Source organism: Oryctolagus cuniculus, unplaced genomic scaffold (assembly GCF_964237555.1).
Source record: "Oryctolagus cuniculus unplaced genomic scaffold, mOryCun1.1 SCAFFOLD_54, whole genome shotgun sequence".
NCBI lineage: Eukaryota > Metazoa > Chordata > Mammalia > Lagomorpha > Leporidae > Oryctolagus > Oryctolagus cuniculus.
Genome location: NW_027208332.1, coordinates 490,660 through 542,519, shown reverse-complemented (window position 1 = coordinate 542,519; position 51,860 = coordinate 490,660). Strand labels below are relative to the sequence as shown.

At 43.8% G+C, this 51,860-nt stretch overlaps 1 long non-coding RNA gene and 1 pseudogene across 1 annotated transcript; both read left to right on the top strand.

Moving 5' to 3' along the window:
- The first annotated feature begins 5,113 nt into the window (after positions 1 to 5,113).
- On the top strand, positions 5,114 to 8,702 carry LOC138848219 (palmitoyltransferase ZDHHC5 pseudogene; annotated as a pseudogene).
- Positions 8,703 to 28,915: 20,213 nt separating this feature from the next.
- Positions 28,916 to 48,847, top strand: LOC138848226 (uncharacterized). The gene is made up of 2 exons (XR_011386044.1): positions 28,916 to 29,267; positions 48,583 to 48,847. It is a non-coding gene; the product is annotated as an uncharacterized lncRNA (long non-coding RNA).
- Positions 48,848 to 51,860: the final 3,013 nt, after the last annotated feature.

Genomic DNA, 51,860 nt, shown 5'->3' with positions numbered 1-51,860 from the left:
ACAGTATGGCTTAGACTTCCAAATAGCCAGAAATGAGCCAGTAGCACTCCTTTTTCCAGAAGTGAGCCCAGTATGCACAGTGAACAGTATGCACAGTGGTAAAAAAACTGCCCAAATGTGAACTATTGTGTCTAATTAAGTGAACAAGTGGCTGTAATTCTTAGACATGTCAGCTAGCCTTGGGTGACCAAGTCCACATCTTACAGTATCAGCCCCTTTATGTTTTTTAGGATTTTATTTTATTTGAGAGGTAGAGTTACAGAAAGTGAGAGGAAGAGACAGGGAGAAAGGTCTTCCTTCCTTTGGTTCACTCCCCAAATGGCTGCAACAGCTGGAGCTGTGCCAGTCGGAAGCTTCTTCCCAGTCTCCCACATGGGTTCAGGGGCCCAAGGACTTGGGTCATCTTCTACTGCTTTCCCAGTCCATAGCAGAGAGGTAGATTGGAAGAGGAGCAACTGGGACTAGAACTGGCACCCATATGGGATGCCAGTGCCACAGGCAGAGGATTAACCTGTGTCATGGGGCTGACCCCAGTTTCTTTGTTTTTGCTGGAGCTGCAAGTTGGGGCTTTAACCCACTGTGCCATAGCATTGGCCCCTCCATTATCAGTTTATGGGATTTTTAGTTTTTTTCTTTCCCTCAAAGTTCTGGAAGTTCTTGTCTAAAGTAGCCAAAAATCTGTATTCAAGAACATTTTCTGTGAAATTGATTACAAGTGTTTTTAGAGAAGAATACAAAACTATGGATGACAGAAGTCTTTAAATAAACATAGTTAAAATTATGAAATTGATTAATTGACATGAGCCATTTCTGTTCATTCCATACAGGATGTTACAAAGCAACTAAAGAGGGACCAGCATTGTGGCATTGCAGGTGAAGCTACTGCCTATGATGCTGGCATCCCCTATGGGTTACACTTCAAGTTCTGGTTGCTCCACTCTGATCCTGCTCCCTGCTAATGCACCTGGGAAAGCAGCAGAGGATGGTGAAGTGTCTGTGCTCCTGTACCCATTTGGGAGAACTTGAATTATGACCATATTGCCTGGCTTCAGCCTGGCTTAGCTTTGGTCATTGTGGCCTTTTGGCATGTGAACCAACAGAAGAAATCCAATCTCTCTCTCTCTCTCTCTCTCCTCCTTTCTGGAATTCTGCCTTCAAATAGATACATCTTAAAAAAGGAAAGAAAGAAACTGAAGGATTTTACACACCTATTGTCCCTTTTAGGACTCTGGGTCTCCTTTTTATTTATTTATTTATTATTTTTTTTTGACAGGCAGAGTGGACAGTGAGAGAGAGAGACAGAGAGAAAGGTCTTCCTTTGCCGTTGGTTCACCCTCCAATGGCCGCCACGGCCGGTGCACTGCGGCCGGTGCACCGCGCTGATCCGATGGCAGGAGCCAGGAGCCATGTGCTTTTCCTGGTCTCCCATGGGGTGCAGGGCCCAAGCACCTGGGCCATCCTCCACTGCACTCCCTGGCCACAGCAGAGAGCTGGCCTGGAAGAGGGGCAACCGGGACAGAATCCGGTGCCCTGACCTGGACTAGAACCCGGTGTGCCGGCGCTGCTAGGCGGAGGATTAGCCTAGTGAGCCGCGGCGCCGGCCTGTCTCCTTTTTATGAAGATAACCATCATGACTAGTAACAACACAACAGAACTATCAGATTTTAAAACTTATATAACTTCTAGGACATTTATATCAATGACATATCTATATAAATATAATTTAACATTGAGCATAATTTCATGACAGTACTTTCCTAAAATGCAAGTTGCATAATAAACTATTACCTCTAAAAGATAAGACATATATCCTTTGACACATCAAGGGTTCCTGCTGAAAATCTCAAAGTGAAAAAATTTAGAACCTTGATTCTGGGAAAGTCTCAGGATGTCAAAAGGGCTTAAAATATTTGGTCAAAATAGGCTCACATAATTTTGAAATAGCATCCATCTGGTTAGTGTGATTCAACCAGTTCTAAACCAGATTTACTCATAAATCTGATGATTTTATAAAACAAGTATATATACAACTTTTAACTCTTATGACTCAGCTTTTTCCAAACAATTCTGATTGTTTGCTAAGGCACAACATTTGTGATTTTTGGTCAGTCACCAAAGTGGAAGTAAAAACCTTGAATAGAAAAATAGCATATAAAATAACCCATTATTAGAAAAATTTAAGAGTCACAACCAGGAAGGAGAAGAAAGATTAAGGAAGCTGATTAGAAAATTCACAGATGGTTAAAAACTAAGCAAGAATTCTTAAAAGGAGATGCTGCAGTTTTTTTTTTTTTAAACAAAAGATTCCATGACCAGCACTATGGCATAGCACGTGAAGCTGCCAACTGCAGTGCCAGCATCTCATTTGGTCACTAATTTGAGTCACAGCTGCTCCACTTTTTTTTTTTTTTTTTTTTTTTGACAGGCAGAGTGAACAGTGAGAGAGAGAGACAGAGAGAAAGGTCTTCCTTTGCCGTTGGTTCACCCTCCAATGGCCGCCATGGCCAGCGCACCACGCTGATCCAAAGCCAGGAGCCAGGTACTTATCCTGGTCTCCCATGGGGTGCAGGGCCCACGCACTTGGGCCATCCTCCACTGCACTCCCTGGCCACAGCAGAGAGCTGGCCTGGAAGAGGGGCAACCGGGACAGAATCCGGCGCCCTGACCGGGACTAGAACCCGGTGTGCCGGCGCCGCAAGGTGGAGGATTAGCCTAGTGAGCCGCAGCGCCGGCTGCTGCTCCACTTCTGATTCAGCTCTCTGCTATGGCTGGGAAAGCAGTAGAAGATGGCCCATGTCCTTGGGCCACTGCATTCATGTTGGAGACCTGGAGGAAGCTCCTACCTCTTGGCTCCTGGCTCAGCTCTGGCAATTGAGGACATCTGGGGAGTGAACAAGAAGATGGAAGATCTCTCTCTCTCTACTCTGCCTCTCTGGAACTCTGCCTTTCAAATAAATCAATAAATCTTTTAAAAAAAAACATATTCCAAAATTAAAGTCCAAGGCTATTTCCAGATATTTTCTAACATATCAATATGCACATAAACAGCTTGTTTATAAAAAAAAGCATCAAATTCTAATTTTATTTCAGTGTACCTTTGATATTCATTCCAAAATTTTAGAAAACAATGTAAATTTTTAAAATTATAATTGGGCAGACATTGTGGTATAGTAGATTAGGCAGGTGTCTGGGATGCCTCATCCCAGAGTGCTGGTTTGAATAATGACTGTTCCACATTTGTAAAAAAGTTTATTTATTTATTTATTTATTTGAAAGGCAGAGTTATATAGAGAGAGAGATTCCAAAAGACAGACATTTTCATCTAGTAGTTCACTTCCCAAATGGCCACAGAATCTGTGGCTAGGCCAGGCCAAAGTCAGAAGCTTCTTCCAGGTCTCCTAATGTGCTTGTAGGGACTCAAGCACTTGGGTCATCTTTTGTTGCTTTTCCAGGTGCATTAGCAGGGAGCTGGATTGGAAATGGAATAGCTGGGACATGAACTGCAGCTCAAATGGCTGCCACCATCTCAGCACTCTGCCACAGTGCTAGAGCCTCCTCCACTTCTGATGAAGCTCACTGTTAATGTGCCTGGGAAAGCAGTGGAGGATGGCCCTAGTGCTAGGCTCCTTCACCCCTGTGGGAGATTTGAATGAAGCTTTTGGCTTTCACACATACACAATTTTTCTTACAAGATTTTTCCTTTTCAAACCTTGTTTTAAAAGATTTATTTTATTTATTTGAAAGTCAGAGTTAGAGAGAAGTAGAGACAGAGAGGTCTTCCATCTGCTTGTTCACTTCCCAGATGGCTGCATTGACCATTGCTGTGCCAATTCAGAGCCAGAAGCCTCCTCCAGGTCTCCCACACAGGTGCAGGGACCCAAGGACTTGGGCCATCTTCCATTGATATCCCAGGCCATAGCAGAGAGCTGGATCAGAAGAGGATCAGCCAGGACTAGAACTGGCACCCATATGGAATGCCAATGCTTCAGGTCAAGGCATTAACTCACTGCGCCATAGTGCTGGCCACTTCAAACCTTCTGTTATGTGCTCATGCTTTCTGCAACTTACTTAAACCTTCAGTTTTTGTCCTATTTTTTTCCTTACATTCTAGAGCATTGCAGCCTTTCTACCTTATGAGAAAAATTTACATTATGAAATAATTCATTTTTTAAAGATTTATTTTTTTGTTTGAAAGTCAGAGTTACAGAGAGAGAGAGAGCGCACATTTCCATCTGCTGGATCACTCTCCATATGCCCACAGCAGCCAGCACTGGGTCAGAGTGCTTCATCTGAGTCTTCCAAATGGGTGCAGGGACCTAAGCACCTGGGTCACCTGCTGTTTTTCAGCAGCCACTAGCAGGGAGCTGGGTAAGAAGTGTGGAGCTGGGACTTGAACTGGTGTCCATATGAAATAATGGAATTACAGGAGGCTGCTTTAGCTGCTATGCCATTATTTTGGCCCCAAAATATTTTTTTTTTATTTTTAAAGATTCTATTTATTTATTTGAAAGGTACAGTTACAGACAATGAAAGGGAGGGAGCGAAAGTGATAAAGGTCTTCCATCTTGCTTCAGCCCCCAAGTGGCTGCAATGGCTGGAGGGGTGCCAACCCAAAGCCTGGAGCCAGGAGCTCCCTCCCAGTCTCCCACATGGGTGTAGGGGCCCAAGGACTTGGGCCATCTTCTACTGTTTTCCCAGGCCATAGCAGAAGCTCTCTGGATTGGAAGAGGAGCAGCTGGGACTAGAACTGGCACCCATGTGGGATGCTGGCACTGCAGGTGAAGGATTAAGCTACTATGCCACAGCGTCAACCCCATCACCATCTCAAAATAATTCTTTAAAAACTTCTAAATTAACATAATTTTCAAAATGAAACAAGATAAAAATTTCATACTTACTTTTAAACCATCTTGAATTACTTTTAAAGAATGTTAAGATGTTAAGAGTACTTAACTTTGAGAGTGGAGAAGGGGTGGGGGCTATGGGTGGATGGCAGAGTGAGTAGGGGCAGGTGCAACTGCATGACCCTCATGAATGAGAGAAACGTCTCATGTGCCTGGGGCAGGGAGCCAATGGGAACACTGGGAGGGCTCGATACCCTGCCCTGAGAGCCATGGCTGTGTGCTGGCTCATGGAGGAGCAGTGCAGGCTTGCAACATGCGGGGGCTCTGTGCTGCCTGTCAGAGGCCGGACAGCACTGCCGGGAGGCTGCGGCAACAACGATGGTGGCGGTGATGGGCACCACTCCAAGGGAGGCACCATAATCCAGTTGAACTCTTTCTGGAAAGCCCAAGATTGAAGAAGAAAGACCAGACACAATAACTAACCTGGAAACTGGGACATCTTTGGAACTGTGCCTTCATCCCGAGTTATTTTTTAAAGTATCACATGGTATCGATGTCTTCGTCTTATTCTGCTTATCGGGGAGAAAAGGCTTCAAGAATTTAGGTTTTCCTTCGGTTTTGCATAAACTCTATAGGAAATGGGGCCCTTGAAGGGCTTGGGAATAGCAAGAAGAGATTGAAGACAGAGCAGCTTGCTCTCTGTTTTCTCTCTTCTTAAAGGAAAGTATTTACAACTCAACTTGTAACAGCTGTAGTCCAGCATTAGCCATCAAGAGAGAAATAAATAATATTAGAGAGCCATTGCAGACTACAAACCCTGGTGAAGTCAAGGTGTGGGAGTGGTGGCATTGAGAAGGCTGCCTAGAACTGACAAGGGCTGCAGTGAAAGCAGCTCTTCTTCCAAGCTGGAAGGGGCTGCAGGTTCCTTCGTGGATAAAAATGCACAGTACACACCTCTTCTAGGTGCTGCTCACATTTTGTGGGAGTGTGGTAGTCGTGGAGGTACTAGGGTATCTCCTTAGGAATTTTCCTTGCTCAGAATTTCCTGCCCTGCCTTGATATTTCCCCTTCTTTTTTTTGAAGACCTGCCTCTGTCCATGAGCGGTACCTTGATCTGTCTGACTGTCCATGTTCTCTACCTGCAGCCATTTGTATGTGTACAACCTACTGTTTGTCTCCCACTTCTAAGCTGTTAAACTTGTGTTGTTTTTTTTTTTTTAATATTTATTTGAAAGTTACACAGAGAGAGGAGAGGCAGAGAGAGAGAGAAGTCTTCCATCTGCTGGTTCACTCCCCAATTGGCTGCAATGGCTGGAGCTGCGCCAATCCGAAGCCAGGAGCCAGGAGCCAGGAGCTTCTTCCAGGTCTCCCACGTGGGTGCAGGGGCCCAAGGACTTGGGCCATCTTCTACTGCTTTCCCAGGCCTTAGCAGAGAGCTGGATCAAAAGTGGAGCAGCTAGGACTCAAACTGGTGTCCATATAGGAGGCCGGCACTGCAAGCAGCAGCTTTACTTGCTACACCACAGCGCCAGCCCCCAAGTTGTGTTTCTTAACCTCCTCTTCTGCTTTGTTCTGGGGAAGCAGTTATTTATCACTTGCAATCACTTTTACCCCTCCCATATGTTTCCTTCGTTTAAGATATTTTGACCTTCAGTTTTGTTTGGGGATGTGGAAGGATGATAATTCTAAATTTTTGGTTTCCCTGATTTTTTTGTTTTTTTTTTGTTTGTTTGTTTGTTTGTTTTTTTCTGGACTCTTCTCTGTTGGTTCCCTTATCCCATTGTCTTATCTGTTCTGCCTCTGTGTGGGCCTGGGCTATGCAGCAGGGCAGATCTCCCCTCAGAGCTCCAACATGCTGCAGAGTCTGGAAAGAGATTCAGACCCAGAAACACGTCCTGGCCTCAGCAGCCGCTATCTTCTTAGTGGGAGCTACAACACTCTTCTTTGCTTGTACGTGTCCAGAACTAAGCCTGAATGTGTCACCTGCAGTGCCCATCTACAATGCAGTTATGTTTCTCTTTGTTCTGGACAATTTCAGTAGGGCCACCTTCATGGACCCAGGCATTTTCCCTCGAGCTGAGGAAGATGAGGACAAGGAAGATTTTCGAGCTCCCTTTACAAAACAGTGGAGATCAAGGGCATCCAAGTGTGCATGAAAGGATGTGCCACCTGCCACTGCTACTGTCCTCCTCGGCATTCCCACAAAGTGTCTGTGATAATTGTGTGGAGGAATTTGATAATCCCTGCCCCTGAGTGAACAACTGTATTGGCCATCAGAACTACCATTATTTCTTCCTCTTCCTCCTTCCCTTGACAGCCCACTCTATGGGTATATTTGGCTTTGGCCTCCTTTATGTCCTCTGCCACATAAAGGAGCTCTCAGGGGTCTGCACACTGTCACAATGGCAGTGAAGTGTGTTGCTGGCTTATTCTTCATCCCTGTAGCTGACCTCATAGGGTTTCATGTGGTGCTGGTGGCCTAGGGACGCACAACCAATGAACAGGTTATGGGTAAATTCCGGGGAGGCATGAGCCCCTTCACCAATGGCTGCTGTAACAATGCACTTTGCAATTCCCCAGCACCCAGATATTTGGGAAGACCAAAGAAAGAGAAGACAATTGTAATCAGACCTCCCTTCCTTCAGCCAGAAGTGTCAGATTACTGTGAAGATCATGGATAATGGCATCCAGGGAGAGCTTAGGGGAACTAAGTCTAAGGGAAGCTTGGAAACAACAGAGAACCAGTCCGCAAATGCCAAACCCTGGCCTCCTCCTATGCCAGACCTGAGCAGCTGCATGGGACTGCAAACACACTTTTGCCTGGCTACTAATGGAGATAGCAGCTTTTGGGGCAAGGACAGCCCCCCACACCAACCATGTACAAGTGTCAGCCAGGTTATAGTAGCAGCAGTATATCAGCTGCCCTGCCTTATTCCTCCAGCACCAAGTTAGTCATGGGGACAGTTTGAGGAAGCCAACCTCAACTGCAGAGAGCAGCCGTCATCCCAGTTACCACTCAGAGCCCAGCTTGGAACCAGAGAGCTTCTGTTCTCCCACCTTTGGCAAAAGCTTTCACTTTGATCCACTTTCCAGTGGCTCTCATTCCTCCAGCCTCAAGTCAGCCCAGAGAACAGGTTTTGTGCTGGACCAGTTGCAGTCCATGCGTTCAGAGGGCACCACTTCCATCTCCTGTAAGAGCCTGGCCAATCAGACATACAATGAAAGCCTGAACAAGACCCAGCTTTCAGCTACACCTCTCCCTTCCTGTCAGCCTGCCTGACCCAGCAATGGGAAGCTGAGAGGCATCCACGTTTGGTGCCAACAGGTCCAACACGAGAGCCCTCACCATTCTGTTATGACAATCTGTAGTGCCACATTGTGGCCTCCCTCCAGGGATGAGAGAAGCTGCTGCACCAGTCACCCAGCTCCCAGTCCATGAGGAAGAGCTGGGCTTGGGAGACTCAGGCATTCAGTCAACACCTGGCTCAGGCCATGCCCTCATAGGAGTTCCTCCTCAGCTGATCCAAAGAGATCACCACCGAGCAAGACTCCATTTGGCTTTGGGAAGCCAGAAAGACTAAGGGGCCAGGGACTAGGGTCCCCTGAACCAGGTCTAACCACCCCATATCTGGGCCATTAAACATCTTACAGCAGCCAAAAATCCCCTCCTGGTGTCTCTGAGATAGAGGAAGTGGCCTTGCAGCCACCTGCTGATGCCTGAAGATGAAGTACAGCTCAATACCACCCACAGCAAATCCAACAGCACCCAAGAGCATCAGCTCAGCCTCCCCTGGCCCCACAAGGGGAGGAGTCAAGAAACTGTCATGAGCGGGCGGTACCACCTGAGATATGGTGTGAGCCATCAGCACCTCCCCTTCCCTCACCACTGTGTCTACACCAAAGGGTCCCAGGTGGCCACCTTCCTTCCCCCAAGGGGCTCCCCTCCCCTGCACAGACATTTTTTAAAACCCCAATTCCCAGAGGATGAGTGTTTTATACAATGCAACAGAGTTGGAGAGTTGGGGCCCTGAGGCTGGGGTAGTAGCTCCCCCCTTTTACCTTTTAAGATCTTCCTTCCCTAATCCCTGGACCAGACTCAGTGGACATTTGTGCAATTGCTTGCCCTGGAGGACACCAGATCATTTTTTAAACCAGAAACAATTTCTTTATTATTGTTATAGATTCCATTTTTTCTCTTCTTCATTACCAGGTGTGTGTATAAATATCAAAGAAATTATATATCTATCTTGGGATGGGAAAATGAGGGCGGGATATGTAGAAGAAGGAGGATCTTACTGTTCCTGGTCCTCAGTGCAGCAGGAAAAGAGGGGAGACACCAGAGTCTTCCTTTCCCCCCATGGTCCCTCTCTTGTCTGTTACCAACTAAGGAAGTAGTAGAACCCCCTGTTGGTGCTAAGTGATCAGGAAAGAAACCTGGAGAGAGGGGAGTCTGAGTTCTTGGTTAGAGGAAAGGACTTCTGGAAAGTTAGTTTCCTAGGCTTATTGGCATTTAGTTTCCCCAGGAAAGGGGTCAGAGCTCCATGACATTGGTGGTGGTGGTAGGAGGGGGATCAGGAAAAACATCTGGCCTAATTCAAAACACTATTAGAAAATCCCCCCTTTCTTGGGAGGGAGGGATTGGGTGGCTTTCTTAAGTGAGCCCCTCAGAGCTTCCCCTAGCCTACAGTTAAGGCGATTTTAAAGTGCAAGGACAAAAGAGAAAAATCCAAAATGCAATATTTTTCATCACATGCCAAAAATGGGATAGAGGAAAGGAGTGGCAGGCCTAGGCCCCTCCAGATGTCCCCTGGGGGTTACCCCTCAGGCCACCTTAGTATGGTGCTGGGTAGGGGGGTATCTGGGTTCTAATATCTAAATAGGGGAGACTCCAGCCTCTTCACAGAGTCCCTTTCATTTTTTATTCAGATTAGCCATTTTAAACTGACAAATGAGAGAAATCCTGATCTATCAGCAAATAAAGATTTATTTATTTATTTGAAAGGAAGAGTTACAAAGAGGCAGAGGCAAAGAGAGAGAGAGAGGTCTTCAATTGGCTGGTTCACCTTCCCCAAATTGTCACAACTGCTGGAACAGGGCCAATCCAAAGCCAGGAGACAGGAGCTTCTTCTGGGTCTCCTACATGGGTGCAGGGGCCCAAGGACTTGGGCACCCTTCTACTGCCTTTCCAGTGCATAACAGAGAGCTGTGTTAGAAGTGGAGCAGTCAAAACTCAAACCAGTGCCCATATGAGATAATGGCACTGCAGGCAGTGGTTTTACCAGCCATGACTCAGCGCCAGCTCCTTAAAGCTATGATTTTGAAAATTTTTCCTAAAAAACAAAACTCAAAAGGCTGATTCTGATTCATTGTACTTAATACACAGAACATAATTTTAACCTTGGTTAAAATTTTCATATTTTGGCTGACACTCACTGGCTGCTGGTGTTTTGAATGACCTATGAATAATGGTGTTTGCACGGAAGTTTCAGGAGCCCACTGAAAGGCAATGACAAGGCAGACCTCACTGACAGCTCATGAGAAAACATGTAACCATCGACTGCAAGCAACTGAACTCCATTACCAAGAAGCCTCCATCCAGACCATCTGTAGAGTTATAGAGAAAGGGAGAGACAGAGAGAAAGGTCTTCCATCTGGTTCACTCCTCAAATGGCCACAATGGCCATATCTGGGCTAATCCTAAGTCAGGAACAAGAATTCCTCCTGGGTATCCCACGTGGGTGCAGAGGCCCAGGCACTTAGCAAATCTCTACTGCTTTTCCAGGTCACAGCATAGAGCTGGATGAGAAGAGGAGCAGCCAGGACTAAAAATCATGCCCACATGGGATGCAGGCACCTGCGGTGGTAGCTTAGCCCACTACATCACAGCCCCAGCCCCATTCAGAGATCTTTTAAGTGGCCATTTCTTATTCAGTCTTAAGGAGGTCAAGTGGTATTATCATAAAACAGCTTTTTGTTTTGTAGTTTCCAAATACAATATATTTATCTTAGAAAATAAGTGCTAAGGGGCAATAAGAATAGAGCTCTGATTACAATTGCTGTTTAGTCCAGACCGTAAAAGAACCAAGTTAGAAAACAATTTCTTGGGCTGGCACTGTGGCATAGTGGGTTAACACCCTCTCCTGAAGTGCCGGCACCCCATATGGGTGCTGGTTCTAGTCCTGGCTGCTCCTCTTCCAATCCAGCTCTCTGCTATGACCTGGGATAACAACAGAAAATTGCCCAAGTCCATGGGCCCCTGAACCCATGTGGGAGACTTGGAAGAAGAAGCTCCTGATACCTGGTTTTGGACCAACCCGATGCTGGTCATTATGGCCAATTGGGGAGTGAACCATGGATGGAAATTCTTTCTCTTTGTCTCCCTCTCTCTCTGTACCTCTGTCATTCAAATCAATAAATAAATATTTTCAAAACAAAACAAAAAATATCCACTAACAGCTGAACAAAATATTAAAAGAGATATTACCTGGTAGCACCATGTACAAGTTTGATACTTACCAAATACATTTCCCTAGATTTAAGTTGGAATTTCAATCTGGTTTCTGCCATTCTGAAACTCCTTAGGCCAATGACACCAGGTCAACAACTAGTTGCTCAGGTTATTTCTGATTCAAAGAAATATTCAGGAAGCAGCAAGACAGCTCACAGGGGTGATTTGTACCAGGGGCTGCTTTGCCTACTCTGGACTATGCTCCCTTCATGATCGCTGTAATCTGTCTTTCAAAATAAAATAAAATAAAATAAAATAAATCTTTAAGATAAAATGAAAAAGCCAGAATCATGGAGCAAATGAACCTTAAGCACCAGAACAGTGGTGCTTCTAATACAAAAGTATTAGAGGTTAAAGCATGAAATATAGATATGCAGTGTAAGGTAATTATAAACGATGTATATACTTGCTGACCATTCTAATAAGAGAATAAACTCTAAAATAAAGGTACTACAGATAAATGACATTTTAGAGTAATGAAAGTGTCAATCAACCTGGATAAGATTAATTCTAGATATGCATGTATCTAACAAAGAAGCCCAACATTAAATGAAAGAAAATGACAAAAATCATAGAGAAAAGACTGGTCAAGACTAGTATTAGGAAGGGGGACTGTGGCATAGAGAGTAAAGCCACCAATTCTGGCACTCGTTCTAGTCCTGGCAGTTCTAGTGATCCAGCTCCTGGCTAACTCATCTTTTCAAAAGATTTATTTATTTATGTGAAAGACAGAGTTACAGAGAGTCAAACAAAGAGAGAGAGAGAGAGAGAGAGAGGTCATCCATCCACTGGTTCACTCCCCAGATTGCCAAAATAGCTGGAGTTGGATGCAGGGGCCCAAGGACTTGGGCCATTTTCCACTGTTTTCCTAGGCCATAGCAGAGAGCTGGATCAGAATTGAAACAGACAGGACTCAAACCAGGATCCGTATGGGATGCTGCCACTGCAGGCAGTGGTTTTGCCTACTGTTCCACAACATTGGCCAGCTTTGTAGCAATTTTGAAAGAAAATCAACAGAGGAAGGCCTCTCTCTCTCTCTAGTACAGTATTAGATATAATAATTCTTAAAAATTAATATTAGGAGACAGAAATGTGTCACTTTTAATAATGGACAGAACAGGTTTGCAATATATTGGAAAGGATAAAGCAACTTGACCATGTACTTGAACAAAAGAATACACATTCTGTTCAAGTACTCACAGAACATTGTCTGCAGAAGATCTTTTGCTAGATCACAAAAAAACCTAAATAAAACTAAAAGAATAAAAATAAAAAAGGACATCCTATGACCACAGTAGATTCACCTGGAATATCAGTAACAGAAGAACATTTGAGAAGTGCACAATATGTGGAAAATAGGAGCACACTCCTAGGAGCTACAGAAACAAATCACAAAGGACAATAGCAAACATTGTGAAATGATTGGAAGTGAAATGCACATAAAAAAGGTAATGGGATACAGTTGAAGCTGAGATTAGAAGAGGCTCAGTCTCTCCATTCCTGTAGCTTTATAAAATGGGAAGTTGTGAGCACTTTAACTTTGCTATTCATCATTATGTAGGGTCTTTAAAGTTTGTAAACAATTTGTCAGTATCTGCCAAACACTTTATTAGTTCCACCAGAGGGCCAGCAGGGGACAGCAAGCCACCGCTAAACAGTGAGCTTTGCACCAAAACTCACCCTGGAGAAGCCAAGCACAGGCTTGCTACTACCAGTGATGTATGCACAGCACCTACAGGAAAGCAAGAGCATTTTTCCCTCAAGACTGAGTTAAGATATGATTGCAGCTTCTGAAAGACTTGGGCAGTTTCCACATGTAGGTAAAGATGCTGAACATGACCCTGATGGCTTAGGAAAAAATATTTTTCTTGTCCATGATGTTTCTCATTTTTAGAAAACATTTCATGGGGCAGCACTGTGACATAGTGTTACCGGTAAAGCCGCCACTTGCAGTGCCAGCATCCAGTATAGGCATCGGTTTGTGTTCTGGCTGCTCAAGTTTCGATCCTGCTTTCTGCTATGGCCTGGGAAGGCAGTAGAACATGGCCCAAGTCCTTAGGTCCCTGTGACCGTGCGGGAGACCTGGAATAAGTTCTGGCTTCTGGCTTCAGATTGGTGTGACTCCAGCTGTTGCAGTCATCTGGGAAGCGAACCAGTGGATGGAAGACTTCTCTCTCAAACTCTCTCTGCCTCTTCTCTGTAACTCTCCCTTTCAAATAAACAAATCTTTAAAAAAAATTCATTTGAAAAGAGAGATACTGATTAAGAGACTGAGGGACACACACACACACACACATAGAGAGAGACAGAGGGAGAGAGATTGTCTTTGCACCTGCTGGGACCGGCCAGGGCAGTCAGAAGCCAGAATCTTATTCTGAATCCACCACACTGGCAACAGAGAGATAACTATTGAGCTTGCTGCTCACCTGATTGTGTATGAACAGGAAGCTGGATCAGAATCAGTACTGGGACTTGAACCCAGGTACCATAACATGGAATGTGGGTCTTTTCACTACCATGCCAAATGCTTTTTCCCTGAATGTTTATCTCATTTTCTGAAATGCTTCCAGGTGAGTTATTCTGTGTTTCTTCATATAAAGTTTAAGGAAGAGTCATGTATCCATTATTGAGTGTTTTAATGGGATGGAGCTATATCATGCTGTGATATTTCTACAGATTTAAGAGGGCTTGGGGAATTAATCCCAACATAGATTCAGAGAGTGGCAGACAAAAACAGTGTGAAAATATACATAATGTATCAGAACATTGCAATACAGACTTGGTGGTCCTGCATTGGAGCCTGAGGTGAAAAGAAGAATCTGACCTCCTGCATTCATGTTTTCATTAATTCTATATCATTCTCTTCTACACAACTTCAAAGTAGTTGTAAATGTCTTCGAAAGCAGAGGTGTTAAAATTCATGTTATGCTCAGTTTAGATATATTATTTGTACCCAAACCACAATATATTATCTTCTTACTTTCCTGAATTTATAAAAAGCAAACTTTGAAATAATATATTTAAAATAATACTGAGTGTATCTCATTTTCATCTGTGTGAATCTCCCTGTTTAATTGACAATTTTTGTCAAAGAAAAATCAGTTTTCCCTCTTCTAAGTAGAGAAAGAGACTTGTGAGGGAAAATATCTCAACAAAGTTAGCTGGGCTGGAATTTGGCACAACAATTAAGCTGTCACTTGGGACACCCACATCAGCTACAAGAGTGCCTAGGACAGAGTCCTGGATCTTCTCCTAATCCCATCATCTTGCTAATGTTCACCCTTGGAGGCTAAGCCACTCAGATCCATGCCAACCATGACGGAGACCTTGAATGAGTTCTTGGATCTTGGCTTTGGCCTCACTTAGCCCCAGCTATTCTAGGCATTTGGGGAGTGAACCATCAGATGGATCATCTCTGCTGTCTTAGTCTCTCTGGCATTCAAATAGAAAGTTAATTTAACAAACTAAGGGAATGGGATTTAGCATAGTGATTGGAGCACTGCTTGAGATGCCTACATTCTATGTCAGCATGCCTGAGTTCAAGTCCCATCGCTGCTCCTATTGCATAACGATTCCCCCAAACTCATTAGCAATGTTGTTATAGAACCCCCTAACCAGGACCTGCCCCATGGCATACCAGATAAAAATCACTGCCTGCAGTGCTGGCATACTATATGGGCACCACTTTGAGTCCCAGATGCTCCACTTTTGATCCAGCTCTCTGCTTTGGCCTGGGAAAGCAGTGGAAAATGGCCTAGGTCCTTGGGCCTCTGCACCCACATGGGAGACCTAGAAGAAGCTCCTGGTTTCAGATCAGTGCAGCTTCAGCCATTGCAGCCAATTAGAGAGTGAGCCAGCAGATGGAAGACCCCTCTCTCTCTCTCTCTCTCTCTCTCTTTCTCTCTCTCTCTGCCTCTCCTCTCTCCATGTAACTCTGAGTCTCAAGTAAATAAAACTTTAAAACAGAAACAAACAAACAAAAAGAACCCCCTAACCTATATGTGCTTGCACAACACACAGTAAGCCAATCACTGACATTGAGTGGTGGTGGATTGAGGTATTTATGGCAAAGTCCAAAGTAAGATGAGAACTTTTGCTTAATTTCAGGGCTTCCTGAGAAGTTAGAAGTAAAGGTTTTTATAGATTAAAATTGGGGCTGACAGGTGATTGTTGAGCTTTGGCCAAGTTTCCGACTGTTCAGTGGTGCTTGTGATCTTCCTTTTATTGTTGGCAATGACATGTTCTTTAGGGAATTTTTATGATGTCCCGGTGGGCTTCAGTTGGCCTGGGGTTTACATGTAAATGATAGTTATTTACTTCCCAGACTTGGATTTTTCTTACCTGGATCTGAAACTCCCCTAAATAATCCTTTCCAGACAATTTTGGCTAACAGGGTTATCTATTGCAGAAACAAATGACTTCTTTTGTCCAGTGATTACTAGCTTGTGAGGCCAGCTGTATCACTCCCTTTTTTAAAAAAAAGATTTATTTATTTACTTCAGAGGGAGAATTTACAGACAAGCAGGGAGAGAGAGAGAGAGAGAGAGAGAGAGAGGTCTTCCATCTGTTGGTTCACTCCCTAAATGGCCACAATGGACAGAGCTGAGCTGATCTGAAGCCAGGTGCCAGGAAATTCTTTCCACATGGATGCAGAGGCCTAAAGACATGGGCCATCTTCTGTTGCTTTCCAAAGCCATTAGCAGGGAGCTGGATCAAAAGTGGAGCAGCTGGGACTAGAACCATCACCCATATGAGATGCTGGCACTGCAGGTAGAGGCTTAGCCTACCATGCCACAGCATTGGTCCCAAATTTTTTTTGACATTGTATAGGCAAGGAAATTTTGGGCTAAGAGACACAGACAAGAGGCTGAGCCCTGATTTTGTATTATAGAAGTTTTGTCTCAATTGCCCCTATTTCTTATTATTCCTCAAACCTCAGGGAAAAGGAACAATGACTGTCTGACTAGGGTATTGTAAGAATGAAGGGAGACAAAGTTTTAGGTATTTCTTTTATTAGTTATTTATTTACTTAATAGTCAAGTTAACAGAAATAAAGCGAGACAGAGATTTTCCATTGCTCGTTCACTTCTCAGATGGTTGCATAATCCAGGGATTGATCATGACAAAGCTAGGAGCTTCTTCAGGGTGTTCCACATGAGTGGTAGGGGAACAAGTACTTGAATCACCTTCTGCTGCTTTTGCAAGGCCATTAGCAGGGAGCTGGGTCAGAAGTGGAGCAGCTGTGACTCAAACCAGCATCCAAATGGGATACTGAGTAGAAGTTGGCTGTTTTACGTGGTACACTACAACACCAGCCCTGTAGGCATTGCTTCAGACAAAGTTTCTAGTCTCGGGTTTAGCTGTAGAGATCCTCTGCATTATGAGAAGGATTGCACAGCCAGTTTCTGTGCAGCTTTTTTTTTTAGATTTATTTATTTATTTGAAAGGCAGAGTTACAGAGAGGCAGAGGCAGAGAGAAGTCTTCCATCTGCCAGTTCTCTGCCCAGATGGCTTCAATGGCAGAAGCTGAGCCAATTCAAAGCCAGGAGCCTTGGAGCTTCTTCCAGGTCTCTCACACAGGCGTAGGAGCCCATGTACTTGGGCCATCTTCCAGGCTTCTCCCAGGCAATGGCAGAGAGTGGATTAGAAGTGGAGCAGCTTGGACTTGAACCAGTGCCCATATGGGATGCTGGCACTGTGGCATAGCAGGTAAAGCCACTGCCCACAGTGCTAGCATCCCATATGGGCACTGGTTCACATTGCAGCTACTCCACTTCCAATTCAGCTCTCTACTATGGCCTGGGAAAGCAGTAGAAGATGCCCAAGTCCTGGGGCCCTGTACCTGCTCAGGATACCCGGAAGAAGTTCCTGGCTCCTGATTTGGATTGGCCCAGCTCCGGCCACTGTGCCCATTTGGGGAGTGAAACAATGGATGGGCGATCTCTCTCTCTCTCTCTCTGCTTCTCAAATAAATAATTAAATAAATCTTTTTGGAAAAAGATTTAGCCTGCTACAGGTTTATTGAATTTCAAGTCCCATTTGTAGTTGCCTTAGCAAGGCCAGACCCATGGGCTTTCTAGGACATGGAATGGGTGTTTCCCCCTCTGCTAAAGGGACATTGCTCAGATCCAGCTGTTCAATATCATAAAATTATTCACATATATGTGCCCCAGAGGGGTCTCGTGGCAAGGTGACTGGATTAAACATTATAGCTTCAGGCCAGTGCCATGGCTCACTGGGCTAATCTTCCTACTGCAACACCAGCACTCAGGGTTCTAGTCCTGGTTGGGGCACTGGTTCTGTCCCAGTTGCTCCTCTTCCAGTCCAGCTCTCTGCTGTGGCCCAGGAGGGCAGTAGAGGATGGCCCAGGTGCTTGTGCCCTGCACCTGCATGGGAGACCAGAAGGAAGCACCTGGCTCCTGGCTTTGGATGGGTGCAGTGTGCCTGCCATGGCACCCGTTTTGGGGATGAACCAACGGAAAGAAGACCTTTCTCTCTGTCTGTCTCTCACTAACTCTGCCTGTCAAAAAATTTATAGCTTCAGAGTAACATTTTGGTTATCAAATAGTATGTCTTAATATCTTCCAAATAGCCCAAAATGAGCCAGTAACCTTTGCTCCAGAAGTGGAAGCACACAAAGTGAGTTGTGTGTATTGTGCTGGGTTGGCCAAAAGTGAGTTACTCTGTGTCCTGCAGTACACCAGTGACTGTTATTCTGAGACATATCAGCCAGCCTCACATGGCAATGCCCAGATCAATCTTACAGCATAAGCAATTTTATTTTTCCAAAGTTTGAATTAGTACTCTGCATCCTAATCCCAGCTTTTCAGGAACAACAATGTCAAAGAACTTCCTCAGAAGTTCACTGTGGGTGCTGTACAAAATTTCTAGCATTAGGTATGAGAACACTAAGTATCACATCAAGTTAGCATCTCCCCTTCAAAATGGAAGCCCTCTCTAGAGGATATAGTTCTGACAGAATGTTCTGTTATAGTTACTATCAAACAATAATTCATTAAAAAAAAGCTCTCCCTTTATAACCACCCTGCTTCATCTAATCTGATTTAGGATTGACACTAATGACTCATTGCATCTTGATATTTGTTTCCTCCTTGTGAACAAAATCCATTTCTGAAAATGCAGCTGATCATGTTCCAATTTTTCCAGGTTTTATTTGACCTGGTTTTTGATCCAGACCCATGTAAGAGAGAAACATTTGATGAGAAGGGGTCAGTGTGAGCACATTTTTAGCCAAATTTGAGCAACAATGAGGGTTTAGAAGGAGTGGTCTTCAGGCTAACTTTACTTGCTGTCCATTCATAAACTTAGCTATATCTGTTATGTAGCCAGAATTCACTATCTCAAAGTGCCAGGCCAGGAGTATTATGCTGGGAATTATACTTCTGAAAAATTCTGCCAGGCAAGAGGCACAAAGATCAAAAAGAAAAATATATAACAATGCTGGCCCTGTGGAGTAGCGGGTAAAGATGCCACCTGCAATGCGGGCATCTCACATAGGCACTGGTTCATATTCTGGCTGCTTCACTTCTGATCCAGTTCTTTGCTATGGCCTGGGAAGGCAGTAGATGGCCCAAGTTCTTGGGACCCTGCACCCACATGGGAGACCTGGAAGAATCTCCTGGTTTCTGGCTTTGGATTGGCGCAGCTCCAGCCATTACAGCCAACTGGGGAGTGAACCAGTGGGTGAAAGACCTCGCTCGCTCTCTCTGCCTCTCCTTCTCTCTCTATGTAACTCAGACATACCAACAAATAAATAAATATTTTAAAAAAGAAAAATATGTAACCAAACCAAAGAAGATAACAAATTGAGTTGTCATCCTAAACAATGAACAGAGTTAAAAGGTAATAGCAGAATATTTTACTATAATTGACATTATATAAGGAAACTAGAAATGTTGATTAATCATACACTAATAAGCCCCATAAAACATTTTTTAAAAAAGGATTTATTTATTTATTTGAAAAGCAGAGTTACATAGAGGCAAGGGCAGAGAGAAAGTCTTCTATCCAGTAGTTCACTCCCCAAAAAATCGTAACAGCCAGAGGTGGGCCAATCCAAAGCCAGGAGCCTTGGAGCTTCTTCCAGTTCTCACCTGTGGGTGCAGGGGCCCAAGCACAGGGGCCATCTTCCACTGCTTTCCCAGGCCATAGCAGAGAGCTGGATCAAAAGTGGAGCTGCTGAGACTTGAACCAGTGCCTGAATGGGATGCAAGCACTGTAGGCAATAGCTTTACCCACTATGCCATTGCACCAGCCCCCCATAAAACTTTTAAAATCGGGAAATCTAAAAACAATGAACAAATTTGCAATTAAATAGCAAGTGCATTATAATCCATTTTTAATTGCATTAAACATATATAATGAGTAATGATTCAGAATCTCTCCAAGCTAAAAATCCAATCCAAAAAGGAATTATATTTTCTTTTTTACATATTTTTGTTTATTTGAAAGGTAGACTTATAAAGAGAGAGAGAGAGAGAGAGAGAGAGAGAGAGAGGTCTTCTAACTGCTAAATCACTCCTATTGGTTACAATGATCAGGGCTGTGCCAGTCTGAAGGCAGGAGCCAGGAGCTTCTTCTGGGTTTCCCACACAGGTGCAGGATTTGGACCATATTCCACTGCTTTCCCAGGTGGATTAGCAGGGAGTTGGACCAGAATTGAACAGACAGGACTTGAACTGGTATCCAAATGGGATGCTGGCATCACAAGTGGCATCTTCACCCACTCTGCTGCAGTGCCAGCCCCTTATATTTTCTTTTTTGACTTCGGTATCTAATGTTTTGATGTTTGGGAGGCCTACTAAGAAGTGACAGCTTCTATTCACTCACTGAAAGTCTAGGAACACTTGAAGCCATGTGTTCTGTGCTTAATTTGTGATATGCTAATGTTCTCAGTTATAACATGATGTCATGAGTACAAATTCTTACTGAACTCACACAATCACAATGTAATAAGAAACCAAAAATCCTCCTAAAAGTTTTATATTTTAGATGAATTAATTAGAGAAAAGGTGAACACTCCATCTATATACAAAAGTATATCAAAGCTTAATAACAATAGAAAGTACAGAAATATTCCAGAACTTAGGTGAAACATTCAAATACAGAACCAACAATATTTTAAATAAAAACATAAATCCATAAATTTGTTTGATTTATTCATTCTTATAACTAATTCTCCATTGCTCTCCTTTAGAATTTTAGTGCTTTTTAAAAAAAAAGATTTATTACTTATTTGAAAATCAGTTACACAGAGAGAGAGAGAGAGGTCTTCCATGCGATGGTTTACTCCCCAATTGGCCACAACAGCTGGAACTGCCCTGATCTGAAGCCAGGAGCCAGGAGCTTCTTCCAGGTGTCCCACATGGGTGCAGGGTCCCAAGGACTTGGGCCATCTTCTACTGCATCCACAGGCCACAGCAGAGAGCTGGATTGGAAGTGGAGCAACTGGGACTAGAACCAGTGCCCATATGGGGTGCTGGCACTTCAGGCCATGGCATTAACCCACAGTGCCACAGCGCCAGTCCCTTAGTGCTTTTTTTTAAAGTTTTTTTTCTTTCCCTCAGAGTTCTGGAAATTTTTATCAGAATTTGTCAAAAACCTGTAATTAAGAACATTTGGGTCTGGCATTGTGGCTTAGCAGGTAAAGCTACTGCCTGCCATGCCAGCACCCCATATTGGGTGCTGGTTTGAGCCCCAGCTGCTCTGCTTCAGATCCAGCTCTCTGCTGTGGCCTGGGAAAGCAGTAGAAGATGGTCCAAATCCTTGGGCCCCTGCACTTGTGTAGGAGACCCAAAAGAAGCTCCTGGCTCCTGGTTTCAGATTGGCACAGCTCTGGCCATTCATTTGGGAGTGAACCAGCAGATGGAAGACCTCGCTCACTGCCTCTGCCTCTCTGTAACTTAGGTCATATATAAGGACTTTTGAAAGTCTTAATTTTGGCCCAGCACTGTAGCATAGCAGCTAAAGCCATTGCATGCAGCTTTGGCATCCCTATGGGCTTTGGTTTGAGTTTCAGCTGCTTCACTTGTGGTCCAGTTCCCTACTGATATGCCTGGGAATGCTGTGAAGGATGGTCTAAGTGCTCTCTAACTCTGCCTTCCAAATAAGATAAATAAATCTTTTTTTAAGAAAAACCTTCTGGGCCAGCGGCATGGCTCAATAGGCTAATGCTCTGCCTGCGGTGCCGGCACACCAGGTTCTTGTCCCAGTCGGGGCACTGGATTCTGTCCAGGTTGCTCCTCTTCCAGTCCAGCTCTCTGCTGGGGCCCAGGAGTGCAGTGGAGGATTGTCCAAGTGCTTGGGCCCTGCACCCGCATGGGAGACCAGGAGAAGCACCTGGCTCCTGACTTCAGATCAGTGTGGTGAGCCAGCCACAGTGGCCATTGGAGGGTGAACTAATGGAAAAGGAAGACCTTTCTGCCTGTCTCTCTCTCTCTCACTGTCCACTCTGCCTGTCAAAAAATTTAAAAAAAAAAAGAAAGAAAAACCTTTTGGAGTGTGTAGACAGTATATAGAGTGTGTATAATCAACCAGACTCTGACAAATCCAACCAAAAAGTAACCATCATCATTAAGAAATTCTTCCAGGTTTGAATTCTGGCTTTGCCACTGCTTAGCAATAGCATCTTGGGTAATCTCCATTCTTCTTCACTTGGAAAATGATGATAATAGTATCTTGTGCTTAAGCAAAATGAAATGGGACAACACATTTTAAAACACTACTAGCCATGTCTAGCATATAATGACTCAATGAATACTATTTTACCATTTTTACTACTACTGTGCTATCAGATTGTACCCAGTGGGCCACACTTGAGTTCCCCTACTCTGAGCTTATAAGCCCAATCAACATGTCATGCAGCTGCAGAGACTTGATGTCTCCTGTATCGCTCCCTAGAGTGCTCTAGACCTCATATAGGACAACTCATGGGTGAGTACATGGGAGAGAGTTGCCAGTGAGCATACAGCAGTGAGAAGACCCCCTGCCTTACAGAACAGTGGTTTATGTAGAACAAAGTGGACTGAAAGGGCTTGGGGATGTGAGCTAAAGCTGGGCTGATGAGAAAGAGGGAGAGTTTGGGCTAGATTTCAGGGTCACTTGAGATCACAGTGTGAACTGGGAGAGGTTCAGGCTGAGGCTGGACTGTGAGGCTTAGCTGCTGCGATATGGATAGATAGCTTGAGAGGAGTGAGAGAGATCTTGGGCAGACAGCAGGAGTCTTCTGATAGCAATGTGTCCAAAAGTCAAGGCAGGACAGGCCTGGTTAAAGTAGGGTGGAGCTGTATTGGCAAGGCAGAAAAAGAGGGGCCTGCTTGTTGTTATGTAAGAGGTCAACAGGGATCCAAGGCTTTTGTCCTTGCTCCATCACTGAGTATGATAAAGTCAGAACAAAGCATGCTTTGATGAAGGCGATTTCCGGTAGTAATTCTACAATAAAAATGTATCCAATCACAATCTGCTGCAGTTCAGATAGATTTCACTCTTTAGCTAAAGGCATTCATGTTTGGTGCCTTTCAGCTGGGAATCTGAGGAAATGTCCAACCAGGGTAAATGCCATAAGAGTGGCCATGGACTCTAGTAGAGACAACAGTGTGCACCACCGGTGACAAAATCCAGCTCTAATTACAGAACTCCAAATCCCCAGTGAGAGGCCACACAATTAGCATCTTTCAAGTTCACAAGGTGTACTTATATTTTGCAAGAACTCTCAGTCAGGCCTCAAGCTATGTGTATGTTTTAAGTAGATATCATTTGCTATACCTTTTGCAGGAAAGACAAACAGAAAATTAGCCACATTGGGCCCTTCACTCACAATTTCCAACATCACTACTACCATCAATTCTGATTTAAGAAGAGGTCAATTGTGTGTCTTGGGGAAGGGGCAACAGGGATGTATTATTTTGCTGTCTCTCTGCTCTGTTTCTAGCCTGCAAATCTCTCCTCTTCTCTAGTTGTCCCAGGTAAGAAGTCAGATTGCTTCACTTGCTCACCTGTCTGCCTTGCAAATCCCATGCCCCACTCTCCCTCTGTCAGAGTCTCACTCACGTTGTAGGTCAGAGGAGCATAAAGGGAAAGACATGGGGTCAGGAGACCAGTTCATCTTCCAGGGCTGTCCCTGTCACATCAACCCCTAAAAGTGTTGTTGCTATGGCAACTCTCCAACCTTGAAGCTAGTGCTTCAAACTTCCTCTGGCTGTAGGTCCACATGTATCCCCTGGCCTCAGCAGGCACTCCAGATGCAGATTTGGTCCATGCATACTAAAGTGCTGACCAGGCAGAAGCAGGGCTAGTTCAAACTCCTGCCTATCACCCATTCTTTGTGTGTCAACAGCTGGAGCCAGCACCATGAGGCCACAAATATCTTCACGCCTTCTGTGCCCTGCTACCCTGTTGGCAAATGTGCAATGAAGCCAGCCTCTGAGGCTTCTGCTGTATCCTTGGATGAATGGGTTCTAGTAGGGTGGGGCTTTTTCTCCTCATGTGGTTTTGAAAGTGTCAAGATAGTGCTTGCCCACCTCTAGTCTTAGGGGATTTCTCATTTTCTGGGAGCATATACTCAGGAGGTTGGCAGCTGGGCACTTCTGAGTTGTGAAAGGGAATATTTATTTATTTTGCTTTTTAAAAAAATATTTAATTTATTTGAAAGACAGAGTTACAGAGAGAGGTAGAAACAGAGAGAGGTCTTTCATCCAATGGTTCACTCCCCAGATGGCCTCAATGGCTGGAGTTGCACCAGCTGGAGCTGCACCAGCTGGAGCTGCACTGATCTGAAGCCAGGAACCAAGAGCTTCTTCCAGGTGTCCCCCAAGGGTGCAAGAGCCCAAGGACTTGGGCCATCTTCTACTGCTTTCCCAGGTCATAGTAGAGAGCTGGATCAGAAGAGGAGCAGCTGGGACTCAAACCAGTGCCCATATGGGATGCAGGTGCTTCAACCCAGAGCTTTAACCCACTGTGCCACAGCACCAGCTCCTATTTATTTTGATTTTTAAGGACTCTTAGGTTGAGTGTGACCAAAATCCCCTGCCTCAATTTTCTCATATTGCAGTACACCCATAAGGTGAGTATTGACTCATAAGATGAGTCTTCTATTTAGTTGACACCTCAAGATTCTGTTCATTCAATAAGTCATTATCATCTGTCCTCTGTGGGTATGTGGGAGATCTGGTGGCAGGAGGATTTAATGCAAAAAAAAAAAAAAAAAAATCCACCTGCGGCACCAGTACTCCAAGTTCTAGTCCTGGTTGGGGCACCAGATTCTGTCCTAGTTGCCCCTCTTCCAGTCCAGCTCTCTGCTGTGGCCCAGGAGTGCAGTGGAGGATGGCCCAAGTGCTTGGGCCCTGCACCCACATGGGAGATCAGGAGGAAGCAAAGGGTTCCTGGCTTCAGATCAGCAGAGTGCACCAGCTATACCAGCCATTTAGGGGGGTGAACCAACAGAAGGAATACCTTTCTCTGTGTCTCTATCTCTCTCTCACCAACTCTGCCTGTTAAAAAAGAAAAGAAAAGAAAAGAAAAGAAAAGAAAAGAAAAGAAAAGAAAAGAAAAGAAAAGAAAAGAAAATGAAAGAAAAGAAGGCTTCCCATGAATGAGGAAACCTCAGGGTAAAATGATTCTGGCCTCAAATGGAGGACCTCCCACAGTCCCTCTGGTCAACCACAGGCAGAGGTGAGTTTCTCTTTCTTGTTATGCCTCTCTACAGACATGAGCACCAGGATAGAAGCTAGGACACCTCAGCCTCGTACAAGTTAATGAGAGTTTGACAGCCTCCCAGTCAGTCAGGATCCAGGCTCTGGCCCCAGCTTCAGTTACCAAGCCTCTGCCTATCATCTGCCTATTTTCTGGGCTCTCCTGCCTGAGATTTGACCTTAGCCTGATTGTTCTTACCTGACGTGGATGTGAAATCCACAAATGATGTAGGTGATTCTATTGTGCACCTACACCTTTTATCACACTGTTTTGTAATGGTCTATGTCCTTGTCACCTGTCCCCCAGGACTGAAGTGTCTTTAGGGTAAGCACTATATTCACAGCATTCATGTTGTATCAATTATACCCAGGAGAGTACCAGGCATAGTGCAGACAAATCATCCCTGTCTCCCTTCCTCCTCTGCTCCTTATGCCCCTAGTGTTAGATGCTCTTGGTTCTCTCCTCCTCCTCCACACCTCCCTCTGCACACTACTACCACATTTAGACTCCCCACACACCATGCTCCTCTACCCACTCTGACCCCATGTGCTCTCCAGTTCCAGTGGCTCCAAACAGAAAGATATAGTAAGGGAGTGAGGCTTACTTGTACCCATAAAGCCAAGCTCCTGTGCTCCATTATCACTAGATGAATTGTAGATGTTGGCCTTGAATGTGTTGATTCTGCTCAGTTCTGATGGCCCCATGGCAACTCAGAGCATGGTAGTCTCCCAGAAATCAAAATGCCTGCCTGCATATTACATCCAGCTAGGGGCCACAGAGCTCTGCATCACTGTTCTTGGAGCCCTTTCCACTTAGTCACAGTTCACACTGACTGCTTTCTTCTTCTCTTTGTGCCCACTCATGCCTGCCAGAGGAGCCAGTTTATGAGCCAGTTTAAGAGCCATGATGCTGAGCCAGTGGCAGGACACCTCACTTGGACTTTATAATGCATATTTTGACTATTCTGGGAACATTTTTACATATGTCCTGCTCATTGTACTTTGAGTACCTGAGATTGCTGGACACATGAACTGTGACTTAGTGAGGTATTCCAAATTCAGCTATGAATTATGTAATTTTGTGAGATTTTGAATTTCATTTTTATTTAGGTTGTTCGTATAGCCACTGATTATGTCTTCTAGTTTCTTTTCTTTGAAAATAGTTTCTCATCAGCATTTTTTAGATTTTATTTACTTATTTGAAAGGCACAATTTCAGAGAGACAGAGGCAGAGAAAGAGATAGAGAGACAGAGAGGGAAAGAGAGAGAAAATCTTTGATGCACTGGTTCACTCCCCAGATGGCTGCAATGGCTAGAGCTAAGCTGATCTGAAGCTAGGAGTCAGGAGCTTCTTCTGGATCTCCAATGTGGGTGCAGGGGCTCAAGGACTTGAGCCATCTTCTACTGCTTTCCCAGGTCACAGCAGAGAGCTGGACCAGAAGTGAGAAGCTGGGACTTAAACAGGTTCCCATATGGGATGCTGGCACTGCAGGCAGAGGCTTTACCCACTACACCACAGCGCTGACCCCATGTCTTTTAATTTCTAAGTAACTGCATCATAGTGAGGACCATTGTATATGGTAGCAGTTAACATGATGGCCTTGATGATTTACATAGGGCTTATACATATCATTTACCCATGAGTTTGTGTTCTAGATTTATGCAAACTTTGTAAGTTGATTGGAGGTAGCCTTTTGTTACTGATGAACATTAATGTGGTGAGAACATCTTGTGCTTTAAAAATAAAATCCAAATTAAGATTTACACATAAGTTTCCATCTGCCTTCATCCACCATATTAAAGCATTGAACTCCCATTGATTCTACATGTAGATCTCAATGTAATATTTGCCTTTTCTTCATTCTCACTGCCACAGTACGTCTGCGTGGATCCAACTAAATTATCTTTAATAGACTAATTTACCCCCTGTCTTTTATTTTCCTTACCTTTGTGTCCAAAGCCTTTTGTGATTCAGCCCAGTCTCCCTGCCTGTATCTGGTTGTTCAGTGTCTCTTACTTCAATTTCTAGAGAAATCAAGTGTCTGGTAGTTCTTTCCACATACAACACAGAAGATTGCTCAATAAATGCTTATTAAATAAATGAATGGAATGCCTTCCATAGCAAGGGTGAACATTTGACCTGTTGGCCTGGATGGTTCCTGTTTATACACTTCAACCCTAATTGTGACAGTCTTCAAATAGATTTCTATTTCCTTGTCTCCTCTACTAGGCAATTCTTGGGGGTCAGAACTCTTATTTGCTTGTTTCTATATTCTCATTTATTCATTGCACTAAGAGACTCTGTCCAGATGCTGAGTTAATTTCAAGGCAAACATGTTTCTTGCCCCCATTTAAATTTCAATTTGGCAAGAAAGAGCAGTCTACCCAAAGAATATTGCCTGACAGTAAATACTAGTGTGAAGTCAATGGATAAATATTTAAGCATTCCTAATCCAGCAACAACTCTAATCCCATGAACTAGAATTGACAGAAGCAATCATAAACATAGAACTCCATGTCATCCAGTTATCCATTTGCATTTCTACTTAAACATTTTAAAAATCATATGTATACCTAAGATTGCATAATATATATATGCTATCTTGATATTAAATGTAAGAAAAAATGAAAATGACCATGGAATAATAGCAACTTTGAATTGCCTTCCTTTTTAGAGAAGTTATAATCCTATGTTCTCCACAGTGTAGATTATTGTTGTGGGTACTCTTCCTCTCTCTCACTTTTTTTTTAAAGATTTATTTATTTATTTGAAAGAGTTACACAGAGAGAAGGAGAGAGAGAGAGAGAGAGAGAGAGAGGTCTTTCATCTGCTGGTTCACTCCCCAACTGGCTGTAATGGCTGGAGCTGTGCCCATCTGAAGTCAGGAGCCAGGAGTTTCTTCTGGGTCTCCCACATGGGTGCAGGGAACCAAGGTCTTGGGCAATCTTCTACTGCTTTCTCAGACCATAGCAGAGTGCTCGGTCTGAAATGGAGCAGCTGGGACTCAATCCAGCACCCACATGGGATGCCAGCACTGCAGGAGGCAGCTTTACTTGCTTCACCATGGCACCAACCTCCCTGTCTCTCATTTTTTTTCCCCAGATGACAAATCTGGGGTTTTAGAAACTGAGCCCCAAGACAAAAGAATTTCTTAGACCAGTATTATATTTTAGTTAGCCTTTAACCTAGACGTTTTAATGATATTGCCATGGGAAAATTCTAAACTCTTTGCACCTCAGTTTCCCCTTAGTGAAAACCCTGATTATACTGTCTCCAGAATTAATCCAAGGTATAAATGCTATGAGGTAAGGCATTTAGTCCCTTAATCTTGCTCCTAGAAGATACTTAGCAATGTTAGTTCAGTATCCAGTTCCCTTCTTTGTTTCTATGCTTGAGGAATTAAAAGATGGTGTAAAATGATTTGAGAAGAACTATAAACATCAATAAAACACAAATAAAAATTGTATTATCAAATCTGCATGTTAAACTCTACCCTCTACACCTCTGCTAAAAGGTATATTGCTTTCATAATCATTTGAAAGAAGTTTCCAGGAACAATGCAACCAGTAAGATGTTTCTGGAAGAAGGCAGAGCTTATGAAGGAGCCAGGATTTGGGATCAGTTAGCAGAAGTGAGTGCCACGCTTTAAGATTTGATTCAGGAAAGAACACCAACTGATCATTGAGATTTTGGGGTGGGAAGGAAAAGAAGAGGGGATGTGAACAGAGTGAATGCCCCCTGCTGGCCAGTATTTCTCCATCCATTCCACACTGAAGCCCTTGGGGATCGCCCTCCAGTCTCTAGAAATGCATGGCCTGGACTCCATTTCCCAGAGTCACCAGGTGCCCTGACGTATTCTGCGTTCTGAATGCCTGTGCGTGTGGACGTGGGAGTACCTGTGCCAGCATTTGCGCATGACGGTACCTGCCCTCTGGTGCAGAGTTGAGAACAGAGGAAGTTCATTCAAGGATCAGAGTCAGCCTGAGAGGCCACACTGCTCCTTCTCCCACATTCACTGCCGCTCTTGCTCTGCACACAATCCCAGGAAGTCTGCGGAGACACCCTGAGCCGCCACCCGCTGCTTCTGTGCCTCTTCAGCTGCCGCCTGTGGGTCCCACATGCCGGGGACTTTTTCTGCTCCACACTCTCTGCTTTGCTCCCTGAGTGTCCTGAAGCAGGGGGATGTGCTCCCAGGACTTTCCATGGCAAGTATGGAGAACAGGAAGGGGCATCTATGCGTGTGTGGAAGAGGGGTGGGGCGAGAGGGCGGCTGGTGGCTCTGCCACGTGGCTCACTTGCTTCTCAGTGATCCTGGTGGCTTCCCAGGGCATGGTCAGGGCTGGGACCTTGGCTCTCCTGTCTCCCACTGCCACTGCCCAGCCTCCTAGTGCAGGCCGGCCCACGTGTTACCTTGCTCAAATTTTCCTTAATGTGCTTTATGTGGTGGTTACAAAACAGAGAGCACCGGTCAGGACAACTGCACAAGCGGGGCAGGTGAGAGGGCGGGGAAGGAAGGCCATGAAGCTCCCAGTTCGCTCTATTTAAATAAGCCTGGCTCCCACGGAATGCCTTCTGGCTGCTGCTTCTGTGGGGAGGGGTTCAGTGGCCTTCAGAGGAGTGCGGGAGGCAGCAGGGGTGGGAAGGAGGGCAGAATAGGAGCTGCTCCGTGGCCCCCACTCTGCACCTCATCGGGCCATTGGATTCCCCATGGACACATCTGGCAGCGGTGGCCCTGCTGCTGAGCTTTTCGCCAGAGGGAACAGTGTGAAGGGTGAGCAATAACTTTGCGGGTTGATCCTTCTTCCGTGTTTAGTTAGCAGACTTTTCAATCTGGAGTTTGAGGCCACAGAATCTTAGCTGATGATTTAATTGTTTGCTTTTCAATTTCTGTCGTCAGCTCTTCTTCCTTCTCCTGTTAGGAAGGATGTCAACTGCTATTGCCTGTCATGGAGAGTGAGTGAACTGTGCGAGTCAACAACTGGAGCTATTTTAGTCTGGATTTGCATGAAGTGGAGAACTATAAACACAAATACAGAAAATCAGTCACCCAGTGCTCCACCAGGCTGATTATCTTACAGTCCATACTTTTTTTTAAAAAAAGATTTATTTATTTATCTGAAAGTCAGAGATACAGAGGGGCAGAGGCAGAGAGAGAGGGAGAGGTCTTCCATCTGCTGGTTCATTCCCCAAATGCCTGCAATGGCCAGAGCTGGGCTGACCTGAAGCCAGGAGCCAGGAGCCAGGAGCCAGGAGCCAGGAGCTTCTTCTGGGTCTCCCACTGGGTATAGGGCCCAAGGACCTAGGCCATCATCTACTGCTTTCCCAGGTCATAGCAGAGAGCTAGATTGGAAGTGGGGTAGCTGGGACTTAGAAAAAATTCCCCCCTCCCTTTCAAAACAATCTACCTGGCATGGCCCATATGGGATGTGGGCACTGAAGGGGGCAGCTTTACTCACTCTGCCACAGTGCTGGACCCCACACTGAATTAATGAAGAAGTCCAGTTACTTGTCTTATTTTGGGTTCTGTGTTTAACCCGTGACATGTTTTTACATAGGACGATATTAGTTCTACATTTTCATAAAGACTGGTCTGTGGAAGCATCTATACAAGTTGTTAATGGGAGGAGGGGTCAAAAAGAAGAGGGGAAAGAAAAAAAGTTCACCTCTCCCCCCACAGAGATGTAGAGTAGATGTGACCTTGAAAACTATTGCTGAGTGAATTTCTGTGTAATGCAGTTTTCACATGAATAACTGAGTGATTCCAGTGTCCTGATAGAATGTCATTGTCACCAGATTACCAGTTTATGAAACTCATTTAGCATAATGAGGCCATCTAGGAAGTAAACACAGAAAGTGATTTCTGGATAGAGGGTGTTAGGGTGACAGCATTTCTCCTCTCAGCCCCAGTGTGTTGTTTGTGACCTTTTCCCCAGTGCCCTCCCTATCACAGTGCTTGTGAGTGGACCAGCATTTTTGTGTTTCTGGTGGGAAGAGCTGCTTCACACCCATGAAACAACTGTAAGACCACTTTCTGAGCAATCATGTTGTTTGCCTGTTAATATGACTTGGAAAAAGCTGAGAACAGGATGCTTAGACTCATCAGGCTAACTGGCTTCCTTGGCACATCCTTCCCCTCATGGCTATAGGTTTCTGGCAAGTTTTATAAAATGTGTAAGAGAGGAATATTTTGTATGAGATGCATAAGCTGGTAACGAAGTAACACCTGGACAGTAGGGACTCCATTTTGGAGCACCTGAGACTCCATCTTGAGAAAGCACCCACCCCCCCAGCCATGAGACTCTGGTCTGAAACTATGATCTAAAGCACTGTGCATTTGTGTCCCTTCCTCCTTCTTTCCTTCAATGCTGGAGCAGCCTTAACAGAGTTAAACTGGGTAGCACTGGTCATTTTGGCTTTGGGTGCTTGGAAAGCAAGAGGAATTGTTTTTTCTGCAGAAAGGGATTGAGGAGGCACTAGACAAAGTCAGCAGTAGCTTTCTTGGCTCCATCGTATGTCAAATTGAGTCAGAATATTTGTGGTCAGTTTTCTTTTTTTAAATTTTTTAAAACTTTTTTAAATAGAAAGGCAGAATGAGAGAGGGGCTTTTTTATTCTTCTTAATTTTAATCTTTTTTCTATTCTTTTTTTTTTTTTTAAGATTTTGTATTTATTTGAGAGGTAGAGTTATAGGCAGAGAGAGAGATAGAGAGAAAGGTTTTCCATCTGCTGGTTCACTCCCCAGTTGGCTGCAATGGCCAGAGCTTTGCTGATCTGAAGCCAGGGGCCAGGAGCTTCTTCTGGGTCTCCCACATGGGTGCATGGGCCCGAGGACTTGGGCTATCTTCTACTACTTTTCCAGGCCCATATGTGATGCCAGCACAGAAGGTGGAGGATTAACCTACTGTGCCACAGCGCCGACCCCTCTTTTTTCTATTCTAAGAGATCTTCATCTTCTGGTTCACTCCCTAATAGCCACAACAGCCTCTGCTGTGCTAGACTGAGGCCAGGAGCCAGGAGCCAGATCTCCTACTTGGGTGTAGGGGCTCAAGTACTTGATCCCAGACCATTGGCAGGGAGCTGGATGGGAAATGGAGCCACCAGGACTGGTACCTATATGGGATGCCAGTGTTGCAAGGGATGTTTTCAACTAGCTGCACCATTAGTGTGGACCCCTTTCTAAAACTTTTTAAAAGAAATTTATTTATTTGATAGGCAGAGTTAGGGGAAAAGAGAAACATACACACACACACACACACACATACACACACAGATACCAATCTTCATCCACTGGTTCACATCCTCAGTGGCTACAACAGCCAGCGCTGGACTGGATCAAAGCAGGAGCCAGGAGATTCAACCATGTCTCCCATGAAGAAGCAGGGACACAAGCACTTGGGCTATCCTCTGATACTTTCTCAGGCACCTTACCAGGGAACTGGATTAGAAGTAGGGTAGCTGGGACATGAACCACAGCCCATGTGGGATGTCAGTGTCACAGGCAGTGGCTTTACATATTATGCCTCAATACTGGCCCCATGTATGCTGGAAACATATTTAAGGGTTATTAGAAGGCCAGTTGATTTCCATCAAATGCCATTCAGGCCTGTCCTACAGAACCATTTTGAAATAAGTAACATTTCTCATATGATTGAATGTCAGTCTACAAGACTGCTTCCAAAGGGAGAGAGCTTCAGCGGCAAAGGGGGCAGTGATGTAGAAAGAGAGTAGGAGTGAAGGAGGAGGGAGGAGGTGGAGGTCAGTAGAGAGGTTGGGAAGTACTCAAAAGCAAAAAGTAATAGGACGCAGGTCATTTGTGCAGATTGCCAAAATTAACCATGTATATTATAGCTTTTTAAAATTCAGAGTTTATTTCTGACATAATTTCTGATATAGTTAACTCTCATTTCTGTTTTTTCATATGATAATGTTTATAAGCAGTAGAGAATGGGTGTAATTAAATGCAAAAGCATACTCCTATATAAGAAATTTGTATTAGATGCCAGCACCACAGGCAGTATTATTTCTTATGAAATTATTCCCATGTTTCCTGATTAACATTCTCTGTTGGTTGAAGAGGATGGCAGGTTGGGAGACCAGGGAAAGAGTGAGCACCTGTTTTCTGTTCAGTTGGGCTGAGCTGCAGGGAAACTATCAGGGAAGTTTGTGAGCAGGAAAAGTGAGGTTGGAGGGTAAGAGAAAGCAGTGTAGAAGGTAAGAAGAGAGGAAATAATTGCAGAACATATTCACAAATTAGTTTGGCAAAAGCCAAGTGTGATCAGAGACCTAAAAAGAGGGAAAGAAAAGTTGAAGACAGAGAGCAGAAGAAATGGGAAATCGGAAGAATAGGACGGAATTTTGACTCTGATCACACACACTTTTGGAAGGTGTGGGGAAACAGGCCCTTGCACTCATATTGGCAGGAGAATAACACAGTACTCTCTTTGGAGGATAATTTAGCAGATCAAAGTTCTTTAAATGTTAATGTCCTTTGCTAGGATTCAACTGCAAATTTATCTTATATATATTTGGTCAAATATGTAAAGAGCAAGTCAGGTCTTTGTAGTATTGTTCAAGATGGGAATAAAACAGAAGCAACCTAAATGTATATTGACAGAGAATTGGTAAAATGCATTATGGTATATCTGTACAGTCAAATACTAAATATGTAATAGGTCTGAAAAATGATGTAGGGACAGAGTACTTATGTAAAACAAGGTACAGAAAAAATGCCCCTTTGTAAAAAAAGGACACATGCATATGTATCTCTTTATAAAGTGGTATTTACTCATTGTCATTTCATTCAGAAGGCAGAGAGACAGACAAGGAGAGCTCTTCCATCTCTCCCTGTGAATCTGCTGATTTGCTCCCCAAGTGGCTGCAATGGCTGGGGCTGAGCCAGGCCAAATCCAAGAGCCAGGAGCCAGGGGCCAAGGGCCAGGGGCCAGGGGCCAGGAGCCAAGAGCTTCAACCAGGTCATCTTTCACTGCTTTCCCAGGCACATAAACAGGGATTTGGATCAGAAGTGGAGCAGCTGGGACAGAAACTAGTTCCCATAAGTGATGCCAGCATTAAAGGTGGTGGTTTAACCCATTTATGCCACAATGCTAGCCCTCTGCACATATATCTTTATGAAGGCACATCAAAAAGTTCATGAGAAATGGAATTAAAGATGACATTATTTTGGTGCAAAACTTGTAATTCATTAACTTCTTTTCATAATACACACTACACAAATGGTTTTGAAACTTTCTTGTATGCATGGACTTTAGAATTAGTTACAAGGGCCGACATTGTGGTGCAGCAGGTAAAGCTGTCACCTGCTGTGCCCATTAAGTCCCAGCTGCTCCACTTCTGATCCAGCTCTCTGCTACGGCCTGGCAAAGCAGTGGAAGATGACCCAAGTCCGTGGGCCCCTGTGCCCTTATGGGAGACCTGAAGAAGCTCCTGGCTTTGGATCTGCTCAGCTCCAGCCATTGTGGCCATCTGGGGAGTGAACCAACAGATGGAAGACCTTGCTTTCACTCTCACTCTCTCTGTCTCTGCCTCTCTGTATCTCTGATTTTCAAATAAATAAAAATAAAAATTTAAAAAGAAATTAATTACAGCAAATTAGACTTAATCATTTGATTACATTTTCATGATACTTTAAAGTACTCTTGTATATATGCATATAGAAATCTCAGAAGATAATATAAGAAATAGTTAGGAGTAGTTTGTTCTGGAAAATATGACTAGTATAGAATGAAGGGAGTCATGCTTTCATTTTATACTCTTCCGCAGTCTTTAATAGCTAATATGTGTATTGTTACTGAAGATGTATTTTTAAAGGTAGATAGAGAGAGAGGGAGAAGTTGAGGGAGAGAGAGAGAGAGAGAGCTTCCATCTACTGTTTTCTTCCAGAAATGGCTTCAATATCTAGGGTGGGCTAGGATAAAGCCAGAGACCAGGAACCCCATCTGGGTCTCCCACATAGGTGATAGGGATCAATGTGGTGGAATGAGAAGGTGAGAAGGTCATGCCAAGATGGCCACTGGCAACAGAAACTGCCTGGCAACAGGCCGTGATTAGATGGCTTCAGAAACCACATGACAACAGAGCCTGACTGACAACAGGCTGTGATTGGATGGTTTCAGAAACTGCCTGGCAACAGGCCTTGATTGGTTAGGGCATAGACCGCCCCTTGACTGGATTGGCTGCCTTACTATATAAGCAGCTGTAGCAACTGCTTGCCTCAGGCCTGCTTTCACCCAACTCCTGGGGTCTGTGTGGTGACTCTACACCTCTTTCCCCCACCACGCTCTTCCTCTCAGAAACAAATCCACAGCAACAGGGATCTAGGCAGTTGGGTCACTGTCTATCCTTCCAAGTGCATTACCAGGAAACTGGATTATCAGGGAGCTGGAACAGAAGAGCAGGCAGGACTCATATCAGGCTTTCTGTTATGGGATACTGGTATTCTAAGCAACAGCTCAACCTGCAGAATCACAATGCCACCCCCAAGTATTATTTTTATAATTAAAATGTCTAGATTTTGATTTTAAAATGATAATTTGTGGTTACTAAGACAGAAAAAGTATATTATGCAATAACAGAAATTGAAAATGAAATAGAGTTTAGTTAATGATATGTCAATATCAGGGCCAGTGTTGTGGCACTATGGGTTAAGCCACCTCTACATGCAAGCAATCCCACCTGTGTGTTGGTTGCAGTCTCAGCTGCTCCACTTCCAATCCAGCTCTCTGCTCATGATGTGGAAAAACTAAGGTAGATAGATAGTTCATGAGCTGAAAGCCATACCTCCTCCACCCCCATGTAATCCTATCACCCACATGTCAAGCAGACTATGTAAACACTGCCCTTTTGGAAGCTCATAAGAAGCTTGGTGAAGGGGAATGCATGCTTTCTCTCTCTCCCCTCGTGGACACAGAAGAGCCTGGTATGGAAGTCTGTCTTTCCCCTTCCTGCCACACTCTGCTTTAATAAAGACTATTTGTTCCTATGAATTCTTCTCACTATAAATAAGCCTCATCATGCTGCATGTTGTATTTGTGCCTGAACTTAGAATTCTTCTTTAAGTAAAAGGCAAGAGCATGAAATTGAAGTTTGAGCCTAAGCTAGCCCACAACACTAATGCACCTGGGAAAGTAGCCCAAGTGCTTGTGTCTCTGCCATCCGTGTGGGAACTCAGATGGAGTTCCGGACTCTTGGCTTTGGCTTATGATGGGACAAGGACATAAGCTTCAGTCATTTTAGGTTCTTGTTACCCCTGCCTTCTTTCAAGAGACCAGTCCAGTCTCACATCCTACATTGTTCCCACCTCACCCACTACATTCTTCTCCAGGTTTAGAAGCCCTTGAAAAACTTGAAAAACCTGTATGGAGAAGCTCATCTCCACCTGCTATTCTCCACCTCTACCCTAACCCACCTAAGATATAATAAGGCCCAGGCTACTGGGGTCTGGGACTTCAGCCACATGTTTGGTCTTTGTGCACACTGGCAGCTGGTCAACTTCTGCAAGTTCATTTTCTTTGAATAAATTCAGTCTGACTGTGAGTTCGTATCATCTCCTTACATGTGGTGTGCCATGTGAGGGGGGAGTGAGGGAATGGCAACTAGCCTCAATCAGCCACTCCCGTATCTTTTTGGTAAGAGCTGTGCATTTCAACTTTTCTCCAGACTTTCTTCTCCTTTCTGAACTCTTTTCCCTTTTTACTGTCTCTGCCCCCCCCACCTTCTCTTTCCCACCATGTCCTTTTCCCTTCTGACTCAGATGGCCCTGAGAGATGCTCTCCAGATCATTTTCTCATCTGCTTGCACTTTCTCATTTCTCAATGCATTCACAGAGCCTTTGCCAGATCTCATCACTGCAGGCCACAGCGAACCTAATTCTCAACCCACTGGATTGGTAAGAGAGGTCTCTGCCACCTCAAGCACATTGGGGCAATGCTCATGAGGCTTCTTCCTCCCTTTAGGGCCTGGGGTATTAGGTTGGGCCATTTCACACCCCCTCTTAGGGCCTGGCATGTTTAGTCAGTTTCCTTCTCTTGGGGGAAATGCTTGTCTGTAACAGCTCAAAACTGGGACACTGGTCTGAGCTTGGGGATTCTCGTGGTCTCCTCTTAGAGAACTCAGAACTTAGGTTCTCAGTTGGGGTGACTCTTTCCTGAGGGACACCCTGTGAAAGGACCTTCTTCCCTCAGGCTGTATTTTGCTTAATTCATGGGTTCTAAATCTCAATTCCCCTCTAGCCTGCCTCTTTTTTTTTTTTTTTTTTTAGATTTTATTTATTTTATTTCAGAGTTTTAATTACAGACAGTGAGAGGGAGAGACAGAGAGAAAGGTCCTCCTTCCATTGGTACACTCCCCAAATGGCCACAATGTCTGGAGCTGCACCAATCTGAAGCCAGAAGCCAGGAACCTCTTCCCGGTCTCCCACGTGGGTGCAGGGGCCCAAGGACTCGGGCCATCTCCTACTGCTTTCCCAGGCCATAGCAGAGAGAGAGCTGGACTGGAAGTGGAGCAGCCGGGACTAGAACTGGCACTCATATGGGATGCCGGCACCACAGGCGAAGGATTAACCTACTGCACCATAGCACGGGCCCTTCTAGCCTGCCTCTTAAAGACTTTTGGAAGAAGAGCTTGAATGGGGAGATAAAGCAGAGGTGATTAATCTACCTCTGCACTAAAATTTGGCCTCAACATAAGTTGGACAATGATTCTAAAATGGGCAGAATTTGGCATCTTCATCTCAAAGTTCTCTAAGATTTTAGTAACTTTGCACAGAGAAATGGCAAGTTGTCAGAGGTCCCCTGATCCAAGCCTTTTTCCTCCTTTGGATCAACTTTGCTCACTCCAAGTTCTCATAGAAGAAGAAGGCCTGAGGCCTCCCCTTCAATCTGTCACTTCCCCCCTCCACCTGAGAAGCCAGCATCTCAGGAACAAGTATTCCACTCACTCCTCCCCACCCTATCTCACAGCCTCCTCCTCTTCCCTTCACCAAGGGCAGCAGGGGAAGTTGCTACCCCTCCACCATCTTCTCCCCTGTATTCTCTTTATCCTGCTCTCCCCAAGGGAGAAAAACTTCCCTGTAAGCCCTCTCTGCCCCTCCCTACTCCCACCCCTGAGATCCTGACCCATTCTTAGGGCCTGGCATGTTTAGTCAGTTTCCTGCTCTTGGGGGAAATGCTTATCTGTAACAGCTTAAAACTGGGACACCAGTCTGAGCTTGGGGATTTTCATGGTCTCCTCTTAGAGAACTCAGAACTTAGGTTCTCGGTGGGTGCCTCTTTCCTGAGGGACACCCTTGAAAGGACCTTCTTCCCTCAGGCCGTATTTTGCTTAATTCACGAGTTCTAAATTTCAATTCCCCTCTAGCCTGCCTTTTTTTTTTTTTTTCCAGGATTTTATTTATTGGCCAGCACCATGGCTCACTTGGCTAAGCCTCTGCCTGCAGCAGGTTCTAGTCCCCGGGTTCTAGTCCCTGATGGAGCATTTGTTCTGTCCCAGTTGCTCCTCTTCCAGTCCAGCTCTCTGCTGTGGCCCGGGAAGGCAGTGGAGGATGGCCCAAGTGCTTGGGCCCTGCAACTGCATGGGAGACCAGGACAAAGCACCTGGCTCCTGGCTTCAGATTGACATGGTCCAGCCAAAGCAGCCATTTAGGGGGTGAACCAATGGAAGGAAGACCTTTCTCTCTGTCTCTCTTGCTGTCTAACTCTGCCTCTCAAAAAAAGAAAAAGAAGATTTTATTTATTTTATTTGAGAGTATTGGGCATTGCCTAAAATCTCCATCACAATATGGTGCCTGGTGGATGTTTGAGGGGTGTGTTTGTGGCTGCTGCCATTAAGCTACGTATGATCATCAGACCACCGGCAGGGATGATAGGTCTGCTTTAGTTCCAGACACGTGGACAGTGCATGATCTCTATACTTTGCTTAAGGTGCCCCTGTGTGTGGTCCACCCATGCCTGCATGACCTTTTCACTGATTGGCTCCCCTACTGTGCATGTCTTTTGTAAGCTTTATAAGCCTGCACACTTCCTCAATAAAGTGGTTCCTGCTTTGACAGAACTCATGGGTGCTTGTGGTGTGTTCACCTGTTGACCTTACCCTTCCCATTCGCCTTTTTGGGGAGGGCTTGTGCTGCCCCTGCTGGTCAGGGGCTAGCATCAGGCTTGAGACCCCAACATGAGAGTTATAATTACAGACAGAGAGAGGGAGAGACAGAGAAAGGTCTTCCTTCCATTGGTTCACTCCCCAAATGGCTGCAATGGCCGGAGCTCTGATGATCAGAAGCCAGAAGCCAGGAACCTCTTTCCGGTCTCCCACATGGATTCAGGGACCCAAGGACTTGGTCCATCTTCTGCTCCTTTCTCAGGCCATAGCAGAGAGCTGGACTGGAAGTGGAGCAGCCAGGACATGAACCAGCACCCACATGGGATACTGGCACTGCAGGTGGAGGCTTTATTCCCTATGCCACAGCAGTGGCCCATAAAGACTTCTTTAACTAGCTACTTCCTATCCTTCTATGAGACCTAAAATGCTAAAACCTAACACAGTGCAGCCACATCTCGCACTGCTACTCTATATCACATCTAGATTCTCTCTCACATGAAGACAAAAATCTCTGTTCCAGCCATCTCCAGTAATATATTTGGCAGTGCTAGCAAAGAAATCTCAAGAACTGTGGCAAGTCCTGAGCAACTTCACTTGAAAGAATGCCCCATGCCTAGCCTTCTTCTATCTTTTCACCTGCCTTGTCTAGTGGCAGCCAAAATCTCTTCGCTAATATTTCATGGAGACAAAGTCTTGCCTGTTATTTTAACCTGGCCACCTTGGAATTTCTCATGACCTCCACCAAGAGGGCCACCAAGTCCTTTGTAAAGTTCTGGTAGGAATTTCAGGAATTCCACACCCATGAAGCCCTCTACCCAGCAATATTCCACACAAGGAGTGGAAAGGAAATAAAGGGCCCCTCCCATGGAAACATTACCCTGGGAGATAGCTCTCCTAACCTATGTGGAATAATGCTCAAACCAACTGGCTAACTGGGTTCATTACTATTTCCAGGCATAGCTCTCTCTCCACACTAGCACTTCATTCTGTCACCTATTAGATTGTCCTCATTGAGAATCTCTTCAACAAGAAGGTGCCCATCTGCTCTGATGAATGCCCTCCTTCATTAAATCTAATGTGATGTTGAACAATCACTAGTGAGTAACTCGTCTGTGGCACCCTGGCCACTGGGCACAGTCAACCTTGGAGTCATGGAGTTGCCTGAAGATGTAGTTGTTTCAGACAGTTTCAAGTAGCTGATGGTTGACCAGACATTATTAGCCCAAGGTGTTTTCTGGATAAAAAACTAGGCTCAAATTCAGTTTAAAATCTAAAAAGATATCTTTGGTAAATAACGGTCTCATGCATGAAATTTTGGTTCAGCTGTAAAATTCAACTGGATATTGGGTTTGAAGGAATTTCTGTCTTGAATATAGGAAGATTATTTAAAGAATAATTTTATTTATTTGAAAGAGTTACAGAGAGAGGTACAGCCAGAGAGAGAGATTGCCCATTCCACTGGTTTACTCCCCAAATGACCGCAGTGGCCAGAGCTGATCTGATCTGATCCAAAGCCAGGAACCAGGAGCTGTTTACAGGTCTCCATGGGTGCAGGGGCCCAAGGATGTGGGCCATCTACTGCTTTCCCAGACCATGGCAGAGAGCTAGATCAGAAGTGGAGCAGGCAGGACTTGAACCATTGCCCATATGGGATGCTGGAGCCACAGGCTGGGACTGTAACCCACTGCACCACAGTGCTGGCCCTATTTTGTAATCTCTGATTTACAGTCTATAAAGTAATTTAAATTTGTTAACAAATATATTTTTACAAATGATCATATATGGAAAACTATTCAAGACTGCTTGAGATTAAGGTTGAGATTTGCTATATTCTTTTATTTAGAAAATCTTTAATTTGGAGATTTTTAAAAGATCAATTCAAAATGTAACTCAAGGAAATCAGCAGAACTATTTGGTGATAGTCTTAATTGCTAATTCTGAAATAGATTAAAAGCATCTCCTTTTAATAGTTTTTTGTTTAATTGATGACTCTGTCAGTTTTCTACCAACTCCGGTAAGCTCTCTTTTCTTCTCTATTTCTCTGTTAAAATTGCTTCAAATTATGAGATGATTCTGTGTGCTAACTCATTTAAGGTTTTACTTTTCCATTTTAGAGAAAGACCAAAGAGATCAATTGTTTAAAAACACCTGAGTCTTTATTAATAAGAGTTGTGGTTTGATTATATGCTCATTTTAAAGCATTTGAGGGATCACTTTTGAACAATGATCAAGTTTGGCCTATATTACATTAAGATGTTAAGGGATCCTATTTCTACCAGACATTTTAAGCCTTCTTGGCATCTTCGCAGGCATTCAAAAAATAAAGTTCCAAATTCTTTTGACTTTGATATTTCCAGTTGGGTCCCTGGAAATGTTAAAGGATATTTCTTTCATCTTGTAGAGACATCAACTAATTAGGCTAATTGGGTTATATTAAAGGTAGTGTAAAGATGTGAAATGGTACTAAATGTTATGATGATATAAAATGCTATCAATACAAATGTCCAAATGCTACAAAAGTCCTATCATCTTGTTGTGTTGCTATCAGTCATGATAGTCATCTTAATGAAAAGGTCCTAGAGGCCTAAAAGAGATAAATGTTTTATAAAATCTTGCAGATGCTTTCGAAAATACTGTCTGGAGTAGGCAATCACCTCTTATTTTTAGTTAATGAGTTTTTAAATTTAACCATTTACAATTTTACCTATTTAAAGTCTTTCATCATTCACATTTTGTACTAAAAATCAGATTTACTGCTCATGGAAATTGAAACATTGTTGGCTCTATGTTTAAAATGTGTCCTCTTCAAGGTTCTGAAAGACTTTTTGCACAGTAAACATTTGAAACCTTCCTTTTCAAACCAAACTAAGGGAGAGAGGGTCTTAATAATTACTTCAAAATGCATGACAGTTTAGATAACATGGTCTTAATGTTTGATCTTACCTAGAGGGACATACCTTTCCTTATGGGCATAATCTTATCTTTCTTTTTTTTATTTTTATTTATTCTAAAGGTTTATTTTTATTTTATTTATCTGAAAGAATTACAAAGAGAGAGAAGTCTCCCATCTGCTGGTTCACTCTGCAAATGGCCACATGAGCAGAACTATTCCAAAGTCAGGAGCCAGGAGCTTCTTCCTAGTTCTCCCACATGGATCAAGGGGCCCCAGGAGTTGTGCCATCCTCTGCTGCTTTCCCAGGTGCATTAGCAGGGAGCTGGATCAAAAGTGAAGCATCTGGGACTTGAACTGGCATCCATATGGTGAGCCAGCACTGCATGCTGGGGCTTTAACCTGCTGTGCCACAGTACCAGCCCTGGAAAACACTGTGATAACATGCCTGTGACCACAGATTTCTAGCTCTGGCCACCAAGGATTAGGGATGGGATTGAGCACCCCCTTGGCTGACCTTCCCAAAGGCTGCCTCCGTAGTCCACTTTAACAGAGACTAGGAGGAAGAGGAGTTATTTAGGCAGAAGAACCAATGTAAGGATAGATGGCAGGCCAATTAATGGCTACCTTACATAGGAGTCTTCCACCAAGGAGACCCAACAAAGCCAGTCTACCTCAAATGGCACTGACTGGCAATATGAGCAATCTGGGCATTGGGCAAGCAGCAGTCATGCTAGAAGATGGCTCCTGAAGGGGCCTGGCAACTCTACCAAGAGTGACACTAGTGGAAATGGAACTTCCCTGGAGGTTGAAGGACTCCTGGGTCAGAGCTGCAGACCCTGTTGGCCCTCCCTAAACTGAAAAAGCCCTTCATTCTTCCCAACTTCCAAAGTAACCAGCATGGTTGAAGGGATGACCTAGGATCAGTAACATTGCAGGCAGAGCTCTAAATGTCTTTTAGAGATGTAACCTATTAAAACTAATCTATTCAGGCCAGCTCTGCTCCCAGGCCAGGTGGGTAATGGAAGTCAACAGGGTGTCTTCCCTAAGGAGGTTCCCACCTCATTTATGATGTCACTTCCAGTACCCCATGTGAAGAGATAGATAGGTCTGGGCCTCACTTATACCTGGCCTGGCCTTAACATCAACCTGGTAATTATCAAGTCCTTCTTGTCAGTTTCCTTTTATCTCTCAATGGGAAAACTCCCTCTTGGTTTGTATAGCACCTTTCTTAGACACTCTAATACTGTTTTGTTTTCTGTGCATCTAATTTGCTTGTTAGATTCATTTACTCCAGACTTAAGCAGAGAAATTCTAGATGGTCATGCACATGAAACCTTGAATGGAGATAGTTTCCGTGAGCTGGCACTGCAACCCCCTTGAGAGGCCAGCTTCTGCTGGAATGCTGTCTTGATCACAGGTCTCTACTTCACCCCTACTCAGCTGGAAGAAAGCAGAACAGTCTTTGCCTTAACCCCTGACAGCAGCCAGGGTTCCATAAAGAGAGGGAGGAAATGAGGGGCCCCAGGACTAGAAGCAGGCCAGACTAACTACCCAACAGTTCCTTGACAGCACATACACACTAAACAAAACAGGAACACTCAGGTGTACATCTGTCTTCACATTAACTGGGCAGGACTCTTTTGCTCTCCTATATCCCTCTTTGTTCTCATTTTGCCCATCTTTCCCACCATGGGCAATGTTTCTAATTTCTCCTTTTATCCTCATAATCATAATGCTTCCATTATTACTATGTAGAATTAACATATTTCAAAAGTCTTTAGAGGAGCACATGACTACTATATACCCAGCAATTATGCAGGAAAAATGCAAGACTGCTCTTCTTCAATCAATCCAATCCAGAGTATATGTCAATGGTTCATATAAGCAAGAAGTAGCCAGAAAGAAACTGGCACCCCATGTCCTTATCTATACTCAGAGTTGGGACTGATGGAACAAAGACATAAGCCTCAGTCATTTCAGGTTCTTGTTACCCCTTCTGTTTCCTTCCTTCCTTCCTTCCTTCCTTCCTTCCTTCCTTCCTTCCTTCCTTCCTTCCTTCTTCCCTTCCTTCCTCCCTCCCTTCCTTCCATTCATTCATTCATTTGATTCTTCTGTTTCCTTCCTTCCTTCCTTTGTTCCTTTCAAGATTTATTTTTAATTTGAAAGAGTTACACAGAGAGAGAAGGAGAGGCAGAGAGAGAGAGAAAGAGGTCTTCCATTTGCTGCTTCACTCCTCAAATGTCTGCAATGGCCAGAGCTGAGCTGATCTGAAGCCAGGAGCCAGGAGTTTCCTTTGGGTTTCCCCATCGGTACAGGGGCCCAAGGACCTGGGCCATCTTCTACTGCTTTCTCAGGCCATAGCAGAGAACTGGATCAGAAGTGGAGCAGCTGAGTCTCAAACCAGTGCCCATATGGGGTGCTGGCACTGCAGGTGGTGGCTTGACTCGCTATGCCACAGTGCCAGCCCCTATATTTTATAAGAAGGTATTTCAAAAGGTTCATGGGCAATACACATTATCATCTAATTTTATAACCATGAAATTTTGAGTGCTTTTATATAAAGCATTGTTAAAGAACTAAAAATCATTAGGATTATAGAATGTATGTATATTAATTCCACAGAAGAGAAAAATCTACCCAACCTGGACCTCCATATCTGTTCAAGCTGATGTACTAAGACTTTTAAATTGGTATAATGATTGAAAATGTTAGAGATTCCCAAAACAAATGTACCTATTTTTAATCTATTTGATTGTAAGTAAAATATGCAACTTATTTTTTTATTATTTTTAAAATAAAATTGAGGTCCAGCACTGTGAAAATAGTGGGTAAAGACAGCGACTATGGTGCTGGTATCCGATATGATCACCGGTTCATATCCCAGATGGTACAAGTATTTGGGTTCCTGCACCACCTATGTGGGCAGACCAGAAGGAGCTCCTGGCTTCTGGATTTGGTTCAGCCCAGCCCTGGCCATTGTGGCCATTTGGGATGTGAACCAACAAATGGAACCAACATCTCTCTCTTTCTCTCTCTCTCTCTCTCTCCCTCTCTTTCTCTATATTTTTCTATATCTCTATCTCTATTGCTATCTCTATAATTCTTTCAAATAAATTTTCAAAATCTATAAAAATGGGTATAAATATTTTCAACTATTTCCTACAATACAGAAGAATAAAGGACCTTTGAAGAAACATTAAAGAATTCATTTTAACATTGGATAAAATCACCTATTTTTTCTCTTTTTAAAGATACATTGTACTCATTTGAAAGGCAGATTTGCAAGGATGGAGAAACAGTCGAAGAGACTTTCCATCTGCTGCTTCACTCCCCAGATGGCTGCAATGGCCAGAGCTGGGTAAAACCAAAGCCAGGAGAAAGAAGCTTCATCCTGGTCTTCCATGTAGATGGCAGGGACCCAATCATGTGGGTCATTTCAGCTGCTTTCCCAGGCCATTGGCTGGGAGCTGGATAGGAAGTGGAGCATCAGGACCTGAACAGGTGCTGACAAAGGATGCCAGCCAGCATTTCAGATAGGACATAACCTCCTCAGCCACATTGATGAGCTCCTAAAATCACCTATATCTAAAGAGTTGATTTTTATTTATATTGTTTTTATAAAAGACTTATTTGTTTATTTGAAAGTCAAAGTTACAGAGAAGAGGGAAAGACAGAGAGATCTTCCATCATATGGTTCATTCCCCAAATGGCTACAAAGACAGGGATTGGGTTAGGTCAAAGCCAGGAGCTTCTTCCAGGCCTGCCACATGGATGAAGGAGCCCAAGCACTTGGCCAATTCTCTGACGTTTCCCCAGGCCATCATCAAGGAGCTGGATGAGAAGTGTAGCAGCCAGAACTTGAACTGGCACCCATATAGGATTTTATTCTTACAAATGGTGGCTTAAATGCTAGCCTCTCCTTATATTCTTTATGTAATTACTTTTAAAAGTCTCTTTCTAAATAAACAAAAGATATCTCTATTATTTACCAAGGTTATTGTGCAATTTATTAACTGTCTCTATTTATAAGTCAAGCTAACACCAGAATTTGTTAGAAGACCTAAATGGGGGGCAGTGCTATGACGCAACAGGCTAAAGCCCTAGCCTACAGCACTGGCATCCCTTATGGGCACCAGTTTAAGTCTTGGCTGCTCCTCTTCTGATCCAGCTCTCTGCTATGGCCTGGGAAAGCAGTGGAAGATGACCCAGGTCCTTGGGCCCCTAACCTACATGGGACACCTGGAAGAAGCTCCTGGCTCCTGGCTTGGATCAGTTCAGCTCTGGCCATTGCAGTCATTGGGGAGAGAACCAGTGGAATGGAAGACATCTCTCTCTCTCTCTGGCTCTGGCTCTGGCTCTGGCTCTACCTCTCTCTGTAACTCTGTCGTCAAGTAAGTAAAGCGTATCTTTAAAAAAAGAAACTTAAATGAGTCCTACCCCTTGGGCATAAACTCAGCTAAATCTACAGTGTCTGTCATCTGTCCATAGTAAAACTCAAGTCTGGTACATATCTCTCTTCATGTAGACATTACTGTGTCCTTTAAGAATCAAGAACAGGGGCCAGCATTTGGTGCAGATTAAGCAGCTGCTCACAATGCTGGCATCCCAGATGAACTCAGGTTCAAGTGCCAGTTCTGATCCAGTTCACTACTAATGTGCCTAGGAAAGCAGCAGAACATTGCTGAAGTACTTGGGCACTTCCCACCTATATGGAAGAACTGTTGGAGTTCCATCCTCCTGGTTTTTGCCTGGCCTAATCCCAGCAATGGTAGTCATTTGGGGAGTGAACCAGCAGGTGGAAGATCTCTCTCTCTCTCTCCTTTCCTATCTCACCCTCTCCCTCCTCTGTAAGTCTGACTTTCAGATAAGTAAATAAATAAATCCTTTTAAAAAAAGAAATGAAGAAAGCAGAATAGATTCAAGAAAATAAATATTTTAATAGAGTCCAGAACAGACTATAAATGTGCTACTACTCTACATTTGTCACTGTGATGTGCTGAATAAAAAATAATGTATATTATCACGTACTTATTTGGATGATTGATTACTGGTAATTAGTATTTAGTTTTAAAGAAAAAATTTCAAGTGACAATATTCATCAATAGGAAAAAGTTGAAACAAAGCACTCTCTTTTTTTTTTTTTTTTTTTTACAGGTAGAGTGGACAGTGAGAGAGAGAGACAGAGAGAGAAAGGTCTTCCTTTTCTATTGGTTCAACCCCCAATGGCCACTGCGCCCGCAACCGGGACAGAATCTGGCGCTCCATCCAGGCAACAACCCAGTGTGCTGGCGCCGCAGGTGGAGGATTAGCCTATTGAGCCATGGCGCCAGCCAAAGCACTATCTTAATCTCACAAAGTCATGTGGATAGGAGAAGGCATATCTGATTTTTTTCTAATCAGCCTTCCTAAAATTTACAAATATTTTTCTGGTAACAGTGAATTTGGCTCATCATAAAAAGTTCTTTGAAGGCACTTATTAAACTTGTTCCTCTTTGAAAAAGTAAATTTTACTGTGTGATACTGCAAGAGGTAAATTTTTGATTTATAGGAAACTTGAAAACCAATTATGCTTAGTCTCTAATTTCTGATTTACTTATAGAACAGAAATTACACAGATAAATGTTACTTTGTCTAATTTTTTAAAATATTTACTTATTTATTTGATAAGCAGTCACAGATAGACAAGGGGAAAGACTGAGAGAGAGGTCTTCCATTTGCTAGTTCACTCCCCAAATGGACACAATGGCCAGAGCTGGACCAACTCAAAGCCAGGAGCTTCTTCACACATGGGTGCAGGGGTCCAAGCACTTGCACCATCTTCCACTGCTTTCCCAGGTCATTAGCACAGAGCTGGATTGGAAGTGGAGCAGCTGAGACATGAACCAGCACCTGTATGGGATACCAGTGCCACAGGCAGAGGCTTAATGATTATGGCACAGCACCAGCCGCCACTTTACCTAAATTTATGGTAAACCCATGAGTTGCACCACAATGCTATTTTCTTTCTCCTTTCCTTCTTTCCTTCCTTCCTTCCTTCCTTCCTTCCTTCCTTCCTTCCTTCCCTCCCTCCCTCCCTCCTTCCTTCCCTCCCTCCCTCCCTCCCTCCTTCCTTCCTTCCTTCCTTCCTTCCTTCCTTCCTTCCTTCCTTCCTTCCTTCCTTATTTTTCTGTGTCATGAATCTTGCATATTGCATCCAAGGACATGGACCAGGGAGAGAGGCTTATGATTACTGTGTGTAAGGACTCTGCTCTTGGGGATCAAAGCATCTGGCAAGGAAACTCTCCTAGATTAAGTTCTCAAGTGCCTCTCTCAATAACAAGCAAGAGAAGGTGTGCTAACTGGAGAGCATCTTTGGTTTAATTAATTCTGGGAGGCCTGAGTGTTGCTGGGGTCCTCATTGAGCTATAATAATGGGTCATGAATCAGTTGAATGTGACTATTCACCACTAGAGGGCTCTGTAGGGTTGATTCAATTTTTACAATCATTGACTTCTGATTCCCCACTGTTGTCTCCAGCTGCTCTTCTGGGGAAGAAAATCTGCTCCACTTGCAGGATACTTAAGTCCAGCATTGGAGGAAGCATAATTGAAAGAGCCCACAGCTGAGATCATGGCACAAAGACACTTGCTTCCATGGGAGAATGACTAAGAATACTGTCTTGGTTGGGATTGGCCAAAGTCATCATGAAGAGGATCAGGGACCTCTGCATCTCCAAGTGTATTTCTACCTCCCAGCTGTGAACCCAGAATAGGGCATCCATTGATTAAACAATGATTCCATACTTCCATGTGGTGCTTCTCTGCTTAACATTGCCTGCTGAATTCTTGTTCCCATATATTTTTACCCAGCATAATTAATTTTCTCACTTCTGCCTGACAATACTCAACAATTTACACACTGTGCTCTACATTTGCACACACTGCCAGCCCTTTCACTTGATGTGCATTATAAACCTGATAAATTGCCCTAATGATTTTTATTACTCCATCATTGTAAAAATGCCAGTATCATGTTCTTTAATAAGTTTGGCATAATACTGAAAGTTGGATGTTTGCCATTGAAGACACTGTATTTTTGCTCACTGGTATTACTTAGATTAGGAGTAGTGATGTCCTCTGGTTATACCTTCAATTTGAACTAAATTCTAAAACATGAATAAAATTGCTGATAATGGAGATGAAGTTAAAGAGATAGAAGACAAAATTGGGCACGCTGATGGTGTGAGTGAGCTGTTTATGGGTGACCTATTTCTTATATAAAACCTGCTGTTGCGGGTTTGCCAAGTTATGTACCACTCAATAACCTTCTTCACGTATCTTTAAAAATTCTGTCCCAAATCTCGTCCCTTAATTTCACTTTCACAGTTACAGAAAATGAAATTTTGAACAAAGCTGCTGATTATGGATTTCAATTATTTGCAGAAAATCTGTCTTGCTAATGTGTGAGTCAGTGATGCTAAAAGATTCCTCTCATCTTTCCCAGCAAGAATCTTTCATTGCCCACACTGCTGCTTGTGCTGTAGAAACTTAGAGTGCTGAAGGTGTAGTCCAAAATGGAGGCTGTCATGATGAAATTATTTTAATATGCATTTTAAATAATCACTGTATTTTTGTGTTGCTATTGACTAACTCACAGTATCATGTTATCCTTTGTTCAGCTGAGCTATATTGCAATCTTCTTTATGGACATGATCATGACTTTTTACCCAGAGATTAGCATTCATTACATATCTCATCTGAATTAGGCAAGTATCAAGGAATGAGGTTGTGTTGGTAAATAATTTAGTTATACTGTGTGTTCTGTGGAATTTAAAGTTTAAAAGAGATAATTTATCATAACCACCTCAAAGGTCCTTTGGTACATCTTTCTGAATCACTTATGGATGAGAACTCCTTTGAAAGAAGAAATGAAGTAGCTGACACATGGAGCCACTACCTGTAATGCCAGCATCTCATGTGAGCACTGGTTTGAGTCCCAGCTGCTCCATTATGATCCATCTCCCTATTACTGCATCTATTTGGGGAATGAACCAGCAGATGGAAGATCTCTCTCTCCCTGCAACCGTCTCTCTGTATCTCTGCCTTTCAAACAAATACTGTAAATCTTATTTTAAAAGAGCTTCGGGTCCAGCACAGTGGCATAGTGGGCTAAGCCTCTGCCTGTGGTGCCAGTTTGAGTTCCAGCTGTTTTTCCAATCCAGCTCTCTGCTTTGGCCTGGAAAAGCAGTAGAAGATGGCCCAAATGCTTGCGCTCATGCACCCATGTGGGGGAGAAGAGTGAAGTTCCAGGCTTCTGGCTCCTGGCTTCAGATCAACCCAGCTCAGTCTGTTGTGTCTACTGAGAAGTAAACCAGTGGATAGAAGATTTTTCTCTCTGTCTCTTCCTTTGTCCGTAACTCTGCCTCTCAAATAAAATAATAAGTTTTTTTTATAAAAAACAGAGTTTAATCTCACATTTGGAACATCTAATAATTTTGGATGGGTTGAGAAGAAATTTGTAAAATCTGTGATACAACTGGGAGCCTTCTGAGTCCTAGCATGTAAGAAGAGAATAGCGAGCAGACAGCTGATAGCCAAGACTTAAGAGGGTACAACCCATAGCATTGTCTTTCTGAAGATCACAGTAAGTCCTATGGTCCCTGTTCACAGGTCAGTGGGAAACCATCCACACAGTTGAAAGAGTGTGACTTGATGAGATTTTTGTTTGTAAAATGGCCTTAATACTTAAGAACATCTCCAGAGAAAACATAGAAGAGTACTGCTGGATGGTAAATATTCATTAATAGTAACAAGATTTGATGAAAGAAATGGCACCTTTAAGGGAAATGTAATTCAGGGAAGGGAGATAAGAATTAGTGAATCTTTTCTCCTAGGAGGGTACTTACACTAACTGCCCTAATTTGGTGTGTTGAAGAGGATTCCATTAGGATCTGGAATAACTTGAGCATCAGAACACATAATCTCAGACTATAATACCTTTAACAAGATAAGAATCTATGAACTCATAATGATATAGTACATAATGACACACTAACTAGGACAGAAGAGTGAGCCCTTTGCTTTGATGCTAGATCAAAATATAAATGGAGAAACAATATTGGGAATTAAAACACCAGCATTTCATATAGTATTGGTGATTAAAAATACTATTAAAGGCAGTGGATGAAAATTTGATAGGAAATAGGATACTGGCATAATATTAGAATAATTTTTAATAAAAGTCCACACATTCCAAAGAGGAATAAAAATGTGTATATAGCACAGCATATATGAATGCTGTGGTGCAGCAAGTTTTGCCACTGCCTGCCACACCAGCATTCCACATCAGAGTGCTGTGGTGCTGCCTCAAGTTCCAGCTTCTCTGCTATTGATCAAGCATAATGTGAACGTACCTGGGAAGCTTCAGAACATGGCCCAAGTGCTTGGGCCCTGCCACCCATGTGGAAGACCAGGAAACAGTCGTTCATCCTAGCTTCAGCTTGACAAAGAACTTAACATTGCAACTCTTTGGAAATGAATGAGCAGAGACAGAGAGAGACAGAGAGAGAGAGATCCAGCTCTCTGCTATGGCCTGGGAAAGCAGTAGAAGATGGCCCAAGTGCTTGGACCTCTGCACCTGCATGGGAGACCCAGAAGAAGTTCTTGGCTCCTGGCTTTGGATTGATGCAGCTCTGGCTGTTGCAGCCAATTGGGGAGCTAACCAGAAGACAGGAGACCTGTCTCTCTCTCTCTCACTGCCTCTCTTTCTCTCAAATAAATAAATCTTTTAAAAGATATAGATGTAGACATAGATAT